Here is a 71850-nt window from a genome sequence, read left to right as displayed (position 1 = left end):
GTCCGGGAGGGGTAGCGTCGGCGCCAGCTGGCGGCGGCCGTAGCGGAGCGGCGGCAGCGATGCCCGTGGGCGCGGTTTCTTCGATCCAGATCCACTCGGGGGTGGTTAGGGGGAGTGGCGACGTGGGGGGGAGTGGGAACGAGTGGGTTAGGGTTCGGTGGTGTGGGGGGGATAAGGGAGGCGCTGGTTGGGCCGGCCTGGTTGGCCCAGAGGCCAGCTGGGCCATGGCCCAGGGGGTTCCCTTCTTTTGTAGTTTTTTTGTTTGATTTTGTTTATTTTTCTTTTCTGTTTTCTCACATCTCCTAAACATTATAGTTTTGGAAAAATACAGGTTGCACCTAATTTAGTAAACTTAATTATGTCACATTCCAAACATTTTTGTTTTGATATTTGAAAACTTTTATTGTTTGTCAAAATTTAAAATTTGATTTTGAATCGGTTTTAAACTAACGCGAGTTTATCGACAGTAACCGAGGTGACGTGGCATCATTAGCAGAGGGTTACCGTAGCTTAATTATCCGGGCGTCATAATTCTCCTCCACTACAAGAAATCTCGTCCCGAGACTTAAGAGGTGGAATAAGGGGGAAGTTCTGGTTACGAAATTCTAACGAATCTTCTCGGTCTTGGTTGCTCTTCTCAAAGAGTTTGCTCCATGATGTTTATCCCTCCATTCCTCTACTTCTGTGCATCGGGACGAAGTTGTCATTCTTTCTTTGGGAACTCCATCATACTTACGTAAAATGATCAGGGGTAACTCGAAAGAACGGAACTCTGCATGGTTGCTTATCCGGTAGATAACATTAGGGAAGGTGGCGAAAAGTAACTCTCAAATTGAAACTTAAGAAATTATCGAGAGCAAAGTAAGAAGGTGCAAAGTAGAAGTTTCAAGTGCATAGGCAATTGTTCGTTGACTGATACGAAATGTGAAAGGGGTTCAGAGCAATGGGAATAAGTATTGCGTCTGATACCAGAATAGATCAATAGGCAGGTGGCCCGTGAACTACATAGGAAGTCAAGCTCTACGAATAACTTTGGCAACAGGGTGTACAGGAGAGTCAGGTTTCAATCCTGTGGAACTGTGGGTTATGGGCCCACCATGCGGGTTAAAAGTATGAAGGCGGTGATGTCTTGCACGATCATGCAAGTAAGGCATGTCAGAGGATAGCCGGTGAGTTATGTCGGCAACAACATCGGCACCAAGGGCGAGGGACGATGAGAACCATTCTCCTACTCGTTGAAACGAGGCAGACCAATAGGCAAAGTTCTCGTCCATTGGTGGTTACTGGAATGTCATCAAAAATAGTAACAGGTTCTTACTGACAGAGTTGTACAACGAGGTGTTTACATAAGCAGGAGAATATTACTGCTTAGGTCATATAGATCACAAGAAAGGTTAAACCAAACAATGGAAAGGAAAATATGATTATCAGATTAAACAGAACGATGGAAAGGAAAAATGTGTTTAAACACATATTTCAGGGGCATATCCTTCCCAAGGACAAGCAAAGCATGATATCTGTGACAAGATATAATGTAGAAAACCCTTTAGGTAAGGGGAGAGAAACTTCATGACATTACCCATACAGCGGTGTTTGGATAATTGAGCAAGAAACATTTAGCATTGGGCTTCAAATGTTCTTGTTGAAAATCGGAGTACCACAGACATGCTTCGAGATAGCATTGACATGGACTTCAAGCAAAGGTCGGACTTGGATATACAAAGGATCCATCAGGATAAACTTATTAAATAAGGCATTCAATTTCCTCATGGAAAAAATGGTTAACCTTGTTAAAAAGGAAACTATAACACTAGGTCCTCCGGCCAGGTGTGCTAGGCACGACATCACCTTACCGGGTCACATAAAGACCATTGTTATAACTCTTGGAAATATGTTCCAACCATCATATCTGACCGAGATTCAGATATTATTGGTGTCAGGATACTTCAAACTCACGATGCTCGAGGAGAAAAGGTGCGACACAAATTGACGAGACAACATTGTAATATTCTCGGAAAATGTACTACGGAAGCGAGTTCCGAAACAAGAGCTCATCATTAAACCAATGAAGGGATAAGGAGGTAGCTAATGAACTCAGCGACAATTCATCGATACTTCCAAAAGATGGGTTTCCACAATTATGTGAACAAGGAGATACCATTAGTTAGATCAAATGATATAATGATGTATGCTCGAGGGAAACATACACAGTTAAGCATTGGTTGAAAGGTGCGCCCGAAATATGGGATGGGTTGCACGACCAATGTCAGAATGGTGATTCAATAATCAATAGTCTAAGAATGAACGGAAGACCATTAACTTCAAAGCAATATGGTTGCTAGAAGGGCAGAATCCAAACAGCATCGTTCACTTGTTGGTACCCCAGTTGGAATCAACACGAGGACCAAGAAAGAATGGTGATGGTGAGAAGTATCACTATACCAAGAATTCTTAAGAGGTGGAGCAATCCTCACAACATCCTTGTCATAAAGGACATTAATACTTCAAGGTAGAACATCATACAAGCTGGATAGCAAGTTGCATCCATAACATGAACAATTTTGTGTTGGGGGAAGGCAAGAATGTTGTCGACGATAACACAGTCATCGAGGGGCAAGGATGGTATTTCCCATTATGTATTTGATTGATATCCTGGAGGAGCTCAAAATGTTGATGATGATCACGACAAATTCTGTCGAGAGGCTCCACGAAGAAGCAATCGAACAACGGCTGCATCAGGCAAAAGGATTGATGCAGCGGAAGATTATTGGATCCACGGATATGACACAAACTCAGAATCAAGCTTTATGTTCAAGGTGGAATGATAAGATGAGGAAGATCGACGTAAGCTTAGCTCAGCGTAGAAAGTTAAGCTCCGGGAATAAGGACCAGGTAGCATAGTTAAAATCAGCACGATAATGATATAGCCGACCAGGGTAGGAATGACATGATCGAGTACAAGCTCGTAAGTAAAGGAGATCACTAAGAGTTGTTTAATCGCGATGCAGACTCGATTCGATTATCGGTGCCCTTGAGTGTTTAATAACTCAGAGCCCGCGAAAAGACAATGGAATCAATGAGAATGTAGTACTTGATGGAGAACTCATAAGAATTTATGCAGTTCCGTGATAATCTCGAGATACCAGGGGGGTAATACTCGACGACACACCAAAGTAGAGGTTGGACTGGGGTATTGCTATGTAGAAGACAAGTGCTTAAACTTGTACGGGAAATGGTATTTAAAGGAGAACATGGTCGGAACCATGATTGCAAAAGGCCAGATCCCAGATATAAAATGAACTTATACCAAGGGAATAATTAATTTAAGAGAAGCTTTAATGATAGGATCTACATCGTGTCCATGGGCATGAACACAAAGTTCAAGGTCGACTCCCACTTCTGCAATGCATAACCTTTCATTCACTGCTCTATTAAAATGATTTGAGTGCGAAGACCTACCTGGTGAATTACCAGATGAGTATGAACCTTAGAAAACTTTAGGGTTCACACAGATTAAGGAAGGCATAGGTTCAACCCATCAGGGCATCTTAGAAACATATGCCACAAGCTTCGAGAGTAATTATCACCAGCTCAAAAGCAGAGCATGGTTGGCCAAATCGGAGATTAGGATTTACCGATGGCATTATGCATCAGGGAAAGAACTTCTTGAGGTTTTTGTATACAAAGGACAATGACGGATGATAATTCAACAAAGGATCTGACGGTCCATAACGGAGCTGATGTGAGCATCGGCACACAACCGGAGGAAGAAACAATGTAAAGGCACTGGATTATAGAAACAACTGACTAATTCAACGCTCAAATGTAACAGAATTATGATTTCCGAAACAAGGGATCAGAAGAAAACGCTCGGATTAAGGGTAGATAAGTTGAATAGACTCAGGGGTACAATCGATGGCAATTTGATTGGTCGATAACCAGCTCATGCTCAAAATGATATCTGAGCCGGAAAGATAATTTAAAAGGATCAACTAATGATTGTGTGCATTCGCACAAATGTTGAATCAATGGGCTCCAAATGATAGTGGCAAAGGATGCCAATAAGATTGCTATACTTATGGGATTAACCATAATGCAAGCAAGCAAGAATTTCAAGAGCAATAAGTTGTTGAGGATTTTCGGAAGATCGAATAGTATTTCAAAGACCTTTGTGAAATACATGAATCAACTGGGATGAGAAGATACTCGCTAAGTGCGAGAAATTATCCGTAGGGTTATTCAGGTGGCAAAGAACTGCAAGGCAGTAGGCAAAAGTATTCTTCGAACCATAGAGAAATTTTTTGGGTACCTTGTAATAACAAGATCAATGAGGAATGATTATATGAATGGCACGTGTACGTGGTTATCCATAGAGGTTTATCGATGGAAGGAAATTGCAAAAGCAACATGCACAAAGTCTCGAGAGAATATCGGAGAGTATCTTCGAAATCTTCTGATGCATCAAGCAATCATCTGGAGCGAGGGGTTCTCCGGGAGGAAGTAGTAACGAGATCCTAAAGTTAGATTTTAGTAAATTCATTAAACCCGAATAGGAGAGACATCAGAGTCCCAGAGTATAGGTCAAGGAATAAAAAGATCCTAATACCACCCAATGGCGACGTGGGCCCGTAAGCCACACAACCATGTTAGTAAAATAGTTTTCACTGACTAGACTCAACTTCGGCCAAGGAGTTTGGAAGGGGGATTCCTACAGGCAGTCGACTCTGATACCAACTTGTGACGCCCCCGATTCAATCGTACACTAATCATACACGCAAACGTGTACGATCAAGATCAGGGACTCACGGGAAGATATCACAACACAACTCTAAAAATAAAATAAGTCATACAAGCATCATAATACAAGCCAGGGGCCTCGAGGGCTCGAATACAGGTGCTTGATCATAGACAAGTCAGCGGAAGCAACAATATCTGAGTACAAACATAAGTTAAACAAGTCTGCCTTAAGAAGGCTAGCACAAACTGGGATATAGATCGAAAGAGGTGCAGGCCTCCTGCCTGCGATCCTCCTAAACTACTCCTGGTCGTCGTCAGCGGCCTGCACGTAGTAGTAGGCACCTCCTATGTAGTAGGAGTCGTCGTCGACGATGGCGTCTGGCTCCTGGGCTCCAGCAGCTGGTTGCGACAACCAGAGAGAAAGGAAAGGGGGAAAAGGGGGAGAAAAGCAACCGTGAGTACTCATCCAAGTACTTGCAAGCAAGGATCTACACTACATATGCATGGGTATCTGTGTAAAGGGGCAATATCGGTGGACTGAACTGCAGAATGCCAGAATAAGAGGGGGATAGCTAGTCATGTCGAAGACTACGCTTCTGGTAGCCTCCATCTTGCAGCATGTAGAAGAGAGTAGATGGTAAGTTCACCAAGTAGCATCGCATAGCATAACCCTACCCCGCGATCCTCCCCTCGTTGCCCTGTGTGAGAGCGATCACCGGGTTATATCTGGCACTTGGAAGGGTGTGTTTTATTAAGTATCCGGTTCTAGTTGTCATAAGGTCAAGGTACAAATCCAAGTCGCCCTGTTACCGAAGATCACGGCTATTCGAATAGATAAACTTCCTTGCAGGGGTGCACCACATTACCCAACACGCTCGATCCCCTTTGGCCGGACACACTTTCCTGGGTCATGCCCGGCCTTGGAAGATCAACACGTCGCAGCCCTACCTAGGCACAACAGAGAGGTCAGCACGCCGGTCTAAATCCTATGGCGCAGGGGTCTGGGCCCATCGCCCATTGCACACCTGCATGTTGCGAGGGCGGCTGGAAGCAGAACTAGCCCCCTTAATACAAGAGCAGGCTTACGTTCCAATCCGGCGCGCGCCACTCAGTCGCTGACGTCACGAAGGCTTCGGCTGATACCACGACGTCGAGTGCCCATATCTTTCCCGCGTAGTTGGTTAGTGCGTATAGGCCAGTGGCCAGACTCAGATCAAATACCAAGATCTCATTAAGCGTGTTAATTTGAAGTATCTGCGAACGCCGACCAGGGCCAGACCCACCTCTCTCCTAAGTGGTCTCAACCTGCCCTGTCGCTCCGCCACAAAGTAACAGTCGGGGCTGTCGGGAACCCATGCCCACCTCTACCGGGATGGAGCCACCTGCCCCTTCAGCCCCCATCTCCGAATAGTATCATAAGTAATGTAACAGTATAAAGTATATAGCATATGCCCATGATCACCTCCCGAAGTGATCACGGCCAGTAGTATAGCATGGCAGACGGACAAGAGTGTAGGGCCACTGATGGAACACTAGCATCCTATACTAAGCATTATGATAGCAGGTAAAGGTATCAACAATTGTAGCAACAAGGACAGGCTATGCAACAGAATAGGATTAACCGAAGGCAGTAACATGCTACACTACTCTAATGCAAGCAGTAGAGAGAGGGAATAGGCAGGGGCTTGCCTGGAAGCTCTGTTGTACAGGAAGAAGGGTCGTCGGTGACGAAGTCGTACTCGGTGGCATCAGCGCTGCTCTCGGGGTCTACCGGAGAAGAAGAGGAGGGAAGAAACAGTAAATACGGAGCAAACAAAGCATAACAAAACATAACGAGGCAATATGCGGTGTAGGTATGCCCTAACGCGGTAGTAGGTGATACCGACGAAGGGGGGAAACATCCGGGAAAGTATCCCCGGTGTTTCGCGTTTTCGGACAGATCAACCGGAGGGGGAAAGTTGTGTGTTCGCTATGCTAGGGAGGTGTGGCGGACGAACGGGCAACGTATCCGGATTCGTCTCGTCATTCTGAGCAACTTTAATGTACAAAGTTTTTCCATCCGAGCTACGGTTTATTTTATATTAATTTTAAAAGATTTAATCATCTTTAGAATTTACTTGATTATTTTAAATCCACATTATCCAGAATAGTGTATGCTGATGTCATCATGACGTCAGCAGTCGACAGGACGTTGACTGGGTCAAACTGATGGGCGGGTCCCACATGTCATTGACTGATTAACTAAAAATGTTTAATTAGCTTAGTTAAATGATTAGGTTAATTTAACAAAGTTAATTAGGTTAATTAATTCTTTAATTAATTAGTATTTTAATTTCTTTTCTTTTGTTCTAAGGGGCGTGGGCCCCATTCGTCATAGTCTCAGGGAGCGGGCCCAGCTGTCGGTGGCCCATAGGCCAAAGTGGGTCGGCCGCAACAGGCGCCGGTCGTCAGGCGTTCGCCCGAACGGGACTGGCGAGGGGGCGCGGTGGATGAAGGCCGCCGGGGCACGGCGAGCCACCGGCCAGTGGGAAGTGGTGGTGGTTGTGGCAGCCGGCGGAGAGGCGGATGCCGGCGGCGCCGCGTGAGGCGGCGTGTGGGCAGCGGCAGCGCGGGGAACGCGGCGGTGTAGGCGAAGCCGAGCAGCAGCAGCGTGCAGCAGGGGGCGGGCGGCTGTGAGCGACAGAGGCGAGCGGCGGCGCCTGGCGGTAGCCGGCGGAGCGGGGCGTGCAGGGGCAAGCTGCTGGCGAGCAGCAGGTGGCCGTCCGGGGCGACGGGTGAGCAGCGGGGCGGCGGGCGTGCGCGAGGCCGTGAGCACCGGCTGTGAGCACGCGCGGGGCGCGGTCGAGTGCTACTAGGCGCACAACGGGGTGCACGGGGCGCACGCGCAGCGCGCGGGCGGGCGCGGGTGTTCGGCGCGGTGAGCAGGGGAGCGGAGGGAGGCGGGGCCTCACCAACGTTGCCGAGAAGAGGGGGCGGCGAGGCTCGTTGGAGACCGGTGAGGAGGAGGATGGGGACGAGGTCGACGACGGAGAGGAGGAGACCCGGCGAGGAAGCGGCGCGGGCTCCGGGCGGCGACGGACGACGTCTGGTCGGCGACGACGCGAGGCCGCGGCTTCAGGCGGGTGCCGCGCGAGGGAGAGGAGGGGCGCAGAGGAGTCCGGGAGGGGTAGCGCCAGCTGGCAGCGGCCGTAGCGGAGCTGCGGCAGCGATGGCCGTGGGCGCGGTTTCTTCGATCCAGATCCACTCGGGGGTGGTTAGGGGGAGTGGCGACGTGGGGGGGGGAGTGGGAGCGAGTGGGTTAGGGTTCGGTGGTGTGGGGGGATATGGGAGGCACTGGTTGGGCCGGCCTGGTTGGCCCGGAGGCCAGCTGGGCCATGGCCCAGTGGGGGGGGGGAGTTTCCTTGTTTTGTAGTTTTTTTGTTTGATTTTGTTTATTTTTCTTTTCTGTTTTCTCACATCTCCTAAACATTATAGTTTTGGAAAAATATAGGTTGCACCTTATTTAGTAAACTTAATTATGTCACATTCCAAACATTTTTGTTTTGATATTTGAAAACTTTTATTGTTTGTCAAAATTTAAAATTTGATTTTGAATCGGTTTTAAACTAACGTGAGTTTATCGACAGTAACCGAGGTGACGTGGCATCATTAGCAGAGGGTTACTGTAGCTTAATTATCCGGGCGTCACACCCCTGCACACAGATAACAAATCCTCGCAACCCGACGTGTTAAAGGGGTTGTCAATCCCTTCCGGGTAACGGCGCCTCAAGATAGGCAAACGGACGTGAGATAAATTGTAGTAGATTGATATAATAGATCACAAATAGAATAAAGTGCAGCAAAATATTTTTGTATTTTTGGTTTAATAGATCTGAATAAAAATGCAAAGGAAAAGTAGATCGCAAGGCAAATATATGAGGAAGAAGACCCGGGGGCCGTAGATTTCACTAGTGGCTTCTCTCGAGAAAAATAGCAAACAGTGGGTAAACAAATTACTGTTAGGAAATTGATAGAACTTCAAATAATCATGACGATATCCAAGCAATGATCATTACACAGGCATCACATCCAAGATTAGTAGACCGACTCCTGCCTGCATCTACTACTATTACTCCACACATCGACCGCTATCCAGCATGCATCTAGTGTATTAAGTTCATGGAGAAACGGAGTAATGCAATAAGAACGATGACATGATGTAGACAATATCCGTTTATCTATATGGCGGTAGATATAGATCTCGTCTTTTTATCCTTAGTAGCAACGATACATACGTGTTGGTTCCCCTTCTGTCACTGGGATCAAGCACCGTAAGATCGGACCCACTACCAAGCACCTCTTCCCATTGCAAGATAAATAGATCAAGTTGGCCAAACAAAACCCAAATATCGGAGAAGAAATACGAGGCTATAAGAGATCATGCATATAAGAGATCAAAGAAACTCAAATAACTTTCATGGATATAAAAAGATATAACTAATCATAAACTCGAAGTTCATCAGATCCCAACAAACACACCGCAAAAGAGTTACATCATATGGATCTCCAAGAGACCACTGTATTGAGAATTCAGAGAGAGAGAGAGCCATCTAGCTACAAACTACTGACCCGAAGGTCTACAAAGAACTACTCACGCATCATCGGAGAGGCACCAATGGAGGTGGTGAACCCCATCCGAGATGGTGTCTAGATTGGATCTGGTGGTTCTGGACTCTGCGGCGGCTGGACGAATATTTCGTCGACTCTTCTAGGGTTCTGGTATTTTTGGGGTATTTATAGAGCAAAGAGGCGGTCCCGGGGCACCCGAGGTGGGGCACAACCCACCAGGGCACGCCTGGGCCTCCTGGCGCGCCCTGGTGGATTGTGCCCCCCTCGGGGCACCCCCAGGTGCAACCAGGGCCCATTGCCTTCCTTCTGGCCCATAAAAAATCATCGTGGAGTTTCGTGGCATTTGGACTCCGTTTGATATTGATTTCCTGCGATGTAAAAAACATGGAAAAAACAACAACTGGCACTTGGCACTATTTCAATAGGCTAGTACCAAAAAATGATATAAAATGACTATAAAATGATTATAAAACATCCAAGATTGATAATAAAACAGCATGGAACAATAAAAAATTATAGATACGTTGGAGACGTATCAGTGTGCAGTGGCTGTTTATGTTGTGTTGCTTGGTTCTCCTACTTGTTCGATAACCTTGGTTTCATATCTAAGGGAATACCTGCCGCCGCTATGCTGCATCATCCCTTCCTCTTTGGGGAAATACCGACGTAGCTTCAAGTGACATCATGGGCCCGGCACAGGAGATGCGGGGGTCTCGGGATCCGCCAAAGCGTCTACGGGCCCCTTCACGGAAGGAGCAGGCGTGGGCCCGACATTTGTTGGAGCATGGGAGGACTCGTGCCAGTTTGAATTGGCCGTGCGGGCCTCGGGATGGCCAAGCGCAGGAGAGGTGGGATCATCTGTGGGCGACGAGTAGGGTGTGGGAACCTGCGGCGAGCCATAGTGGCCACCAGATCGACTGCAGGATCGACTGTGGGGAGGGGGCCCGCCAAGTCAGTAGTAGGATGGGAGGCGGCCTTGGGCGAGGGGCCACGGTCAAGATCCTTGACCGGGTCATGGTTTGAACGGGCAGGTGGGGGCGGCTTTGCACTGGGGCCCGCGGGCGGTCGTCGACCATAGAGGGTGGGGCCCAAGGATCCCCTGCTAGCCGCGGGATGGCGGTGTGGGACGGCGTCGGCGCTGCGGCCAGTCGTGGATCGCCCACCGCTGTTGCCAGAGGATGGCCTGGTGTCACCGCAGTTTCCCGAGCGGCGCGGAAAATCGTGGCGGCGCGGCCAGGCATCGGGACAGGGCGGGGAGGGAGGGACGTCGAAGGGATCATTGTCTTCGGCCGGTGGCGCGGGGGGGGGGGGGTGGCGGGGATGGGAGCCGGAAGTCAGTGGAGCGGGACACATGGATAGTCACTGGATAACGCAAAACACCCAATACGAACCGCTCCGCCACATCTGGATTGGCGCCGGCGAGCACGGCGTCCTACTCAGGGAGGTAGAGGTCAGAGGACTTGGGGATCATGTCAGGGTTGGGGGTCCAAGCCGACATGCGGAAGGTAGACATGTCCGAGCCGTCGCGAGCCTCCGGGGCAAGCTCATCGATCAAGCAGAACGGGCCGAGGAGCGTGACAGCGGAATCCAGCCGCCACGCATGGTCGGGGATGCCAGAAATCTCGACATCGACCTTGAAGCGGAGGGCGACACGCTGGGCGCCATCGAGTCGGTTCTAGGGGCGCGGGAGAAGGCGGAATCGCGGGCCACGGGCGATGCCCGCAGTGCGCTGGAAGCGAACGAGAAACTGCGCAGGGCCATGGTGGTGCACGGAGAAGGCGTCAGAGGGGATCTTGAACCGCCCACTGAGCAAGCCGGTGACTTCCGCACAGGTGACCCCAGAACGGCGTCCGGCGACCGTGGCGACCAGGGCACGCTGGAGCGCCACCTTGGCTGTGACGAGGTCAGGGGAGCGAGGAAGGAAGCATAGTGCGCTCGGGGGACGGAGGGAGGGGTGGCCGGACATGGGCACAGACCGGGCCAGAGGACGACGCCGACCCCAAACCCAGGCTCGAGGACAGCGGGGAGGGCACCGGAGAGGGGGACGGTTTTTTAGAGAAAAGGCATGTGCCCGACTTTATAAATAAAGCCATAAGGTAAAGTAGCAAGACACAGAAGCATCCAGACACACAAACAGCATGACCCCAAACATGGGCCATCCGAAGGAAGGTCAGAAGGATACAAGGCTCCCTAGCCAGCACACGACACGCAGGCCGGAACAATTCATAGCCGAAGAGAAACTAGCCAAGCAAGGCGCAAAAACAGCTAAGCATCCTGCTCCTGTCTGCAGAGAGAAGACGCCGAGGCCCGAACTTTAGAGATCAACAAATTCAGCGCTTCCTGGTCCTCCGCCTTAGTCAATGATTTCCACTGCTGCAAGAGAGCACACGATTTAAATAAGCAATCAGCAGGTTTAGCGGGAAACACATGCTCAATGGTAAACTTGTTCCTAGTCGTCCAAAGGGACCAACAAATCGCTCCCAGGCCAACCCAAAAGACACATCTAGTTACGCCCGTCAAAGTGCTAGCAAGAGCCCAGAGCTCAGAAAAGGAAGCAGGGTCCCAGGTCATCTGGAGCCACTCTCTAACACAACTCCAAATCAGCTTAGCCAGGACACAATGGAAGAAGATATGAGCCGTATCCTCCACGTCGCCACACAAGGCACAAAACTCAGATCCCGGTCCATTCCTTTTACGAATTTGGTATGCCGCTGGCAGCCGGCCTCTAAAAGCTTGCCATAAGAAAATCTTAACTTTGGGAGGAATCCTAGCCTTCCAGACCTGAGAGAATCTGCTAGTAGGGGAGCCACCAATAAGCTTAGAATATAATGATTTAACCGTGAAGCGGCCGGACGCAGAATGTGGCCAGATCACCGAATCCATATTCTCCGAGAGCGTGGGGAAGAAGGCAGTAAGACGTTGCATATCTTCAAACTCTTCAGGGGAAAGAGATCGGCGAAAGGCCAGATTCCAACCATTAGCAGCCAACTCCGCAATGGAAATACCCGGGTTAGGACAGTACGAAAACAGGGTGGGGAAGGTCACAGAGAGCGGTGAGTCTCCACACCACCAATCAAGCCAAAACCTAATGGAGGAGCCATCTCCCACTACGAACTTAACATGGGCCTGGAAAAGGGGTTTCACTTTAACCAGGGCCTTCCAAAATTGAGAGCCACCACGCGGTGTGGCAAACAACGGGCTAGAAAGGGGGAAATACTTGACCTTAAGAATGGAGAACCATAAAGACTGGCTCCCAACAGTCATAATCTTCCACCACCACTTGATCATGGGGCATTGATTCATGATGGCAGTGTTAATAATACCCAACCCTCCAAGGTTTTTGTGCCGACACATCAACTTCCATTTGACAAAACGATATTTGCGACGATTATCAGCAGAGTTCCAATAAAAAGCCCCTCGGTGCTTATCAAAGCCCGCATGAGTACCACCAGAAAGTAAGTAAAAGCCCATGATGAACATGGGAAGGGAGGACAGGCAGGCATTGATCAACACAACTTTTCCCGCATTGGTATTATAGCGGCCACGCCAGGGCAGGACCCTATTTCCAACCTTGGTCACAACCGGGGCGAATTCCTTCGCATGAAGCAAGTCAGGGGAGATGGGGAGGCCCAAATATTTAAAGGGGAAAGATCCACGCTTACAGTTAAGAAGATGGGCCACCCGCAAGGCTTCAGTGTCATCCACACCAGTGACAATAACCTCACTCTTCGAAACGTTAATTTTAAGGCCCGACATGGCTTCAAAGCAAAGGAGGATAAACTTGAGATTATTGAGCCAAGAGTCATTTAGTTCAACCATAATAATGGTGTCGTCCGCATATTGCAAGTGAGTAACCCCTTCAGGAATAAGATGAGAGATGACCGGGGAAATATGACCGTGGTCAGCAGCTCTGGATAAGATACATCCGCTACAAAGTTGAACAGGATGAGGGAAGCGGGGTCACCTTGCCGTAGGCCCCTGCCATTGGCAAAAAACTTACTGACCTGGCCAATCACAGAGATCGCAGTGTGCCCCCCCCCCCCCCCCGACCATCTGCATGATCATGTGCACAAACGACCCATCAAATCCTTTAGCCAAAAGAACCTTTCTCAAGAAAGGCCAGCTGACCGAGTCATATGCCTTCTTAAAATCAAGCTTCAGGATCATAGCTTTAGAGTTACGACTTTTGAGGTCATGGACGATTTCATGGAGACAAAGGATCCCATCCAGGATGAAACGATCTTTAATAAAAGCGGATTGAAACGGGCTAATGGTACGGTGAGCAATTGAAGAGAGGCGAGTAGCAAACCCCTTAGCAGGGAACTTAACAAAGTTGTTAACGAGAGCAATAGGTCTAAATTGAGAAATCGGGGAGGGAGTCGGAGACCCACGGCCAGAGGAAGCCCCCGCACTGGACGACGCGGAGGGGGGAACAGCGCGGGGACGCTTCGCCGGGCCCCGTCCGGGAGACGCGGAGCGGGCACGGTACAATCCCGCGCGATGTGCCCGAAGAACCGGCAACGCCGGCGCCTGACGTCGCGGTGGCAATCCTCGCCGGGGTGGACATCCAGGCAGCGAGGACACTCGGATGCTGGCGCCGGACGCGGAGGGGGCAGCGCGCGGCGGGCCAGCGGGGCAGCAACGGCGGGGGCGCTGGGAACGACGCCGCTTTTGGCGACGCCCCCCGGCCATGGACTAGGGCTCCTCCGGGAGAGGGTCAGGGACGACGCGGTGGATCTCCGACCGCGGCCCCTGACGCGGCGGCAAGGAGAGGTCTGGCATCGGGACAGGGGACGGCAGAGCGGCAGGCGAGGTGAGCAGCGCGTCGCGGTAGGAGAGGGGCGTCTCAGATCCAGTCGAGGAAGGACTGGACTCAAGCCAGCGTGGGGTGAGCTGTGGCTGGCCCGGCGGAGGAGGGGAGGAGTCCATGGGGCGTCGCGGCCAACGGGGCTGGCGACGGGAGCGGGCTTGGGTGGCCGCCGGGGCCGGAGTGGACACCGCCGTGAAGCGGGGAGCGGCGACGGGAGCTAGCTTCCTCGACGAGGAGGGATTCTTGCTTGACGAGTACGAGAGCGATGACAGGGAGGGCAGTTTCAGCTTACGGTGAGTGTAGATTTCTGTTAGTCAAAATTTCAGGACTCCATGATAATGATCGTGGTGATTGGTGAAGGTCTAGTCTACAGTCAAAAGCGTGTACCGCTTGGTACGAGCGATTTGCTACCTCAAAGAAAAATCAAAAATAAACAAGCACATTGTGGCCTTCTTCCCTTCGTCATCATCTCTACTATCTAAAAAAACACGTAAGGTTTCTTTTCCTGTCAACTGACCATGTTCTGCCTAGCCTTTCGTCCATTCTAAGGCCTTGTACAATGGGAGATGCTTAAGGGAGGTGCGTTAGGCCTTGTACAATGAGAGATGTTTAGGAAGGTGCTTAGAAAAATAAACCGAGTTTTTCTGAAGCACCGGTGCCTATTTCTACGGGAGAGATGCTTAGTTAAGCGTCTCTCCTGTACAAATAGGCACCGGTGCTTAAGAAAAGCCTGGTTTATTTCTCTAAGCACCTCCCTTAAGCATCTCCCATTGTACAAGGCCTAACGCGCCTCCCCTCCCCCCTCGACGCTTCGATTTTTTAGCCGTCAAATTATTGGGATTTTTTTCTTCTGAGGTTTTTCCTTAAAACCGGCCATTAAGCCTTAGTTTGTCTCCCTAATTTACGGCTTAGAGCAACTCTAACGGGCCGACCCAAACGGACGGCGCTTTTGTCCGCTTTTTGTCCGTTTGGGTCGGCCCGGCAGACACAAACGTCCGGCGTTGTGTTTGGGTCGGCGCGAGCGCCCAACGCTGGCCCGACCCATTTCGTCGGCGCGCCAAAAAAAAGTATTGCAAGCCTTTTGAAAATAAATACATGCATTTAATTAAACATAAATGCCGGCCACGAAGGCCGGCGAAAGTCCACATTACATTAATTAAAACATTAAAAACTAGACGACGCGCTGCCCTAGGCGTCCTCGTCGGCGGCGGGGTCTGCGTCGGGACCGGTGAGGTCGATCAACGTCGGCGCAGGGCCGGCCCAGGGGAACACCGTGTTCCAGACGGCGGTGATGTTGGGCTTTGCCGTGCTGCCTGCGCCGCCGCTGCCTGGGCCTGGCGCGCCTCCTCTTTGGCCTCGCGCTCGAGCATCTGCAGGCGCTCGCCCTCCCGGCGGTCCTCGGTCAGCCGAACGCGGCGCCAGTGGTCGAGGTAGGCCGCCTCCTGTTTCTCCGTCGCCCCGAGCCAGATCGGCGGAGCGCTGACCCACTCGCGCACTACTCCGGTCCAAGAGTAGCACTCGAGGTAGGCCGGCTCCTCCGGCTCGGCTTTGGGTGGGACGGCGGGGCCACCGGCGGCACGACGCAGTCGCCCGCCGCGGAGAGGGCCATGGCCTTCGCCATGGCAGCCTTGAAAGCCGCCTCGTCCACCTCCCTCCACCGCTCCTCCTCCTCGCTCTCCTTGATGGCCGCCTGGTAGGCGGCCTCAGCCTCCTGGTCCTCGTCGCGGACGACGAGCGCGGGCGGCGGCAGGCTGTGGTCGACGCCGCGGACGCCGCGTCGCCTCGCCTCCTCGTGCTCGAAGGCGAACCATCGAGCCCAGTTGGGCGAGTCGACGGCGAAGTGCGGGTCGGTGCGCTGCTCCGACGTCAGCAACGCCGCCGGCGCCGCACCTCCTCCGCATGGGCCCTCGCCGTCCGTGGCGCCGCCGGTACTGGGATCCTCTCCGGATCCAAATGCCAGTCATGCGGCAGCGTCACGTTCGGGTATGGCAGAGGTACGCGGTGGTGCCAGTGCCACTCGGCCTGGTGCAACGGCACGTTGATGCGCTGCCTCTGTCGGGGAGTGCGCGCCGGCGCGGGGAGGGAGGGGGAATGGCGGGCGGGGGCTTTGCCTTTGCGGCTGCTGCCGATGCTGGAGAACAAACCCATGCTGGCGGTGGCTAGGGTTGTCGCCGGCGTGGGGGCAAGGGTGGCCAGATGGGGACGGGGGGGGGGGCGAGTGACCGCCGTTGCTGACACGTGGGCCCAAGGTGGGCGGTCGTCATAAATTATGTTGACCGTCGTAGTTGGACGGCCGCCAGGTGGGGATGCGGCGGACGGCGAGGAGACGCGTGGCGCGTCCGCTTCGCGTCCGCGCCGACGCACTCCAGGCGCAATTTTGGGCCGGAAATGGGTCGGCGCGGACGCCGGGCGGACACGATTTGAGTTTGGGTCGGCGCGTTGGGCCGCCACTTTTGTCCGCGCCGACCCAAACGGACGTGGGCGGACGAAATGGGTCGCCGCATTGGAGTTGCTCTTAGAGCAACTCCAACGGGGCGACCCAAACGGACGCGTGCTTTGTCCGCTTTTTGTCCGTTTGGGTCGGCCAGGCGGACGTGCGCGTCCGCATTATAAAATGGGTCGGCTTGACCGCCCAACGGGGAGGCCGACCCAAATGTGCCGGCGTGGAAAAAAATAAGTTACACGAAATAAACATAATTAAACATAAAGTGGCCGGTCAAACGCCGGCCAAAGTCCACCTAAATCTAATAAACATTAAATAAAACATTAAAAAAAAGTCTGCGCCCGCCTGCTGCCGCCCCGCACGCTGCCCTAGACGTCGTCGGCCTTGCCCTTGCCCTTGCCCTCGACGCCGCCGTCGTCGTCGGTGAGGTCGATGAAGGCCGGAGCAGGGCCAGCCCACCCGAACGCCGCCTGGTACGCTGCCAGGGCAGCCTCCTCCGGCGTCTGCTGGGGCGGCGGCATTGCGGCAAGCCGCGCGCGCTCCTCCTCCTCCTTCTCGAGCCGGAGCGCCTCCGCGTCGCGTTGGAGCATGGCCTCGTAGCGCATCTGCTCCTCGCCGTCGGCCTGCTCCTGGCGGAGCCAGTGCTCCTTCCATCGCTCGAGGTGGGCCGTCTCCTCCTCCGGCGTCGCGGCGAAGTGGACGGGAGGCGCGCTCACCCACTCGCGGTATTGGCCCGTCCACGAGTAAGCCTCCTCCGGCCAAGTGGGTGGAGGCGGGGAGCGCTTACGCGACGGCTCCGGCTCCGGCTTGGGCTGTACGGGCGGCGACGGTGGAGGCGGCGGCACGAAGAGCGGGGTGTGGACGGAGTCCCCCGCCGCCGACAGGGCAAGGGCTTGCTCCAGCCCATCCCAGTGCGCATCCTCCTCGATGCGGCTAGCCTCCAGCGCGTGCTGCAGGGCCTCCTCGAGGGCGACTTGGTACTCCGCCTCCATGTCCTCTGGCTCTACCTCCGGGGGCGGCGATGGGAACGGCGGCGGGACGGTGTCGACACTTGAGCGCCGTTGCTCCTCGTGTTCGAGGGCGAACCAAGCCTCCCAGTTAGGAGAGTCGGCAGCGTACTCGGGCAGCCGACGCTGCTCCGGCGTGAGCAGCGCGCGGTGCCTGCGCACCTCGTCGTCGTGCGCCCGCTGGGTCCGCGGAACCGCCGGCACCGGGATCCGGTTTGGATCCAAATGCCAACGGTACGGCGGCGTCACGTCGGGGTAGGGGAGGGGCTGCCTGTACTCCCAGTGCCACCACGCTTGGTGCACCGGGATGTGCAGGCGCCGGCATTCAGGGCGGAAACGCGCAGGCGGTGGAGGGGGAGCACGGGATGACGAGGCGCCGGGGTGCCCTTGCCCTTGCCATTGCTGCTGCCAAAGAGGCCCATGGCGCGCGCTAGGGTTTGCGGTCGCCGGCGAGGAAGCAAAGGGAATGGTGGGGGGCCAGATGTGGACGGGAGAAGTGGATGAGGCCGACCCCGCCGCACGCGTGGTTAAAAAAAAGACGCGCGCACTGGCTGACGCGTGGGCCCGCTGTCGGTGGTCGTCATAAATAAGACGACCGGTGGCGGTTGGGTGGCCGTCAAGTGGGGACGCGGTGGACGGCGAGGAGACGCGCAGCGCGTCCGCTTCGCGTCCGCGCCGACGCATTCCAGATGCATTTTTGAGCCGGAAATGGGTCGGCGCAGACGCCAGGCGGACACGATTTGAGTTTGGGTCGGCGCGTTGGACCATCACTTTTGTCCGCGCCGATCCAAACAGACGCGGATGGACTCCCTTTGTCCCTCCACTCCCTCGTGCTACGGCGACTCGATGTTCGCCGCCTGCGACCGCACCGCCCATCCTCGCCCTACGAGCACGTCGCGCGCGGCAGGCCCAGGCCCGACGCCCTGCCGCGGGAACGTCCCTAGGGAGCGAGATCAGCCTGCAGCGGCGGCCGCAACGCCTTCACCTGATAGGCTGGTACATCTGTCGCTCGACTGCATGCATGTACATCCCCATTGCTTTTACCATGTCCACTCCTATGTTGCCTCCTCTCACTCCTTGCCGACGGATACACTGATCTGCACATCTCTGCCTGGTACCTCCTCGTTGGACTGAACTTCCTGTATGCCACTATACGCCGCCTCCGACAGTCCACTGCTAGTACTTGACCGATGCTGCCAGAGTTCCCTGCCGACCCATTCCTCGCACGGGAGCCGCTACGGTCTGGACACCGCCGTCATCTCAGCAGGTCCATGCACGATTACGGTCCAACTCGGCTTCTCAATTTACGGACGCCTGGGACATAAAAGCTAAGCCAAATTTATCATCTATCGTTTCTATAAGGAACCTCACCACTTGCGGAACATTGGCAATGCCTCCTAAATAGTCCTTTGTATTAGACTAGCAAAAAATACCCGTGTGTTGCAACGGAAGAAACAAATACTTACATGCACATTTGCCACTGAACATGAAACTGGTAGGACAGAATATTCGGCAATGTGGTCACAAAAAAGAGTAGATGGACAGATAGGAGGAGGCAGTGGTGGTGGTAAGATCGAACGACATGTGTTAGAATAATGGGGCACATTACCTTGCTCCCACTCTTCTTCCTCGCGCAGCCTTTTTCTTCCTCCTCTTCCTCTTGGGCCATCCAAAGATCCCAGACCCTCCCACCTTCGCCTCAACCTCCGCCACTTGCATCTCCTCCGCATTTGATCCTGCTCTCGAGCATCCATCTTCACATCTACTTGTTGCTTCGGATCATCCTCGACCTACAATAGCTAGGCCAACAACCCTGCCACCCAAGACCCCTTGCCCCAAAGTTTGGATCAATAAAAATATTGACAATCATAATGAATTTGTAACATGCGAGCAACGGCCTACCTCAGTGTGTCAATACGGAAGCAACATTTATGTATTGCCAACTTTGTTATCTGATAAAGGACCCGATGACCAACCGGGTGAGCCAGAAGAAATACGTCTTTTTAGGGCCAAGAAGAAATAGGCACGCAGCTAGCAACAGATCGATCCCGCCGTTGGACTCCTTAAATAAACCGGGCGAGCCGGGGAAACACATACTCACTAAACCATAGATCGAAGATCGATTTCTCCGTTGGACACGTACCTTATCCCTTTCACTAAGTAGTATAGGAATTTGGTAATGTTTAAATCCTATATGCAACCTGTATTTGTGCAAAGGAGTTTGCTGGCCAGTTTATTTTTTATTTTTTTTGCAACCTATATTTGTGCAAAGGAGTTTGCTGGCCCAGTTTATTTTTTATATTGTTGAGAATCTGTTCGCAGGCCCAATTGATTACTGAGGTACAAACGAAGAGACCCGTTTGGTGGGCTGCGGCATCGCTAAAGGGGAGTAAGCGACAACGCCACGGGTCGAACCACTTCGAGGAGCAACCGGTTTTGGGGAGCGGTTTTCTCCAGTTTTTTTTTCCATTACTCGTTTTCCTGGGTTTTCTTCATGTTTTTCAATTTCTTTTTTCTTTTTATGTTTTTTTGCTAATTTCTTCCTTTTCTTTTCTTTTTTTGCTATTTCTTTTTTGTTTTCTCATGAACCAAAGTTTTCAAAAATTGTTCACATTTTTCAAATTTTGTTAAACACTAAAAAAATTGTCTGAAATTCCAAAAAATTAAAAAACTTATTCACGTTTAAAAAAAAATCACGTTTCAAAAATGTTCGGGAAATGTTCACCGTACATTAAAAAGTTGTTCACTGTGCATAAAAATGTTGGTCATAAATTGAAAAATGTTCACTGTGTAAATATTAAACAAATATTCATCGTTCAAAAAACCTGTTCACCATAGAATAAACAATTTTCTAAAAAAAATATTATAGTTAGAAATAATTGTTCAGGAATCAAACTTTTGTTCACGGTTTCTTGGAAATTTTGTTCACCATACAATAAATTCACTTTTCTAAAAAGTGTTTTTAGTTGAAGAAAAACTGTTCAAGAATCAAAATTTGATCACAATTTTTTGGTCATGTTTTCAAAAACAAATCATGATTTCGAAATTGTGCTCACTTTTTCAAAAACAATTCACGTTTTAGAAAATTCTTCATTTTTACAATTTTATTATTGTTATTCAAAAAAATTCATATTTTTTTGAAAAAAAATCATGTTTTTCAATTTTCATCACTTTGTTCACAATAATTTTCTAAAAAATATTATAGTTAGGAAAAATGTTTGGGAATCAAACTTTGTTCACAATTTCTCGGAAATTTCGTTCACCATACAATAAATTCACTTTTCTAAATATTGTTCATAGTTGAAGAAAGACTGTTAAGGAATCAAAATTTGATCACAATTTTTTGATCATGTTTTCAAAATTTGATCATGTTTTCTAAATTTTGTTCATTTTTTCAAATACAATTCACGTTTTAGAAAATTGCTCATTTATATAATTTTATTAATTTTTTAAAAAATGGTTCATATTTAAAAAATCATGTTTTTCAATTTTCATCACTTAAAAAACAATTCTCTTTTTAATTATTTTTTGAATTCCAAAACTTGTTCACTATTTAAAACATTATTCGCAGTAAAAAAAAGTTCACATTTTCCAACAAATGGTTGAATTCTTTGATTTTTTAAAAGCTGCCGCTGCATATAGTTCATAAATGTTCGCGCTGCAAATTAACTGCTAACAGGTTGTAGCTTAACTGGTAAGGAATGTTGTGTGTCCTTCGAGGGGTTGTGAGTTCAAATCCATTGAGAGCATATTTTTTGAGGGATTTTCGGCTTGCATGGTGGCACTAAATGGGCCGGCCCTTTAAGATCGCGCCCTGCGCTGTGGCTTTTGGCGGGCCATAAGGTTTTTTCGCTGTGGGTCAGAAGCTGATCTGACCCAGGCGAGCGACGGACGAACAGACCCAGGCGAGCGGACGACGTACGAAGCTTTTTCCCCACACATAAAAAAAAAAGAAAAAACGTACGAAGCTTTTTTTGACGAAAAAAGTGGAGAAACAATCCTCCCTTTAATATTAGCTAAAGCTAAAGATAAAGATAAAGATAAAGATAAAGATAAAAGATAAAAGATAAAGATGGGCTGGTCTGTTTACCTGGGAGTTATCTGTCTTATTCTATTTGTAGGGATTTTCCATTTAACGGTTTATGAAGTAGAAAAAAAACGATGGTGAATATCTTCTATGATAATGGTTTTCCATGTTTAGAAGTAATTCCATGCGGTATGGTGTGGCTGTTTTTTTATTGCCTTCTGTTCTTGTTATTAAATCTCTCATATATAAATTCCTATATTCATTTGAGAGGTAAAAGCACGGCAGGCCCAGGAACTTGTCACACCCCGTGATGTTTTGGCCCACAAACTTGCAAATCCTCACTCCGCCACCCAAAAACTTGCAGCCGATGTGCAAAAAAGCCCACAGCCAATCCCGCTGCGACATCTGGCGCCACGCTGGCAGAGGCGGGTCGAGGCAGTCGTCGCGCGACTTTCCAGAAAACCCCCTGCCCTTTACCAGTAATGAACCCGCACTCCACATCTCTCCCTCTCGTTCCCCATTGCAGCTCCAGCCAAATCCCGTTTCTCTCCCTCTCGTTCTCCACTGTATTGCCCGACGCAAGAAGCATGAGAGCTAGGTCGATGACGGCGGCGAGCCTGGGCTGCGGAGCGAACGGCAGCAGGAAGGGCGGCGCCATTGGAGTTAGTGGAGCCATGGGTGGGGGCGGATCCCTCGTCGGGCACGCACCGCTCGTCTTCAAGGACGCGCAACTCCTTGTCGGCCACACGAAGCTGATCGAGCCGCTCCACCGCGAACTTTGATATCGAGCCAACTGCTGCGGAGCTCGCTGTTGTCCGTCGGGAGCACGAGCTGGAAGATGCACGGGAGGAGGTGGAGTTCGAGGAGGTGTAGGCGAGACGGCGCGCCTAGCGGAGGGAGGCTGGAGGCGATGAATACCTGCCGCCCGACGAAGTCGTCTTCGGGCTACTAGCTCCGCCGTATGAGGCATCATTGCTCAACGCGCAGGCCGATGAGGCTCTGCGCGCAGCCAAGCAGCAGCTCGGCGACGCCATCATAGCTGTGTCCTGGTCCATGGCGCAGGCAGACGTCGTCCTCCGTCGGGCTGCAGAAGCAGAGCGCGCAGCCACAGAGCGAGCAAGGGCAGCGACTGCCGCTGCGTCTTCCTCGACGTCAGCTCAACAAGGCAACGACAAGAACCCAATTGTACTCTCATCTGACAACGACGAGTATAAGAAGCACCTGCATTTCGCTCTTATCACCCCATGCGTTCTATTTTCAGTTTAGCTTGTTCACTACTATTCTGTCAGGTTCCAGTACGTGTACTCCGTCAGTGCAAACACGACGAACAGGGGCAATCAAGCATGGCTCCACTGATTCCAATGGCGCCGCCCTTCCTGCTGCCGCTCGCTCCGTAGCCCAGACTCGCCGCCGCCGTCGACCTAGCTCTCATGCTTCTTGCGTCGGGCGATACAGTGGGGAACGAGACTACGAGAGGGAGAGAAACTAGGGATTTGGCTGGAGCTGCAATGGGGAACGAGAGGGAGAGACATGGAGTGCGGGTTCATTACTGGTAAAGGCCAGGGGGGTTTCTGCAAAGTTGCGCGACGACCGCCTCCGCCAGCGTGGCGCCAGATGTCGCAACGGGATTGGCTGTGGGTTTTTTTGCACATCGGCTGCAAGTTTGTGGGTGGCGGAGTGAGGATTTGCAAGTTTGTGGGCCAAAACATCACGTGCGCGACAAGTTCCTGGGCCTGCCGTGCTTTTACCTCTTCATTTGATGGCATGTCTCTTCCATCATGGCGGAAGAAGAATTTACACCTTCACAGAGGAAGTCTATTGGATTTACGTCACCTTGGTGATACAGGCGTGTACATGAGATATGTCGGCCCAGTCTACTATGTAAATTTCCTTACCATTGTATGTTTTTCTATGTGCTGAATCACTTGTGATCACACTAAAAAAAATAGATGGTCTTAACAACAGAGCCCAACGAGGCAGCGCTCGAGGGTACTTGCAGGGTGTGAAACACATGATTAGAGTTGGTATGAGGCGTGCACGGTTTGATGGAATTTAGATTTTCGATGGTACAATCCATATGTTTTGTAGTTTTGCCATTTGTGCTTTAGTGCAAAAAATCAACTAGCCACTTAATTTGTACGAAGTTTTTATTAAATCTCTCATATATGCACAATATAGAACGAATCGTTATGCCAGGGTTAGGCGATTCTGGGGCGACAACCCTGGCGCCGCCGCCACCACTCGCCGGATCGGTCCTCGAGGCCGCCGGTGCCGTTTCCATGTCCTCCCTAGGGGAGGGCTATGGACCTGCTGCGGCCATGTCCGCCTGTTCTCTGCCGGGGCTGCGTGCTCGTGGCGGACTAGTTACTCACCAAATTGGAGAGACAAAGATCGAGACTGCATCTTTCATACGGAGGAAGGAGTCTGATGGAGCTACGAACCCCAACCCCTCCGTCAAGCACTTGGAGTTGGAGGCCCGTCCTGCCCATACGTAAAGGGATGGAGGCCCCCTGCTGCAATCCACGTCAAATCCCGAGAGCCACCTGATCGAGGTCGTTCTACCAGTCGACGATTTCCCCTTCAGACAAGCCTGGCCGCGATGACGTTGCCTGCGCTGCCGTCTGCTAGCGTGCCAGAGACTGCCAAGGTGAACCCGGAAGTTGGTGGGGGCGAAAAAGGGGCTCCCATAGCGGATGCCGCCCGCCCGAAGCCTTCTAATGGGGAAACTGCGGCCATGCCAGCGGCGAGCCCTAATGCCCCGGCGATCGTCTTTGCTACACAGGGAGAAGAAAAGACCACGGAGGTGGCCGATGATGCATATGATGTACTAGTTGACCCGTTGCGTCAAATGGCGCAGAGACCTGCTGAAGACATGTTGTCGATGAAAAAAGTTTCATGCTGCAAGAACCTTCAACTAAATCATGCTATTTTTTAAACATGTTTATTACGTTGTTAAATAATAGTCTGGGAAAAGGGGAACTTTGCATAATATGAATATGTTCAGTTTGAAAATATGGGCACTATGATGAGAGAGTAAAGTTGGCATGGTTGTATTTCTCTAGCAAGTTTGAAAACATGGTTATTATGATGAGAAACCTGGCCATGCATATTTTTCCTGCAAAAAAGAGGGAAAAGGATAAGAAACCTAAGGAAAAAACATGGTTTAGTTGATTTTGTTACGCCAAATGGCGCAAAGACCTGCTGATTCCATGTTAGCGATGAAAAGAAATCCATGGTTCAGTTGATTTTGTTACGGGCAAGCACATATGACAACAAATTTAATATCTCTTAGTTGCAAACTTCACAAAAATCATAGAGTGGTCACTAAATTAGTAGAGGCACGCTAAAGCCATGTCCGCGATGAAAAACAATTGCATGGTTTAATCCCCTTTAATAGGAAACACGGTGGATTGTTATGTACAATGAGATGAATGTACACATTTTAACTTGATAGTATAGAGTCTCATTTAAAAAAATATGTCTGGGCAAGCACGTGTGATAATAAATGAAATATTCTTTAGCCCCACAAATGGTGTGTTGCTGTGTACAATGAGATGATATATACACATTCTTATTTGGTTGTATAAAGTCTCAGATGGCGCAGAGACCCGTTGAATCCATGTGGACATTGAAAAGAAAATCCGTAGTTTGTTGGTTTAGTTGTGGGCAAGCACATATGGCAACAATTTTGATCTCCTTCAAGAAAAAAACGGTGGCTTCTATCTACAATGAGACGTATATGCACATTTTAATTTGGTAGCACATAGTTGCATCCGAAACAAAATCCATGATTTAGTTGGCTTATTAGTTGTGGCAGGCATATATTGAGCAAATTTAATTTCCTTTAATAGAAGAAAAAATGGTGGCTTGTCGTCTACCTGAGTTGTATCTACACCTTTTAATTTGGTAGCACAGAGCCCCATTCAAAATTATGCCACCTTGAAAATAAGTGTATTTTTTAGTAATCTTGTGTTTGAGCTAATACCGACACTAAGAATTTAGATCCTTATGCGTGAAAAAACATATACTTTGGTGTGTGTTCACAAAAGTGTTTAAAAACACATATTCTGGTCCTAAAAATATACATATACCTAACAGCATGTGTAGACCAGTTAAGAGGCCTTTAATTTTTTTTAAAGTAGTGTTTCTATAAACTTTTTATTGTGCCTACGTGCAAAAAGAACATAGGAAGTTGCTGAAATGTTTGGAGGATTGCCGTCTTGGTTCCTAATGAATGCTAATTGTAGAACGTAATAAACCCTAGAACTCTTTTATTATCAGTTAGTCATTTATAATATATCAATAATTTTAAGGACTCTTCAGATTATAAGAGAAAAGCCATATAGGTCATAAATGCATAGGCATTCCAAAAAAAAGGCACAAAAATTGGAGCTAGAAGGTATGTATAAATTCATGTGAAACTGAGACATAGGCAAGCATACATAGGAATTTTGCAGGATCATTCCTACGATCTGGAGAGCCATTATAGCCAGATTTACCTAACGTCAATCTTTTGAAACTCGGACCATCCAGATATATCAACATGGAAAAGCCTGCTGAAAGAAACTTTTGCAGCTGAAGATGCCTGATGTATCATGAAATTTTGAAGGATTAACTGAAAGCACACACAGAATACAAACCTGACGCTTTCTGAATATATTTCATGTCCTTTGGATACAATCAAATAGGAGGAATTGAGGAGCATTTCAAACCAAAACAAAGAATTGATCCTAACTACTAAAGTGCAGCAGCTTTAAAGCCTTTGAATTATTTTGCTCCTACTCCACCAGCAAAGTGCAGGCCTTCAAGAACCAAAACATTTAAGAGTGGAACTAAAAGAACAGCAGTTCAAATCCTCGTAAGCCATGTTGTTTATATCCTTAAACCCAAAAGGTTGCCTCTTAGCATCTCTGTTGTTCTCTTGGTCCTTATTAGGTGTCAGATTATCCTGAAGAAAAGGCAGTTGATATCATATTATCATTAAATAAATCCATACTTAACATGTGGACCGTGGGGAATGGCGAGATGCCATATTGGGGTTCGCAACATGAATAGAAGACCACTACTCCCTTCATTCCACAATGTAGTGCCTATAGATTTTTGTGAAAGTCAAACTTTGCCAACTTTGACCAAGTGTATAGAGAAAATTGTCTACATCTACATTCCAAACATGTACATTCTGAAAATATAACTCATGATGTATCCAATGATGTGCATTTGGAATTCTAGATGTACCAACTTTTCTCTATAAACATGGTCAAAGTTTGTAATGTTTGACTTTTGTAAAAATCTATAGGCACTACATTATGGAACGGAGGAAGTAATTTATAGAAGGAAAAAAAGGCCTGAACACCCTTAAGAAAGACCATGATGGCGTACTAAATATTTCGAAACGCGAAGTTATTTTGTCGTCGAAAGAGAAAAAAAGCTGAACAATTAGAAGACATGTAATGAAGAAAACATATGGTAGAAGACGAACTGCATTATTATATAAACAGAAAGAAACAAGTCTGCGGTATATAACTATTATGATAAACACAACTCTTCATTTAAATAGAGAAGCCATGCATTACTACATGCAATCACACAGTTAGGCAAGAAAATAGGCTAGTCACACTCATGTTAAGTGATCACATGGTATCAATATAGCAGCGATATGTAGAAAGTGTGTCTTAATTATACAAAGCAGATTCAGATACTAATGGTGTACTCACAGCATGGCCATCTGAAGTCCACTCAATGATATCCCATTTGGTTTTGATGTTCCTAGTTGGATCAAGAGGGCTGTGCTTCTGGAAAGAGATAGGCAAGTATATGTAGTACCTCACATTAATACATGATTTGGTTACATGCATGTCAACACACTTTTTCACATCAACTACCAATTTAAACAAAAATAGCCAAAAAAACTCAGTAGGAAAACTAACACAATGCAGACCAAGATTTACTTGGTATTAGAACAAATCATACAGATTCAATCTTTGCTCAATGAAAACTGAGGAAGAACTCTATAACTATCCTAATCTGCACGGATCATTGCATGATATCAATATTCCTCTTTTACAGAACTAAATTTCGACAACCATGTAAGCTATAAACATTGTTCTTGATTAAAAGGACAAAAGGATAAACAAATGGAATAAGTCTCACTGGGTAATTTGGAACAACTGATTCAAATTCTAGAATTTGACCCTGCTAACAAATGATTTATTGGATAATTTGGACTGCTGTACAAAATTTAAGAGTGGAACTAATTGCTCAGTTTCTAATTTTTTTACTTGGCACATCCACTGAATAAGGTGAGCTCATTCTCTGAAGCAAATAAAAAATGCTTGGGAAAATGCTTAGAAACAGTAGTAGCAAGTTAAAGATCAAGTTGGAAGAGTAAGGTCTAAATGGCATCTCCCTTTTTCTAAAAGGCAAAAGATCTTACTGGCCTCGTGACTGAATAAGATGTGTAGATGAAGAAACCATCACATGAAGCTGCTCAATACAACTTAAATGAATTCACTAACTTGAAGTAACAATGAAGAAAGAAGAAAGGATTCATAAAATGCAGATTCTCTCTTCTTTGAACATATTACATGACTCGACATCTTCTTGTAGGAAAGGAAAAAAGCAAAGAAGGATAAAATAAGAAAAAAGCCATGAACAGAGCATCAAGGAATCAGTATAACAATTTCGAAATACAATAGTTTCAATATCTTGCAAAATCACAACAAAAAATTAAGTAGTTATGAACAATTAGAAATACATTATACTGAAGGTTGAGTACAATTTGTCTTTTGGATTGAGCAAATATATAGCTGTAGAAATTTTGCAAAATCAACACATAACAAGAACCTAAGGCTCTCTAGACTCCTTTTCCTTGCTAAATATGCAGGCTTTCCATGGAAAATTTTACAATATATTTGTTCTATGAACAAATGCTTCATTTCATTCCTTTTTTCGAAGGAGGTAGCATGCCATCAGCAGCCCAGCACCGAACAGCCAGCGCCCAGTCACAACAATCATGCACACACCAACAAGCCAGCAAAAAACACAACAGGTGCCCGGACACACACACACACACATAACTAAGCCACTAAGCAAACACACAAGAAGAACTCGTAGCTAGCAAGCAAGCGCTACGGGCACCAGTTAACATGACGGCCACAGAAATATAACCAAGCTCGCTGATTCCCCAACAACATAGCATTCACAATGCAATACAGCACAACCCGGCGAGCTTTGACACAATTACCAAATCACATAGTTCTGGACTTCTAGTAAAGAATGGTCCTAAGAATTGAACAGATGGATTTAAAAAATATACTTCCGCCTATAAGCAAAATCATGTTAGCAGTGCCTGCATATATTTCATCTGGTATAACAATACATTACTTACACTCAGAGAATTAAAATCCTAGCTTTAGAGCGTGAAGCTAACCAACCAGAACAGTATGTATGATGCTACCACCAAGCTAGCCACAACAATCATGCACGCAGCAGCAAGCCAGCAAAAAAATACAATGGGTGCCTGGACACACACATCACTAAGCCAGCAAGCACACACACAACAAGAACTCGTAGCAATCAAGCACGGAGGCTAGGAGAACAGCTGGGACCGGAACAGAAATACCTTGCTAGAGACGGGATGCCCAGGAAGAAGCGACTGGAGGCGGCAGCGGCGAATCCAGGCAGCAGCTGCGCAAACACAAGACATGCATTTCATCAGTTGGCAATGGAAGCATCCATCATATTCATACATACCTGTGTTTCTTTATAAGCACTCCACTTCTCCACCTCACACCGTTGACCTCCACCTCAATAACCTGGTTAATCAACAACACATGATCCATGGGGTGATGATAAACCTTGTATATATCTGAAAATTGATGGGAGGCAGTGTGGAGTATTAGACCTCTGACCTCTTACGGGCCGATGAGCCAATGGAAGAAGGGGATGGTGAGGGCGGCGTTGAACACCTAGGCCCAACGCCGGAAGGGAGCATCCAGAGGAGCACCTCACGGACGGCCTCCTGCCGCTGTGCGTGCAAGCACCTCGCATCCCGCCTTCTCCTCATCCTCGCAGGCCAGCTCTTCTTCCTTCCGGCGAACTTCTACATCTTGCGCGCGAACATCCCATGAACACGTGCTCCAGCGGCTCGTCCCTGTAGTCTGTCTTCTCCACCATTGGCCGAGGCCTAATTTGTGCTAGCAAAAGAAATCGCATCATGAGCAAAAGAACAAACTCGCAACTAACATTTCAAATCGAGATTTATCCATTAGCAATCCCAAAATATATAAATAAAGGGGCTTCTAATTGACCACCTGAGTATTTCGAGTTGTGCCGGAATCCATGGGTAGAGCACCAGCTGCAAGTGTCGTCGACCACCCACTGAAGCCGCCGTCGGCCGCACGACCGCAAGAGCCGCTGTCCGCCGCACCACGAGGAAGAGGTGGAGTGCAGCCTCCCGTGCAACGCGCCCGAACCCCAGCTTCGTCGCAGCTCCCGATCCAAGAGCGGATCGAGCAGCGGCCAACCTCCAGGCCGCGCCCGTCCTCGCCGGCGCAGGCCGACGCCGGTCATGCTCTCTCCCTCCCTCTCATCTTCCTCTCTCTCTCGTAGGGTTTGCGCAGGAGGAGGGGACTGGGGTGTGCACTTGCCCCGACGTCATAGACGGAGAAGCCGTCCGCGCCTTGGAACCGAACCCCCAGACCTGGTCCTGGGGTTCGCAACTCGATGCCGCCACCGAAGCGTCTCCGCCACCGCCGCTCCTCTCGCGGTCCGGCCGACGCAGAGATCAGGAAGGAGGAGGAAGCTAGAAGAGAGAGAGGGAGAGGAGGAGACGAGTGGGTGGCTAGAGGAACAAGCTCGGCGGGGAAGGGTGGGGTGCGGGGGGGGGGGGGGGGGGGGGGGAGTGGAGGAGGGAGGTGTGCCGGGCGCGGCGGCTGTGGGGATTGGGAGAAAGAGGGCCGGTGTTTGACTGACGCGGCGTGGGAAGGGCATGGGACGCACGTCGCGCCGCGCAGCGCGGGACGATTTTTATCTCCCGCTGGATGACCCGGTCAATAGGCACGGGGAAGAAAACAAGCCCATCAACCGTTGTGTGGGACCATCAGCCAACAAGGCCCACCCGTCATAGTTCGCGGGGCGGGTTCGTACGCGGCAATCCATCCTCTATCTCCCTCTAGCCAATTGCAGACGAGCTCGCCCACTCCGCACGACGCGGAGGGCGCGGCGCGCGCGACGCGGCGCGTGCGGAGAGGCGCGCGTACACCCAGAAAAGTTTGACCCAGCCAATCGGATCTAGCCCGAGCCTACATGCCATACACTGTCCAGATTTCACCACGCGGTCAAAACGACAGGAGTCAATTCCCAGCGAGATCCAACGGACGGCAGGCAAAAAAAGACTCGGTCAACCATGATCTAACGGCCAGCGAAGGAAGCGATTGAGGGAGCCTTCTCCATTTGAGTTGGCTAGCTTCATTATTGTTTTAAATGCCTGGGCATGCAGATAAATCCAGGAGCACAGAACAAAAGGAAAGCTCATGATCTTTCAGTTACGGAGTGGAAGGACACACAGGGCACGGCCATGGTGCTGCACACCACTGCGAACAAGGAAGACAGGAGGGTCGAGGGGACGCCGAAGAAGCGGAAGCTCAAGGGTACAAGCGATGCAGATGCGGTACCTATGGTGACGGAGGAGATGGGATCGAACAACATGGAGGCAACCGGCTCAGGGGCCGCCGGTAAACTGACGGGGTCGCAGGAGACTCCCCGTCAGGAGCAATGAATTGTATAAGCTGGAACTATCGAGGGGTGGCCAACAAACCGACAGTTCGCGAGCTTGTTGGCATGGTAAAAGCTACAAAATCAAAGTTAGTTTTCTTGTGTGAGACTAGACAGAGTTCCGAAAAAGTTAAACGTCTGTGTGGTAGGTTAGGATTAAGAGGTTTTTCTGGAGTTAGCAATGATGGTTTGAGTGGAGGGCTGGCCCTCTTTTGGTGCGAAAGTTTGCATGTGGAAGTTCAATCTGCTAGTGAAAGATATATTGATGCGCATGTGCGACTCTCCAAGCATGACCCTCTGTGGCGTCTGACTTGTGTGTATGGGGAACCACGTTGGAAAATAGACACCGCATGTGGACACAAATGAGAACTCTGAAACAATCATCTGATTTGCCGTGGTGTGTTATAGGTGACTTCAACGAAGCTATGTGGTCGTTTGAACATTTCTCGCTTACACCACGCAATGAAGGGCAGATGTTGGCATTCCGTGATATGCTGGAGGTCTGTGAGCTTGTTGATCTTGGTTTTTCTGGCTTACCGTTTACATATGATATTAAACAACATGGGAGGAAAAATGTGCGTGTAAGGCTTGATCGTGCAGTGGCGGACAACAAGTGGCGTGACATCTTTTCTGAAGCGCGGGTGGTGCACAATGTATCGCCGTGCTCTGATCATACACCGCTCATGCTGGAATGTATAAAGGAAGATACCCCTGACATCCGATGCAAATTCCGTAGGTATGAGGCATTTTGGGAACGTGATCCTACATTACCTGAGAAAGTTGCGGCAGTCTGGGAGCAAGCTGGCCGTAAATTCAGTTTAGGTGATGTACGGGCAGGATTAACAAAGCTCATGGTTGAGCTGCATGCCTGGGGCAAAAAGAAATTTGGTAACATCACACAGGAGCTTGAACGTTGTAGATGCCGGTTGGAAGAAATGATGAATATGAATGCTGACCGTAATGAAATCCGAGAGGTCTCTGATCATATGCAGGAACTTTTATATCGTGAAGAGATGTTGTGGATGCAACGGAGCCGTATTGACTGGCTAAGAAATGGTGACCGGAATACCAAGTTTTTTCAGAACCGAGCCAAATGGCGTGCACGCAGGAACAAGGTCAAACGTCTGATTGATGCAGCAGGCTGCAGCCATGGTGACAGTAAGGTAATGGGGGGTATGGCCACTTCTTTTTTTGAAAACTTGTTTACTCGTGATGACAGTCTTGACCCGCAGCCGCTTTTGTCTTTATTTGAAGAGGAAGTGTCACAAGAAATGAATAATCGTTTATGTGTTGAGTTCACAGAAAAAGAAATATCTGACAGCTTGTTTCAAATGGGGCCGCTGAAAGCCCCGGGAAGGATGGATTTCCAGCAAGGTTTTTTCAGAAAAACTAGGCAATGATGAAGGAGGAAATTGTAATGGCTGTCAGAGAGTTTTTTTCGAACAGGTAACATGCCTGAAGGAGTAAATGATACAGTAATTGTTCTAATTCCAAAGGTGGATGACCCAGTTCGCCTCACTGACTTCAGGCCTATAAGCCTCTGTAATGTCATTTACAAAATTGTTGCTAAGTGTTTCGTAAACAGATTGCGTCCCGTGCTTGATGAGATCATATCACCATATCAGAGTGCCTTTGTCCCCGGGCGCCTGATTACTGATAATGCGCTCCTAGCCTTTGAGTGCCTACACTTTATTCAGCATGAGAAAAATCCTGAAAATAGTTTTTGTGCGTACAAACTGGACCTTTCAAAGGCATATGACAGGGTGGATTGGGGGTTCTTGGAGCAAGCGATGATCAAGTTGGGCTTCTCTCACCTGTGGGTACAATGGATAATGTCATGTGTCACCACTGTGAGATATTCCGTTAAATTCAATGGAGCCATCTTGGATTCGTTTGCACCGATGCGAGGGCTTTGGCAAGGTGACCCCCTATCCCCTTTCTTATTTCTATTTGTGGCTGATGGTTTATCTGCACTGCTGAGACAGGGAGTGGAATCACAGGCTGTCCAACCGGTCAAGATTTGCAGCAGAGCGCCGGGGATATCTCAGTTGTTTGCTGATGATACCCTACTATTCTTCAAAGCTAATGTTGAGCAGGCCAATTATGTGAAGGACGTTATCCACAGATACGCACGGGCTACGGGCCAACTTATAAACCCACAAAAGTGTTCCATCCAGTTTGGTGATAATTGTCCTACGGTGGCACAGTCCGGGGTCAAACAAGTGTTGCAAGTTCAAGCTGTAGATTTTGAAGGTAAATATCTCGGATTACCCACACCAGATGGTCGCGTGAACGAAGGGAAATTTCAAATGTTGCAGGCTAGTCTGACTAAGTGGATCATGCTTTGGGGAGACACTTTGTCCCAGGCAGGGAAGGAAACTTTGGTAAAATCCGTCCTACAAGCTATACCTACCTATATGATGGGGGTGTTTAAATTACCTTGCTCTGTTTGTGATGATCTCACGCAACTTGTGAGGAACTTCTGGTGGGGATCAAAGGAAGGACAGAGGAAAACTCACTGGTTGGCATGGGATAAAATTATTGAGCCAAAAGGAAAGGGTGGATTGGGCTTCCGTGACTTCCGCTTATTCAACCAAGCCCTCTTAGCGAGGCAAGCTTGGCGTCTACTTATCAACCCAGTCTCGCTATGCTCCCAAGTGCTAAAAGCAAAATACTACCCTAATGGTTCCCTTGAGGACACTGTTTTTGTAGGGAACGCATCTCCGACATGGCATGCCATACAACATGGCCTGGAGCTCCTTAAAAAAGGGCTCATCTGGCGAGCGGGGAATGGCGAGCACATCCGCATATGGCGGGACCCTTGGCTACCACGGCCAGCATCGTACCGGCCGATCACACCAAGGGGCACATGCCGGCTTAGGCGGGTGTCTGAACTCCTGGACATAAATGGCCGGTGGCGCACAGATCTTCTCCAACAATACTTCTTGGCCCCGGATGTTCAATGCATCTTGGCGATCAAAACCAGCCGGCGTCGATTGGAGGACGTCCTCTCTTGGGCACCCGACAGGAGAGGTGTTTTCAGTGTCCGCAGCGCCTACAAGCTAGCGTTGGAGGACCGTACTCGCACCACCGCGTGCGCCACGAGCAGGGCACCGGATGGCACCCGTGCCGTCTGGAAGGCAGTCTGGGGGTGCCCTGCTCCCCCAAAGGTACGGGTTTTTGCCTGGCGAGTCGCGACGAATTCTTTGGCCACCCTTGAAAACAAACGGAAAAGAAAACTTGAGGTTTCTGATACATGTGCTCTTTGCGGTATGGAATGCGAGGATTCGTTTCATGCCCCATGCAGATGCCCTTTGGCGCAGCGACTATGGAAGGCTATGGCGGGCATATGGAGAATGCCTAAGGTGGACACTATCGCCAACACAGGCAAAGAATGGATCATTCATTTGCTTGATGGCTGTCAGGATGAAGTTCGGCTTCCTATCATCATGACGCTATGGCGAAACTGGTACTTTCGGAATGAGGTATATCATGGTAAACCAGCACCGTCGGTCGATGCATCCTGCCGATTCCTTTGTGGCTACATCGATACATTATTGCACATACGACAGCACCCAAGTGCTGATATGGAGAAAGGGAAGACGGTGGTCTCCTATGTTGGACGGGACAAAAAGCAAAAATCGCATGAAATGCTTTTACGAGACAAACCCCCTGAGCGATGGACACCACCTCCACTGGGCTCGGTGAAACTTAACACTGATGGGTCATGGTTGGAGGAGGAGAGTACAGGTGGAGCTGGCATGATTCTTCGAGACTGTACAGGGGCCATCATCTTTGCCTCATGTCGTTTCATCCCTCGCTGTGCAAGTGGGCTTGAAGCTGAGATTGCAGCTATCATGGAAGGGGTGTCTATCGCACTGGATAGGAGCACAGACCGGCTGTTGATCGAGACGGACAGCATGGCGGCAGCACGCATGATTACTTCCCAAGCTCCTGATAGATCCCCGGCTGCTGCTATGGTGAATGACATTAAGCAATTACTGAGCTCTAGAACACATGAAATAAAGCTCGTAGGACGTGCCCAGAACAAAGCTAGTCATGTACTAGCTCGCATGGGCCGATCTCTCCCTAAAACAGCTGTCTGGTTGCGTTGTGCGCCTGAGGAAGTTGAGACTCTATGTCAACTTGAGTGTAATAACTCTATTTAAATAATGATATTGTTCCTTTCGCAAAAAAAAAGTAAAAAAAATCTCTCATATGAATTCCTATATTCATTTGATGGCATGTCTCTTCCATCATGGCGGAAGAAGAAGCAGAAGAAAAACAAGAGTAAATAAACGATAAAATAGAAGTGTTCTTGATATGCATGAGGATTATAATGGTTGTATGCTTATCAATTTTGGCATTGGATCATTGGGCCACTAAAATATTTATGCCCCGTTGCAACACATGGGCAATTACCTAGTCAACTACAAAAGATTGAAGTCCTGAAACACTAATATTAACAAAGTCATCATAGGTCTTGACGTTAATGATAACATCATCTCTTACTAAAAAAGTTCCATCTTATAGATTCATTGGGTGTCAGCCTAGAGTTTTGATCCTGATGGGCTAGGTGTACAACATCCTAACCGTCTAACTTATGGCACTGAAATTTTATATGACTTTAATATAATTTTTCATAAGTTAAATTGTGGAAAACTAAAAGTTAAAAATTCATGCACAACTAGTTTATTTTACAGAGCTTTTGTGCCGTCTCTTTTTGCAAGTGTTTCCGCACACTTAAAAATGGAGCATGGGAAAACAAGAAGACGTTCTCTCAGAGATATTTTAGGGGCTTTTCTCAGATAGACAAGAAGTAAAACTTTTCTGATTGAAAAAAAAATCCATATTTCACTCTCAAATGTGGCATGATAGACGAATACCTCCCTGATGTCTTGGTATGATTTTAACTCCCAAATCCTCAAAACTAGATAAATGTCACTTTCAAGTGTTTTAGGCGGTTTTCGATTTGAGCTTGTTACATGACTTGTATGTAGAGGGCGCTGACCCTGGTCGCCGTGTTGAATGTCCGGGTCATTTTGCCTCCCTTGGTCGTGAATCGTGATCAAGCCACTCAAGCATCCATCAATTACATGAACACAGTTCATGGAGCAGTCTTGAGAGAGTTGCTCAGCTTTTGACGCCATTGTCAAGGCACAAGGTCATCACCAACGACGAGTCCAGCCGCACCGAGCTACACGAGGCCGCCGTCCTTGAGTGCCGCCATGGCCGGCCTCATGGGCCTCCTCCCCCAACTCGAAGACATCGCACGGTACGTTGCTCCTCTCCGTAGTTTTGGCTTTCTGTACATGCTTGCTAGTATATGAAACTGAACTCGTCAGGCTCGCTGCAGAGTTGTTCTATAGCCTGCAGGCCCAGGCCACATCCCCACTGGTGCACGGCCTCACGCTGCGGGTACAACGGTTCGAGGCAGAGCTGTCGCTCGTCGAGGAACGTCTTTGCCTGGTTAAAACGAATTACCCTTCCTGCAGCGAGACACTATTAGGAAAAACCTTATACACAGAATTTTAGCAATAGCACTTGTTAAAAAAGGGCGCTACTGCTAAATAGCAGTAGCGCATGCAGAATAAACGCGCTGCAGACACAAACGTAGCAGTAGCGCGTCTACTTTTAAAAGCGCTACTATTAAAATTCGCACTACTAAGTCGATAGGCTACATATAGTATTAGCGGTCTTCTAGAAAGAGCGCTACCGCTAAGTTTATTTTAGCAGCGCGTTTACTGCGAAACACGCTACTGCTAATGAAAAGAAATTAAATGAAAAACAAATAGAAAAGTAAATGAAAATGAAAGAAATAAAAAAAAGGAAAAAGGAAAAAAATAAAATGTAAAGAAAAATAAATGAAAAAAGGGAAAAAGGAAAAAGGAATAGCAGTAGCGTCTGTTCATCAGAGACGCTATAGATAACGTAGCAGTAGCGCTTGTTTAGACCCCGCTATAGAAAGAGAAAAGGAAATAAGAAAAGAAAAGGGAAATACATAGCTATAGCAGCAGCGCGTTAACCGAAAAGCGCTTTTACAGAAACGTGCTACCGCTAAGTTTGACTTAACCCAAAAGCGGTTTCCCCCCGGCCGCCACTTCTCCCCCAAATCTCTCGCCCCACTTCGCCGCCGTCGCCCTACTTCGCCGCCGTCTCCTGCCGACGTCAACGCCCCCGGAGCCACCAGAGCCGCGCGCCGTCGACGCCACCGGAGCCGCGCGGCCTCATCAACGCCACCGGAGCCGCCCTCGGCGCCAGCGGAGCCACCCTCGACGCCTTGCCTCCCTCGCCGTTACCGGAGACGCCCCTGTCTCCCTCGTCACCACTGCCTCCCTCGCCACGACCGGAGCCATCCTCTGTAAGCCCCCACCCGACCCTCCTCTCTCTCTCATGCATAGCACAAACATTGGACAGAGAACTAGCTAGCTAGGTTAACTAGTTTAATTAGGTTAATTATCTAGGTTAGTGCAAAAATTTAGTTAGGGCTTTGACAGAGAACTAGTTAGGTTAACTAGTTTAATTAGGTTAATTATCTAGGTTAGTGCAAAAATTGAGTTAGGGCTTTGACAGAGAACTAGCTAGGTTAACTACTTTAATTAGGTTAATTATCTAGGTAAACTAGGTTAACTAACTAGGTTAAATAGCTAGGTTAATTAGGTTCATTAGGTTAACAAGCTAGGTTAACTAACTAGGTTAAATAGCTAGGTTAATTAGGTTCGTTAGGTTAACAAGCTAGGTTAACTAGGTTAGAGGAAAAAAATTATTTTAGAGCATTAGGTGAGAAGGGTTAGAGAAATGGAGTTCCTTTGCAATTTAATTGGGTTCTGTCCTAGGCAGAGAAGCGTTAGAGAAAATAATGTGTGTGTGTGTGAGAGAGAGAGAGGAATAGCTAGAACAAAATTTGGGTTCTGTCCTAGGTAGAGAAGTGTTTAGTGAGGTCATTTTGCAAAGGTTTTTGATTTTTGAAAAGATCACTATTTTTCTAGGAAAAGAATTTAGGCAAGTTTTATTTTAAAGATGATCCTTCCTAGACTTTTATTGTTGATTTTATCTTTTCATTGAAGTGGTCATGTTATATCTTTTCATTGAAGTGGTTCGATTATGCCTGTCGGTGTCAAAACCGGCGGATCTCGGGTAGGGGGTCCCGAACTGTGCGTCTAAGGCGGATGGTAACAGGAGGCGGGGGACACGATGTTTACCCAGGTTCGGGCCCTCTTGATGGAGGTAATACCATACTTCCTGCTTGATTGATCTTGATGATATGAGTATTACAAGAGTTGATCTACCACGAGATCGTAGAGGCTAAACCCTAGAAGCTAGCCTATGATATGATTGTTGTTGTCCTATGGACTAAACCCTCCGGTTTATATAGACACCGGAGGGGGCTAGGGTTACACAGAGTCGGTTACAAGGGAGGAGATCTACATATCCGTATTGCCAAGCTTGCCTTCCACGCCAGGGAGAGTCCCACCCGGACACGGGACGAAGTCTTCAATCTTGTATCTTCATAGTCCAACAGTCCGGCTGTCCGAGGACCCCCTAATCCAGGACTCCCTCAGTAGCCCCTGAACCAGGCTTCAATGACGATAAGTCCGGCGCGCAGATTGTCTTCGGCATTGCAAGGCGGGTTCCTCCTCTGAATACTCCATAGAAGATTTTGAACACAAGGATAGTGTCCGGCTCTGCAAAACAAATTCCACATACCACCGTAGAGAGAATAATATTTCCACAAATCTAATCTGCTGACAGCTTTTCATAACGTGACGTTCTGCCGTGGTCTGGTCATGACGAACCGTTTTTCCCGTGCCTGCCACTGCACGTGTTGCGAGGCGGTTTTATTGGCACGTCCTGTCGAAGCAGAGATCGTGTCCCTCTTTTCACGGGATTCTCATCAATACGGGTGTGGGTAACCCAATCGTGCCTACTGGTATGACTCCTCGATTTTAGGCAAGTTCCAAACGGCCACGCGGAGGACGCTTGATATTCACCCTCTTTATAAAGGGGCCAAGGCCTGTCCTTTTCTTCTCGCGCTCGATCCTTCCCTTCCCCCACCTTGAATTCCAATACTCAAGGCTCAGGCTTAAGCGCTTCGGACCTTCAATCATGTCCAGATCCAACCTTCAAGGCCGGTGGATGGCCTCCTCTGTCACAGAGGAGGACATCAAGAAGCTAAGAGAAGCCAGGTATCTGACCGCCAAAATCTCGCACAGGCTGCCTGCTCAAGGGCAGGTCATCCCCACTCCCGAACCCAACGAGAGTGTCGTATTTATTTCCCACTTCCTCCGAGGGCTAGGCTTTAGTCTCGATCCCTTTGTTAGAGGGCTTATGTTCTACTACGGGCTCAATTTCCATGATCTGGCTCCGGATTCCATCCTTCACATCTCCTCGTTCATCGTCGTGTGTGAAGCCTTCCTCCGCATCACCCCACACTTCGGCTTATGGCTCAAGACCTTCAATGTGAAGCCGAAGATGATTGAGGGGCGACACACAGAGTGCGGAGGTGCCATAATAAACAAAGGCGCCGATGCTCCATGGCCAAAGGGTTCCTTCCCAGAGACATCCAAGCTATGGCAGCGGGAGTGGTTTTACATCACCGCTCCCCGAAGCGCTAAGTGGGTAGCTGCCCCCGCCTTCCGTCCGGCCCCCCCACCACAATTGGCGTCATGGGTCAACAAAGGGCTGGACTGGGGGCCAGCTAATGATGTGCCGATATTGCAGAGCCGCATCCGAGATCTCTTCAAGGGAGATGTCAGCCTTGTCAAGGTAATGCAAGTCATGCTAGTTCGTCGGGTCCTGCCATGCCAACGTCGGCCTCTCCGTATGTGGGAGTTCAACCCGGAAGGACCGCAAACTATTCAGCAATTCTTCGACGCGACGCTCGAAGAGATGTATGGATTGTTCTTCGGATCACGAATAAAGTGTCCGGACACCACCGAGGATGCGGGTCTGAACTGCAATCGTCCAGACACCCAAGTAAGTAATTCCGTGGCCGAACACGTTGTCTTTTAATTTATCACAACATCATTCTGAAAAGTCGCCTTTTGACCAGGACTGGATAAAAAAGGCGAAGATGATCAGGTGTTTGGCCCCCCTTCCCGAAGGCTCACCGGATCCCGTACTAGCCAAGATGCTTGAGCTTGCACCTTATCAAGCGCCATCAGGGGAAGATAAAGGGAGGAACAAAGAAGCCGAAAGCGAGCCTCACTCATTATTCATCCAAACCGGGGGAATTAGTGCCTCCGCGAAGGAGGATAACCAGGGAGAAGAATCTAAAACTCCCTCTCCCCAAGGAAGGAAGAGGGCCGCTTCTGAAGACTTGGAAACAATGGTTTTCAAACGAGGGAAGAAACCTTTGTCAGGGGGCCCTACCCCGAAGGGCATCCTTACCGCATAGTACCCGCAAGGGGACCAGCCGTCCACCGAGCTGTAAGTAACAAAAGTACTTTATAGTAAATACACCCTGCTTCATTTCTGAGAACAATAACCGAGACGTATGTCTTGTAGTTCGGATCGTAGCCCTTCTCGACAGAGTTCGTCTTCGGGGGATCTTCTTTCAGAGATGATGGAGAGCGAAACGCCTCCCCGTGCCTCCCCGCCTCGTGAGGCGGACGACCCTGAGGTGTCGTCACGGAGGATTTCTCCTGATCCGCCAAGGCCAGAAGGCAACCCTTCGGCCACCCGAAGTCTGGAGTATTCGAATCCTAAGGAGAGCCACAAAAAGAGTCCGGTACTGTCCGGCGCACGACCGGACGCACTGATGAGTCTTCTGGAGCAAGCAGAAGCGCATCGTATGCTAATGGGTACGGTGGTTGAGAGGATTTCATCCGCCGAAAGCGGGTTGCATGAAGCTTTTATGAGCCTGCTGAGAGGCTTTGAGGTACGCAAAGTAAAATTTTTTTTGACGGTACCGCACACGCTAGGTGTGCCCTATGCAGATAGTAGCCCCTGAGACTCTGGTTGCTGTCGAAAAAGGCGGCAAACAGAGGATCATAGTCCCAGGTAATAACCGTGCTGTTTTCATGTGCAGGCGGCTGAGGGTCCGGTGGCTAGCCGGACTGGTGAGTTTGCCGAACTAAAGCGGCAACTTGATGCGGCAGATGCCGACATCGTGCTTGTAAACAAGCGGCTTGACGAGGCACAGGGTATGTATTCTCCGGTGATCAGCATATATTAAGAGGAGCGTGATGCTAGTATCTGTAATATGTTGTGACTGCAGATGGAGCTGCCGCCGTGGAGACCCTTCGGGCGGAACTTGCCCGAGCCAAGGAGCAAGCCAGGAAGAGTGATGCGGCCGCCCTGAAGGCGGTCGAAGAGCTAAGAGCCGAACAGGCTACTCATCGCCAGAGCAAAGAGAAAATAGCCAAGATGGCTGTTGAGTTGAAAGATGCCGCCGACCGTTATGAGCTTCTTGAAAAGGAAAGCCGAACGAAGACGGCGGACCTGGAGAAAGCCTAGCAGCCAAGGAAGCCCGCTCTAAAATCAGAGCGACGAAGGAGGAGCTGCGTCAAGCCGGAGATATCACGGCTGGGAAGCCCTTTTTGTTGCGGACGAAGTTCGGAGATCCTAAGTATGCCATTCTGGACAAATTATGGAGTTCTGCAGACGCGTACTTGCATTTGGCAGCGAGTGCTGCTGACGCAACCGAGTTTTTCAAAGATCAAAAAGATCACGAAGTGGAAAAGCTGTTCTGGTCGCAGTTCAATGTTCTAGTGCGTCCGCTGCTGTTAAATGAGCAAATGGCCGAGTGGGCCGAGCTCCATAGGTTGTCCGGGCTTGCCATGAGGTCTGTTGTGGATCATCTTTGGCCGGAAGGACCAAGGCCGAATAGCTATTTTGGCTTAGTGCAACGATTCCTTGGTGCTGTGTCGCATATCGACGCTGTGAAGAGGTCGGCGTGCATCGAGGGTGCATGGATGGCTCTTGCCCGTGTCAAGACATACTGGGCAGAGATGGAGGCCACCGCTATTGCAACCCAGAGTTCGGCCGTAGGCCGGGTATCGGCCGAGCACTACTTTGAAGAAGTCCTAGAAGGCGCTCATTTAATGGAGGCTCAGTGCTCGAAGAGTATCATGTTCTAGTGACATGTATCCCAATTATAAGAACAATGTTATTTGAATTATAAAGGCTGTGTTTATACTTTTACCTGAAAGTATTAGTATGCCTCCTGTGCGGTCGTTTATGTATGTATATATATATATAGCGCGTGTTCACACTTGATCCAACGTCTTGGTCCATTAAGGAGGTGGTAGCGCGGCGAACGAGGCAATCGGACTATATTGCTTTAACACTTTCATTAACCATAGGAGTTTGACAGTGGGGCTACTATATAGCCCTTGGTATTTCCGCGTCTATCCGAATACAGTGCGCGTACGTACATGACCGGGAAAACCGGTCCTTCGTTAATGCAGAGGAATCCCGAAGATTCCGATGAGTCATCGAGTGGTTGACCAGTCTCGCGCTTTATCATGACAGTCAGTTTTCGTCTTTCTCTATTGAGGTGCTCGTCCAGATGAACCAGGGCACAATCACAGTAGTTCTCCCGGTGCCACCTTAGCCGATAGAGCGGAACGTAAGGTAGCAAAACACGGGAGTCGGGCAAACCCAACATTTGACCAAAGCCATGATTCGGAGCTGATGCATATAAGGCCAAACTCGCGACGCCGAACACTCCCTAAGGTATTCGGTCTTTACAACATATACTGGGTTGGGTAACGCCCTTGAACCCTGAGTTTCCAGGTACGTGCATTAGTCTGACGTGGCGAAATGCCAATAACGCCAGCATCCCTCTCGGTTGTGTTAAGTATCCGGAGGGTGTGAAGCAACAAGAGACAGTAAGAAAGGTTTACACATGGTCTTAATCTAAAAAGAAACCTTTGAGCGGGGCCCTACTGCACGTCTGCGACTGTGTCTCCGTTGTGCCGTATCATGGAAGGGTGTAGCACGATTATCATCTGTTAAAAGAGAAGAACTTAGATGAAATTTGTCGTGCGAAAAATTGGTTATTCTTAATAAACCATTAAAATTCAAAATAAGGTCGAGCCGAATTGTAGACTTTGTTTTTTTACATGCGGGAAGCCCCTAGCACCGTCTACGGGGGTATATTCATCAACCCCATCTCAGGTTTATCTAAGCCGTTACAGCTAGTGGTGAGCCGGACTCGTCTAGCCGTGTCCGCGGTCTTGACGGCCGATCGTTTATGCTAGTTGGAGAGGCCATTTAGTGTTCGGCTACTAAAGCTGCCGCACATTCTTCCGCGCGTAAGGAACGCTCGGTGTTTCCGCTAACTATGATGATGCCGCATGGACCGGACATCTTGAGCTTGAGATAAGCATAATGCGGTACTGCATTAAAACGAGCGAAGGCCGTTCTTCCGAGTAGTGCTTGATAGCCGCTTCGGAATGGAGCGATGTCGAAGGTTAACTTTTCACTTCGGAAGTTGTCGGGGGAACCGAATACAACCTCTAGTATGAGAGAGCCCGTGCAGCTGGCCTCTGGGCCTGGTATTACTCCTTTAAAGGTAGTATTGCTTTGGCTAATTCTCGTTGGGTCTATCCCCATTTTGCGGACTGTGTCCTGATATATCAGATTAAGACTACTACCGCCGTCCATAAGGACTCGGGTGAGATGGTATCCGTTGATTATTGGGTCGAGCACCAAGGCAGCCGATCCTCCGTGCCGGACATTGGTCGGGCTATCCCTGCGATCAAAGGTGATCGGGCAGGTCGGCCAAGGGTTGAACGTGGGGGTGACGGGCTCTATAGCGCATACGTCTCGGAGTGCGTGTTTGCCCCTTCTCTTAGTCACGTGAATCATGTTCACTGTTTTGACCTCTGGTGGGAACTTTTTCTGTCCCCCAGTGTTTTGCTGACGAGGCTCATCCTCGTCTTCACTTGGTGTCTCCCTCCCCTTGTGTTCGACGTTTAGCTTACCGGCCTGCCTGAAGACCCAACATTCTCTGTGGGTGTGATTTGCAGGTTTATCGGAGGTGCCGTGGATCTGACATAATTTGTCTAGAATCTTGTTGAGGCTGGACGGTCCATCTCTGTTGCCTTTGAAAGGCTTTTTCCGTTGACCGGGTCGAGAGCCCCTAAATCCGGCGTTTACCGCCGTGTTGTCTGGGATGTCTTCGTTATTTCGACGCTTGCTTTTACTGCGTCGTGGTTTTCCATTGCCATCCCTGACTTCAGATGTGCCTGGGTCGCTAGTGCTACTACGGGCCAGCCAGCTATCTTCGCCCGCGCAAAAGCGGGTCATAAGGCTTGTTAGGGCTGCCATTGTTCTCGGTTTTTCTTGGCCGAGGTGTCTGGCGAGCCATTCGTCTCGGACGCTGTGTTTGAAAGCTGCTAAGGCTTCGGCGTCCGAGCAGTCGACGATTTGGTTCTTCTTAGTGAGAAATCTGTTCCAAAGCTCTTGGGCTGACTCTCCGGGCTGTTGAATTATATGACTTAAATCGTCTGCATCCGGAGGTCAGACATAGGTCCCTTGAAAGTTAGCCCTGAAAGCATCCTCAAGCTCCTCCCAACTTCCAATTGAATTTTCGGGGAGGCTCTTAAGCCAGTGTCGAGCTGGTCCTTTCAGCTTGAGGGGCAAGTACTTGATGGCGTGGAGATCGTCTCCGCGAGCCATATGGATATGGAGGATGAAGTCCTCAATCCAGACCCCAGGGTCTGTCGTTCCGTCGTACGCCTCTATGTTCACGGGTTTGAATCCCTCTGAAAATTCGTGATCCAGCACCTCATCGGTGAAACATAGGGGGTGCGCGGCACCCCTGTATTTGGATGTGTCATGGCGTTCTGACGGTTGTAGTGTTCGGTTTTGATTATGCGCTGGAGCGCGCTTCCTAGATCCGTAGATGGATCTAGTCACGCCGACCTTTTGATGCAAGTCCTCGCGTGGATCGTGTGCTGACTTATGTGCGGCCTCGTTAGCCGCCCTGCCGCGGCCACGAGGTGGTCGATCTGACCGGTCGGCCGTTTTATTTTTCGGCTGTGTAGGCTCTAAGGCCTCATCATCGAATTCAGTTAACAGCTTGAGCTTTGGATAGCTCTTTGTGTGGCGACTACCACCATACTTTTCTTCAGTGTCGAGCACTTTGTTCCATCTACTGTTGAGCGTATTCTGCGCGGCCTTAAGCCTTTGCTTCTGCTTCTTCAGACTCCTCGCAGTGGCAATAAGCCTTCTACGGAGGTTCTCTTGTTCCAAGTGCCTTTCCGGGATGATGTGTGCATCGTCGTCCGGACTGTTTTCCTCTCCGGAGAGAGGTTGATGAGCTTTATCCTCGGTGTCGCCGTGATCGGACAGCGGCTCCGTACTATGTTCGCCGTCCGCTGGTTCATCCTGCTCTGTTGCTGGGTCAATGTGGTCGTCATTTCCTCTGGAGTCGACTGGGGTGTTATTTTTTCTTGCACTGTTATCGCTGTTTTTGCCGAGGCGGGATTTGGAGCGGCGCCTACGCCGTCGCTTTGGTTGCTTCTCGAGGGAGCTATCCTTCGCTGCATCCTTCCGTTCCTCGTCATTGTTTTCTTTGGGTGTATCCACCATATATATATATATCATGTGATGAAGTGGCTGTCCAGCGCCCTGTGGGCGGTGGTTCCTGTTCCTCTCCTGCATCGTCGTCCATACCGTCGATGTCTTCGGAGTCGAAATTGAGCATGTCGGCTAAATCATCGACAGTGGCTATTAAGTGGGTGGTGGGTGGGCAGCGAATTTCTTCGTCGTCCGCATCCCATTCTAGCCGGACATAGTTCGGCCAAGGGTCTCCTGACAAGGAGAGAGACCTCAATGAGTTTAGCACGTCGCCCAGTGGCGAGTGCTGAAAGATATCCGCGGAGGAAAACTCCATGATCGGTGCCCAATCAGATTCGATAGGCACGGACGCAGGCGGTTCGGAGCCCGTGGCTGGGGACAAATCCAAGTGTCCGGCAACACGGGTCTCATAAGAGGTGAAGTCAGCATTCGGCTCTATCACCGCTAACTGTGCGGCCTCTATGGCGGGGTCAATCCACCCGTCCTCGGACGGCGCAATCTGCTCCGGATTGAAAGCCGGAGTAGCTGTAGGTGGGATCTCCCGAACACTGTCCGTCGGCAGAGCTAAGTCATGCCCGTCGTGACTGTGCGGCGCACCTGACATGGGTTCGAATCCGTCGAAGATCAAGTCTCCGCGGATATCGATAGTATAGTTTAAGCTTCCAAACCTGACCTGACGGCCAGGGGCGTAGCTTTCGATCTGCCCCAGATGGCCAAGCGAGGGCCCGCAGTACGAAGCCGCCGAATACGAAGATATGTCCAGGGAGGAAAGCCTCACCCTGGATCGCATCGTTGTGGATGATCGAAGGAGCCATCAAGCCTTATGGTGACGACACAGTGGAACTCTCAATGAAAGCACCAATGTCGGTGTCAAAACCGCCGGATCATGGGTAGGGGGTCCCGAACTGTGCGTCTAAGGCGGATGGTAACAGGAGGCGGGGGACAGGATGTTTACCCAGGTTTGGGCCCTCTCGATGGAGGTAATACCCTACTTCCTGCTTGATTGATCTTGATGATATGAGTATTACAAGAGTTGATCTACCACGAGATCATAGAGGCTAAACCCTAGAAGCTAGCCTATGGTATGATTGTTGTTGTCCTACGGACTAAACCCTCCGGTTTATATAGACACCGGAGGGGGCTAGGGTTACACAGAGTCGGTTACAAGGGAGGAGATCTACATATCCGTATTGCCAAGCTTGCCTTCCACTCCAAGGAGAGTCCCACCCGGACACGGGACGAAGTCTTCAATCTTGTATCTTCATAGTCCAACAGTCCGGCCAAAGGATATAGTCCAGCTGTCCGAGGACCCCCTAATCTAGGACTCCCTCAGTGCCCATGTGGCCTTTTTTTGTTTCCAGGGAATGAAGCGCGGGTGGCCTATGTTTTGCCGGAATGTTGATTCATTTCCGTTCCGGCAAATTTTAGGTGCTCGATTTGTCCACTTTTTAGCAAAGGTCATGCCGAAATTTTCCGTGAATTTCGGCATGACTTGTGCTACAAACTAGGACATATCGAGTGTCCGCGATTTGCCGCACCGGGAAGGAGTCAACGTTCCTGCAAAGCATATGCCTTTTTTATGTCATTATTCATTTTATTAGGTCTAGAATTAATTGACTAGATTTAATCGTAGGAAACATGGCTAGCAACGATGAAGGACAGGGTTCTGGTGACTGCGACAACGTCTACCTGGCGGCAGAAGAATTTTTTAGGGAAGCCGACGATGAAGAGTTGATGTTCCTGGGTCCACCTGTCACATCGGAGATTGAGACCGACATCGAGACCGGCGCTAAGACTGAGACCGGCGCTGAGACTGAGATCGGCATCGAGACCGGCGCTCAGACTGAGACCGGTGGCGATACTAGCGGAGCCGGTATAGAACCGAAAGCAAAGAGGCAACGACTTCCTAACAAGCTCAGGACTACTAGACTGGTGGTCACGGAGGTGGATGACGGCAATTTTGAGCCAAACGCGCCCCAGGAAGCGCGCGCGTGCTACGGGAATCAAATAGGCTGCATCATACGGACAACCGCCATCATCAACGATGAGAAACTATAGAATATAGATAATATGAGGGCCTCCCTCCTAAAGAAGTTGCACCAGATATTCTTGTTCCCGGGCCGGAATGAAAAGGATTATAAAGATCCAGATAAGGACCCGGCAATGAAGAAGATAAACAAACACGCCATGACCAAGTTTAGCGACCCGTTGGCCGTCTGGAAATCAATGGTGAAATATCAGATCGTCAACAAAAAGGAACCCTACTCCGAGATTGTAAAGGATAATCCGACAATCACGGAAGAGCACTTTGAAATATTCAAGGCGGCTTGCGAGGCCGAAGCTGCCAAAAAAAGTTGAAGTACATGAAGGGGCTTCAATAGAGGAACATTGGGTGCCACCACCTCGGAAGCCATGGTTACGGCGGGAAGAGGTCCATATGGGCCAAGGAGGATGCGGAAGCCGCGAGTCTGGGCATCCCAGACCCCTTGGCGGAGTTCACTGTCCCGCAGGAGCGTGACGTCCTCAGGCCCCAACACCGCTGGGACCCAGTGAAGAAGGTTTTCGAGATGAACGCAGTCACGACGGAGTTCATGAGACTGCTGGTAATTTTAGTCTAATCAATTCGACTGCACGTTAGTCATAGTTGTAAATGATCCTTGTGCTTTTTGCAGAGAGAGCAGCACAGGATTGCGGCCGAAAACGACTCGCCCTCTGAGGCGTTGGTGAGGCCCAAGTGAGACACTCCATTCAACCGGGCATTGAAAATATTGAAACGACTCCCGGTGGAGACTCAACCGTTGTATGGACGCGTGCACGGTGTCGGAGACGGTACCATGTGGAAGAAGTACTACCGTGAGACCATGGAGGAGAGAAAGGAAAGACGGAGGTTAACTGAAGAAAACATTGGCAAGAAGGTTGAGATTGCGGTTGAGAAGAAATCATCTGAGACATTCGCAACAGCGGTAGCTGCCGCAAAACAGGTGCTTGTAGATATGTCTACTTCCTTGGTTCCGGCCGTTTTCAATTGGAGCAGGCAAAATCCAGAAAAAATGCAGCGGACTTTCCCCTTGCTGACTTCTTGGGGAGCAGCTCGACTAGTGTTGCACCAGCACCTGCAGCTGCACCTGCTCCCGCACCGGCTCCTGCACCGGCTCCCGCACCTGCTCCGGCACAGGCTCCCGCACCGGACGTGCTCGGCGGTGCTTCGTCTTTGGCTGAGCTCGACGCCCTCACGGTATCTGTCACACCGGCCCCCTTCAATAAATGTATAATCTCATGTTTTCGTTGCCTTTCGGATGTCTCACGTCGCAGACTTTTCTTTGCAGGCCGACGAAACCCCGTGCACCATATTGTACACCATCGGCGACCAGAAGGTGGATGTGGGGAAGGCGACGATAATGGAGCCGAAGGAACCATTGTTCCACAGCCGGCCGATCCCCCCGGACGTCTTCAAGGTTTCCGTGGCCAGTGTCAAACCGGGCCACGAGAATTTGGCTCCTCTGGTACTAGTGGGGGATGACGATGAGACCCCGCGGCGGCTTGGTGATTGTTGCAATGGGTGGGTCCTGTTGTGGCCAAAGAGTCTACTTCGTCTGGAGGCGGCCGGGAGAACACCCACGAGCACGCAGTTAGGTAGAACATCAACACCTCACCTACCCAATTAGCGTCGGCTGTCGTGCTGGGTGATAGCGGAGGTGGTGAGGAAAAGGCTCCATTAGTCGCTGGTAACGTCGCCATACACTACTAGGGAAAAGCCTAGCAGCAGCGCGGGTTTTAGGACTATCAGTAGCGCGGGCAGGAGCGCTACTGGTACGGTGCTACAGCTAAAGGTTAACCAACGCTACTGCTACACCGACTTAGTAGTAGCGCTTTCTCGTTGCCGCGCTACTGGTAATTACTAGTAGCGCTTCTCCCAGCCCGCGCTACTACTATTGTTCCGTATTTTATTTCTTTTTTATTTCATGTTGTATTCATACACCTCTATACAAGTTTTCATACAGCAGCAATTTAGAGATTGTTTTTACATCATAATGAGTTATTACATCATTGGGTGAAAGAACCGTGGACTAGTTTCAAGTGGATGGACATCCACTTGAAACTAATCCGCGGTTCTTTCACGCAATGATATAATAAATATCATCATCATCATATGATTAACAACTTATCATCATAATACATCATTGTCATATAACACCTCCTCATGATCATCGTTTTCATCGAAGAGACATCACATAGCAATTTGGTCACTAGTCATAATCACAACTACTCCTCATCATCAACTCTAACACATTGTACCACATAATAAACATATTGTACCTCATAGGACCTACTACATTCTCTTAGGACCTACTATATTCTCTAAGGTAAAATAGCAAAAAACAAGATAGCCCCTGGCTCTCCATTATGGAGAATGCAGATTATCATGTCTCCAATTCTTGCCTTTCGCTTAATGTTGCTTCCAAGAACCTCCTTACGAATGTCCAAACATTTTTCCCACTCATTGATTAGCATGTGTTCACCGGTTTCAGAAATCCGATATGCATAGGTGAGATCCGTAGGATGACTTGGCTATATGTTCAGAACTTCAAGGCGACCATTGTAATACATCAGATGAGGCACACAATCCATCGGGATTTTCTGTTGAAAAACATAGTAATAACTTCGTAGTTAGCAATGATGTACTAGTTTTAGAAGTATGCGAAAGATGCACGGATGTCGTAATAGTAAAAAATCTTACCAGGGTATCTCCATAGAAGTTATCGTGGTTCAACACGTGCACTAGTGGCACATATTCACCATAATTTGGAGGAGTTCGATAATAGGTATTGTAATTCTCAAAGAAAGTACAAAATGCGATCAGATGATTTTTCTCCTTATAAGTTAATTCGGAGCCATCGGTGTAGTGGGTTTTGTCTACCATCTTCCGCACATTCTTTGAAGAATGAAAATAAGCTGTCAATGGAAATAAGCTGTCAACTATTTTGAAATAAACAATATAAATTAGTTAATAACTATGTTTGAGAAACTCACATAGCAGTAGAATCGAAAACGTATTAACAAGGACCCAAATGTCCATATTGTTTTGCTCGATATCAGGATCACCAAGATCCATGGTGACAATCATACCCTCATAAAAACCATACATTTTGCAAAGTGCTTCCCAATTTTGGCAACCAAAATGGGTTACACTCTGAAAATTGTACAGATTTATTTCAAAATCCATATCATGATGGGTCCTTAGGTGTATTTTCTTTGTTTCAAACTTTTCATGGTCTTCAAAACCCATCCTCTCCAAGACATAGCGTCTTGCATGGCATGGGATAAGCTAGTCGAATTGTAAAAGATGAAAATTAGACGTTGAAATAGTTGAAGTCGTGCTTAATTACGAAAAAAAACACTTGTCGTCGTTGCGTACCGTTTCAACGTCGAAGGTCTCCTCAAGCTTAATGTTGAAGCGCCGATCATCGTCCAGCTGAGGGCACCTGTCGCACAAACCTCGATCGTCGTGGCACCAGCTGCACTCCCCCGGGAGACTTTCGTCATCCGAGTACGACATTTCATATGTTCATAATTCAAAGTGCTTCCCAATTAAATATATGTACTAAAAACCCTAAATTAGATCATTATTTTTCAAGAAAATCCAGGCCACTCGATATTTTCTACATATTCTAGCACAAGTCATGCCAGAATTCACGAAAAAATCCGGCATGACCTTTGCTAAAAAAGGACATATTGAGCGCCTGAAATTTGCCGGAACGGAAATTAATCAACACTCCGGCAAAACATAGGCCACTCGGAGGTGTAACCTGAACATGACCGGCCACTTGGGCAACCACATATCCTATTTGAGCAACACAGGATATACATGTTTTTATCTACATCATATATATCTTATAGGACTCATATTGACATGGAGATTTGGCTGGTCTCACCTCGAGGTCGGAGGGGGTCGGTGGAGGAGGGAGGAGGGACTCCTTGATTTCTGCAAAAGCAAAAACCCTATAAGTTATCACTAATACATCCCGAATAATTGCTTAAAATAAAAAATAACAACAAATATGACATGCTCAACTAGTTCTATTAATTCAACTAGTTCTTACTAAATATAAACTTACTATAAATAGAAAAAAAATTAGTTCTTTCTAAAAATAAAGTAGTTCAACTAGTTATATTAATTTGCTTACTAAAAATACATTAGTTCTATTAGTTCAACTAGTTCAACTAGTTTATTAATTTACTTACTAAACTAGTTCAACTAAAACTAAACTAGTTCAACTAGTTTATTAATTTACTTACTAATTATTTTAAACACTTACTAAATAAACTATTTCTGTTAAACACTTGCTAAAAATTCTACTACCCTAGTTCTACCATAAATTTTCTTACTTCTATTTTATTCAAAACACCTAAAATAGTAAAAAAAATCTATTAAAAAACCTACATTCTACAATGTCTACATTCTAAAATCTACATTTAAATTACCTACAATTTGCAATAACAGAGAAAAGGGATGGAGGGAGGAGAGAGGAGGGGGAGGGGCGTCCGGAGGAGGAGGGGGAGGGGCCGGCCGGAGGAGGAGGAGGGAGGGGCGGTGGGAGGAGGGCTGCCGGCGGAGGAGGGAGGAGGGGCGGCCGGAGGAGGGGGTAGGGGCCGTCCGGAGGAGGAGGAGGGAGGGGCGGTGGGAGGAGGGCTGCCGGCGGAGGAGGGAGGAGGAAGGAGGGGGCAGCCGGAGGAGGAGGGAGGAGGGGGCGGCCGAAGGCGGAGGGAGGAGGGCGCGGTGGGAGGAGGAGGGAGGAGGGCGCGGTGGGAGGAGGAGGGAGTACCTCGGTGGAGGACGGACGACGGCGGCGGCGGCGGACGACGGGCATCGGCGCGGGCGAGAGTGACTGAGAGGGAGAGTGAGTGGGTGAGAGAGGGTCGGCCACGTGGGGAGGATAAGGTAGGGTTAGTAGTAGCGCGTGTGCGAGAAAAGCGCTACAGCTAAGGAGAATAATAGTAGCACTGTGCGAGGATACGCGCTACTGCTAAGTTGGGCTAGACATGGGCGCCCAGTTCAAACATAGCAGCAGCGCTTTTTGCTTGTACGCGCTACTGCTAAAGTTATAGCAGTAGCGCGGTTTATTTACGCGCGCTGCTACTAAGTAGCAGTAGTGCACGATTTTGTCCAGCGCTACTGCTAAGATGCTGTGTATAAGGTTTTCCCTAGTAGTGATAGATGAGGATGAGGATGACGATGGCATTCAACAGTATGTCAATACTGGCGCCTACTTAGGGTTTGAGCGTCATGAGTCGGTGCCTGAATTGCCATCTCCGGAGGCTGAACGTATTATGGACGACCTTCCGGTAGTAAAGAAGTCTAGGAAGAGACCGAGGAAAGGCAAAAAAGCTGATTCTATGATCCAGCCGCCTCAGTAGCCTCGGGTTCAAGACCGTATAGATATCACCGGTGTGGATAAATGGCATATCCCCGGTCAACCAATCCTACCTGCAGCAGCGCTAGGGGCCAGATTCGGCGATCTAAGGAGACTTCATGATGATGTGCTGCGGATAGAGAAAGGCCTCATCGCCTCGAAAGATCCAGGATACCCACTCTACGTGGTTAACGTTTCGCGGCAATTGTCGTACGTCGACACATTCCCCGCGGAGAAGTTCTTCCTTCGATTCAATTACATATTCGACATGTTTCACGTGAAGAAGCTGGATTTTACGTTTGTCCGCCTTTATGCCTTGCACATGAACTACATCATCGGGGTTGAGCAGATACCTCATATATGTGTCGTTGACCCGTACTTCATGCACGGGGGCTTCTTGGGAGTCTGCGCAAAGCACCATGAATACGCGAGGGAATACATCGCCAATTTCATGCTCGCCAATAAGGACAAGGATGCGATTCTCGTGCCTTATCATCCCCTGTAAGTCATCCGCGCGGATATCCTTTCTTCGATTTCAATCATTCATTTGCACGGTGGAGGCTAATTAATTTGAGGTGTACTTATTTTGTGCAGCGGTGGGCGCGCCGTCCTCATCATTCTCTACCCCCGATACTCCCACGCTCTTTAGTTGGACTCGTCGAAGAACATTAACAAAAAGGATTACACCCACATCAAGTCTGTTCTCGACAGTGCTATATTTTACTACGACGCACGGGGTGGAGAGGTCAAGGACAAGAAGAGAAGGGACGGCAGGCCCGCCTTCGGCCATAAGACCGACTTCTGCTGCATCCAGCAACCGAGTGATTCTCTTAATGATGGATTCCATGTCCTACACCACATGCTGGAGTACAGACGGGATCACCAGAACCTTCGCATGTCACCTACATCCGGCGATGCCCATATTCTGCAATGGGCAAAGAACGTAGGAGATATCGTGGATCATCGACTTCGAGCTGAGTTCTATCACATCCAGCGCGAACTTGCCCAAATCATCATGAAGGAGGTCGTCGGAAAAACAGGGATGTTCTACGAAGAAGGACAAATATCGCGGGAAGACGTCCGAACACGGGTAGCCGCTCAGTGTCTTGACCTGAAGCCTTTCACTAGGCTCGGGGACTATCTCCCTGACTTGGATGGATGGCACTACATGTTGGAGTGATTGTCGATATATGACAATGTGTCCGTTTAGTCCATACTTTCTGTATGACGAAACTTTGAGTTATGCACGATGAAACTGAAGGAAATATGCCCTAGAGGCAATAATAAAGTTATTGTTTATTTCCTTATATCATGATAAATGTTTATTATTCATGCTAGAATTGTATTAACCGGAAACATAATACTTGTGTGAATACATAGACAAACAGAGTGTCACTAGTATGCCTCTACTTGACTAGCTCGTTTATCAAAGATGGTTATGTTTCCTAGCCATAGACATGAGTTGTCATTTGATTAACGTGATCACATCATTAGGAGAATGATGTGATTGACTTGACCCGTTCCATTAGCTTAGCACTCAATCGTTTAGTATGTTGCTATTGCTTTCTTCATGACTTATACATGTTCCTATGACTATGAGATTATGCAACTCCCATTTATCGGAGGAACACTTTGTGTGCTACCAAACGTCACAACGTAATTGGGTGATTATAAAGGTGCTCTACAGGTGTCTCCAAAGGTACTTGTTGGGTTGGCGTATTTCGAGATTAGGATTTGTCACTCCGATTGTCGGAGAGGTATCTCTAGGCCCTCTCGGTAATGCACATCATTTAAGCCTTGCAAGCATTGCAACTAATGAGTTAGTTGTGGGATGATGTATTACGGAACGAGTAAAGAGACTTGCCGGTAACGAGATTGAACTAGGTATTGAGATACCGACGATCGAATCTCGGGCAAGTAACATACCGATGACAAAGGGAACAACGTATGTTGTTATGCGGTCTGACCGATAAAGATCTTCGTAGAATATGTGGGAGCCAATATGAGCATCCAGGTTCCGCTATTGGTTATTGACCGGAGACGTGTCTCGGTCATGTCTACATAGTTCTCAAACCCATAGGGTCCGCACGCTTAACGTTTCGATGACAGTTATATTATGAGTTTATATGTTTTGATGTACCAAAGGTTGTTCGGAGTCCCGGATGTGATCACGGACATGACGAGGAGTCTCGAAATGGTCGAGACATGAAGATTGATATATTGGATGACTATATTCGGACACCGGAATGGTTCCGGGGGTTATCGGATATATACCGGAGTACCGGGGGGTTACCGGACCCCCCCCCCCCCCGGAGGCTATTGGGCCTCATGGGCCCAATTGGTGGAAGAGGAGAGGCGGCCAAGGGGCAGCCGCGTGCCCCTCCCCCCAAGTCCGAATTGGACAAGGACGGGGGGCGGCACCCCCCCTTTCCTTTCCCCCTCTCTCCTTCCCTCTCCTCTCCTAGTCCAACAAGGAAGGGAGGGTGTCCTACTCCCGGTGGGAGTAGGAATCCTCCTGGCGCGCCTCCTTCTGGCCGGCCGCACCTCCCCCCTTGCTCCTTTATATACGGGGGCAGGGCGGCACCCTAGACACAACAATTGATCGTTTGATCTTTTAGCCGTGTGCGGTGCCCCCCTCCACCATAGTCCACCTCGATAATACTGTAGCGGTGCTTAGGCGAAGCCCTGCGTCGGTAGAACATCATCATCGTCACCACGCCGTCGTGCTGACGAAACTCTCCCTCAACACTCGGCTGGATCGGAGTTCGAGGGACGTCATCGGGCTGAACGTGTGGTGAACTCGGAGGTGCCGTGCGTTCGGTACTTGATCGGTCGGATCGTGAAGACGTACGACTACATCAACCGCGTTGTGCTAACGCTTCCGCTTTCGGTCCACGAGGGTACGTGGACAACACTCTCCCCTCTCGTTGCTATGCATCACCATGATCTTGCGTGTGCATAGGAATTTTTTTGAAATTACTACGTTCCCCAACAGTGGCATCCAAGCCTGGTTTTATGCGTTGATGTTATATGCACGAGTAGAACACAAGTGAGTTGTGGGCGATATAAGTCATACTGCTAACTAGCATGTCATACTTTGGTTCGGCGGTATTGTTGGATGAAGCGGCCCGGACCGACATTACGCGTACGCTTACGCGAGACTGGTTCTACCGACGTGGTTTGCACACAGGTGGCTGGCGGGTGTCAGTTTCTCCAACTTTAGTTGAACCGAGTGTGGCTACGCCCGGTCCTTGCGAAGGTTAAAACAACACCAACTTAACAAACTATCGTTGTGGTTTTGATGCGTAGGTAAGAACGGTTCTTGCTAAGCCCGTAGCAGCCATGTAAAATTTGCAACAACAAAGTAGATGGCGTCTAACTTGTTTTTGCAGGGCATGTTGTGATGTGATATGGTCAAGACATGATGCTAAATTTTATTGTATGAGATGATCATGTTTTGTAACCGAGTTATCGGCAACTGGCAGGAGCCATATGGTTGTCGCTTTATTGTATGCAATGCAATCGCCCTGTAATGCTTTACTTTATCACTAAGCGATAGCGATAGTCGTAGAAGCATAAGATTGGCGAGACGACAACGATGCTACGATGAAGATCAAGGTGTCGCGCCGGTGACGATGGTGATCATGACAGTGCTTCGGAGATGGAGATCACAAGCACAAGATGATGATGGCCATATCATATCACTTATATTGATTGCATGTGATGTTTATCTTTTATGCATCTTATCTTGCTTTGATTGACGCTAGCATTATAAGATGATCCCTCACTAAATTATCAAAGTATGAGTGTTCTCCCTGAGTATGCACCGTTGCGAAAGTTCTTTGTGCTGAGACACCACGTGATGATCGGGTGTGATAGGCTCTACATTCAAATACAACGGGTGCAAAATAGTTGCACACGTGGAATACTCAGGTTAAGCTTGACGAGCCTAGCATATAACAGATATGGCCTCGGAACACGGAGATCGAAAGGTCGAGCGTGAATCATATAGTAGATTTGATCAACATAGTGATGTTCACCGTTGAAACTACTCCATCTCACATGATGATCGGACATGGTTTAGTTGATATGGATCACGTGATCACTTAGAGGATTAGAGGGATGTCTATCTAAGTGGGAGTTCTTAAGTAATATGATTAATTGAACTTAAATTTATCATGAACTTAGTACCTGATAGTATCTTGCTTGTCTATGTTGATTGTAGATAGATGGCCCGTGCTGTTGTTCCGTTGAATTTTAATGCGTTCCTTGAGAAAGCAAAGTTGAAAGATGATGGTAGCAATTACACGGACTGGGTCCGTAACTTGAGGATTATCCTCATTGCTGCACAGAAGAATGACGTCCTGGAAGCACCGCTGGGTGCCAGGCCTGCTGCCGATGCAACTGACGACGTTAAGAACGTCTGGCAGAACAATGCTGATGACTACTCGATAGTTCGATGTGCCATGCTTTACGCACTACTGGAATCAGGGATTTTGCCGTCTGCCAGTTCTTTGCCGTCCGCTAGCAGACGGCAAAGAAGGTCTTTGACATCAGCTACCAAAAAGCAGACGGCAAAGAAGGTCTTTGCCATCTGTCACTTCTTTGCCGTCCGCTGGCTGACGGCAAAGAATCTTTGCCGTCAGCTGGCTGACGGCAAAGAGAGAGGTGGCCCCCACTAACGAGCCGATTAGAAAAAACTTAACGGCCCCCCTCTTTGCCGTCTGCTAGCAGACGGCAAAGATAAAAAAAAGCGGACGGCAAAGGCTAACTAACCTAACCTAACTAACGGCCGATCGAGCCCCCCCCCCCGCCCGTTACTCCTCTCTGTTTCTCTCCCTCTCTCCTCCCCGACGCCACGCCACCAGATCCACCCACCGCCGCCCCCGCCGCCCGGCGCCGCCCCCGCCACCACCCCCGGCCCCGCTTGCCCCGTCGCCCCACCACCCCGCCGTCCCCACCCCACCCGCCGACGCCCCGTCGCCCGGCGCCGCCCCCGCTGCCCGGCGCCGCCCCCGCCCCTGCTTGCCCCATCGCCCCACCACCCCGCCGCCCCCACCCCACCCGCCGGCGCCCCGTCGCTCCACCATCCCGGCGCCCCGGCGCGCCACCACGTCGCCGGCCCACCCGCCCCACTGCCCCGACCGTCCCATTGCCCCGGCGCGCCACCACGTTGTTGGGAATCGTAGCAGAATTTTAAAATTTCCTACGCATCACCAAGATCCATTTATGGAGTATACTAGCAATGAGGGGAAAGGAGTGCATCTACATACCCTTGTAGATCGCGAGCGGAAGCGTTCTAATGAACGGGGTTGATTGAGTCGTACTCGCCGTGATCCAAATCACCGATGACCGAGTGCCGAACGGGCGGCACCTCCGCGTTCAACACACGTACGGAGCAGCGACGTCTCCCCCTTCTTGATCCAGCAAGGGGAAGGAGAGGTTGATGGAGATCCAGCAGCACGACGGCGTGGTGGTGGAAGTAGCGGGATCCCGGCAGGGCTTCGCCAAGCACTAGCGGGAGGGAGAGGTGTTGCAGGGGGAGAGGGAGGCGCCAGGGGCTGTGGTGCTGCTGCCCTCCCTCCCCCCACTATATATAGGCCCCCTGGGGGGAGGGGCGCCGGCCCTGGAACCCATCTACAAGGGGGGGCGGCGGCCAGGGGGGGAAACTCCCCCCCCCCAAGTCAAGTGGGGCGCCCCCCACCCCTAGGGTTTCCAACCCTAGGCGCATGGGGAGGCCCAAGGGGGGCGCCCCAGCCCACTAAGGGCTGGTTCCCTTCCCACTTCAGCCCATGGGGCCCTCCGGGACAGGTGGCCCCACCCGGTGGACCCCTGGGACCCTTCCGGTGGTCCCGGTACAATACCGATAACCCCCGAAACTTTCCCGGTGGCCGAAACTTGACTTCCTATATATAATTCTTCACCTCCGGACCATTCCGGAACTCCTCGTGACGTCCGGGATCTCATCCGGGACTCCGAACAACTTTCGGGTTTCCGCACACTCATATCTCTACAACCCTAGCGTCACTGAACCTTAAGTGTGTAGACCCTACGGGTTCGGGAGACATGCAGACATGACCGAGACGCCTCTCCAGTCAATAACCAACAGCGGGATCTGGATACCCATGTTGGCTCCCACATGTTCCACGATGATCTCATCGGATGAACCACGATGTCGAGGATTCAATCAATCCCGTATACAATTCCCTTTGTCAATCGGTATGTTACTTGCCCGAGATTCGATCGTCGGTATCCCACTACCTTGTTCAATCTCGTTACCGGCAAGTCTCTTTACTCGTACCGTAATGCATGATCCCGTGGCTAACTCCTTTGTCACATTGAGCTCATTATGATGATGTATTACCGAGTGGGCCTAGAGATACCTCTCCGTCATACGGAGTGACAAATCCCAGTCTCGATCCGTGCCAACCCAACAGATACTTTCGGAGATACCCGTAGTGCACCTTTATAGTCACCCAGTTACGTTGTGACGTTTGGCACACCCAAAGCACTCCTACGGCACCCGGGAGTTGCACGATCTCATGGTCTAAGGAAAATATACTTGACATTGGAAAAAGCTCTAGCAAACGAACTACACTATCTTTTGTGCTATGCTTAGGATTGGGTCTTGTCCATCACATCATTCTCCTAATGATGTGATCCCGTTATCAATGACATCCAATGTCCATAGTCAGGAAACCATGACTATCTGTTGATCAACGAGCTAGTCAACTAGAGGCTTACTAGGGACATGTTATGGTCTATGTATTCACACATGTATTACGATTTCCGGATAATACAATTATAGCATGAACAATAGACAATTATCATGAACAAAGAAATATAATAATAACCATTTATTATTGCCTCTAGGGCATATTTCCAACACACGTCGCCGGCCCACCCGCCCCACTGCCCCGACCGTCCCATTGCTCCGGTGAGTTATTTTTTCTTATTTTTTTTTCTGTTTTTTCATTTTTTTTGCTGTTTAATTGTTGGTGATAGATTTAGTGCTAGATATGTGTTATATAGTGTTAGTGTTAGAAGAAAAGAAGAAAAGAAGTAGAAGAAAAAAGAATATGTAGAAGAAAAGAAGAAGAAGAAGAAGAAGAAAAGAAGTAGAAGAAGAAGAAAATAAGAAAAGAAAAGAAGTAGAAAAAAGATGAAAGAAGAAGAAGAAGAAAAGAAGTAGAAGAAGAAGAAAGGAAGAAAAGAAAAGAAGTAGAAAAAAGATGAAAAAAGAAGAAGAAGAAAAGAAGTAGAAGAAGTAGAAGAAGAAGAAAAGAAGAAACGAAAAGAAGTAAAAGAAGTAGAAAAAGGATGAAAGAAGAAGAAGAAGAAAGGAAAGAAGAAGAACAAGAAGAAGAAGAAGAAGAAGAAGAGAAAGAAAGAAGAAGAAGGATAGAAGGAAACACCCCGACCCCCTGACCCCGACACCACACCCCGACACCCCGACCCCGACACCACACCCCGACACCCCGACCCCCTGACCCCCTAACCCCGACACCCCGACCCCGATACCACACCCGACACCCCGACCCCGACACGACACCCCGACCCCCTGACCCCGACACCCGGACACCCCGACCCCGCCACCACACCCCGACCCCGACACGACACCCCGACCCCCTGACCCCGACACCTCGACCCCGACACCAGACCCCGACACCCCGACCCCGACACGACACCCGACCCCGAAACAACACCCCAACCCCGACACGACACCCCGACACCGACACGACACCCCGACCCCCGACTCCTCCCGAAAAGGTGCTCTTTGGCCGTCCAGAGGCCGACGGGGTCATATATTTGTGAATTATGGGTTAGGTCATATATTTTTGATTTTGTTATGAAAAACATCATATATAATTGTGTTGATCGGGTAGATTTAAATGTGCAGTTGTTTCATCGCTGCGAGGTTTGGTGTTCGACGACCTCGCCGTGCGTTTGACGAGCTCTGCCCCTTCGTTCATGGGTGAGCACAAATGACATGTCCTCCTCCCCCATTAATTATTTGCTCTGTTCCGGTGTTCGTGCCGATGAAACTTGATAGCTAGCTATATATGTGTCTTGAATCATCAGTATGCGTAACCAATATGTGTCTCCCGTTCGAAAGCGTTATAGTTATAAATATGCATGCATTTGCATATTTATAACCTTGATTCTTTCGAATTGTCCAACGCTATCCATGGACGGCCCGAGTATGTGTAGATTGGGTTCGTTTTCCCATATGCTTTGCTCCGGATCCGACGCATAAATTTCGTCAATGCCTCCCCTGTTGTTCTCCGGGTACACATCCTCTCTGTTTATTGCAGAGACGTGTATCAGGAGAACAGCGGGGAGGTGCTGCCAAAATTTTGCATCGGATCCGGAGCATAGCATGGGAAAATGAACCCAATCTACACATACTCGGGTGGGATTAGGACCTATCATTACCTATTAGAGTGTAGGTTGCATGGACGTAATAAAATTGACAAAGTAGATCAACTGATGAATTTATACATGGTGAATTATATATATATATTTGTTGTGTGTCTAGTAGCTCTGAAAGTCAAGATGAGTGATCGTGCGTGGATGTATACCGGTCACACTGGTCAGAACAAATGGAGCGCTGAATGGTTCACAAAAATCAAGAGACACGTCTTTCCAAAAAGCGTTTCAAGAACCGCTATACTTCACCCCAAAATATTGAAGTAGACAGCGACAGTGAATCCGACATCAACCCAGAGGAGGAACAAGAAGAGCCGGAACAAGAAGAGGTTACTGCTGCGGATGACCTGTCAATGCTTGACCGATTACGTCAAGGTGGCCTTCCACATGTTGATGCCACTGAACCCTATGAGCCCATCATTGATTATAGTGATGATGATGATTATGCATTTATTGATGATAGTGATCGAGATTATTAGTAGTGTCAGGTATATAATTTTTTTATGTTGTACTTGATGATGATACACTTAAGTGATATACATATAATTATTCATGTCGGTATTTTTTATGTTGTACTAATTTCATTTACTCTTTGTCATGGCAGGTGTTGAAAGATGGTGGTCGCTGGTAAGTTTCTTCTAGTGTTTTGCTTAACAAATGCATAAAGACCTAGACTTAGCCTTATTTCCTCCAATATGCTTACCACAATGACCTAGAGTTAGCTTCTTTTCCTCCAAAATGACTTAATAAGCTTATTGACCTCCAAAACCATCCATTTTACCTAAGTTAGCTCTAAAATGATCTATACTTAGCTTTGTTTCCTCCAAAATGACCTAAGTTAGCTCTAGTATGCTTAGTTAACTAGGTTTGCTCAATAATGACATGTACTTAGCTTACTTATGTCAAAAATGGCATAATTAGCTTAGTTAGCTCATAAACAATCCATTTTGCCCAAGTTAGCTCATAAATGACCCATTATACCTTAGTTAGCTCATAAATGATCCATTTTACCCAAGTTAGCTCTAAAATGACTCATTTTACCTAGACTAACTCCAAAATGATCCATTTTACCTATGTTAGCTCTAAAATGCCCCATTTTACCTAGGTTAGCTCCAAAATGACCCATCTTACCTAGGTTAGCTCCAAAATGATGCACTTTACCCAAGTTAGGTCTAAAATGACCCATTTTACCTAGATTAGCTCATAAACGATCCATTTCACCTAGGTTAGCTCACAAACGATCCATTTTACCTAGTTTAGCTCCAAAATGACCCATCACACCTAGGTTAGCTCTAAAATGATGCATTTTTTTTACCAAAGTTAGCTCATAAACGATCTATTTCACCTAGGTTAGCTCATAAACGATCCATTTCACCTAACTTAGCTCAAAAACGATCCATTTCACCTAGGTTAGCTCCAAAATGACCCATCTTACCTAGGTTAGCTCTAAAATGATGCATTATACCTAAGTTAGCTCATAAACGATCTATTTCACCTAGGTTAGCTCATAAATGATCCATTTCAACTAAGTTAGCTCATAAATGATCCATTTCACGTAAGTTAGCTCATAAATGGCATATACTTCTTCTTCTAGTCACCCTTTTCTAACTTTCTTATTTGCCTTTTTGCAGATTTCATTCACTTCACGGAAGCTAGCTTGCTATGATGGAGTGCTTGTTTTTTCTTTCATTCTCCTCTAGTATTCTTCTAGCTTGCTATGATGGAACTTGCTATCTTGATGAAACTTTGCATTGTAATATGTATGGATGGAACAATGTGTATGTGCAACTTGCTATGTATTAATGGATGGAACTATATGTATGCACGATGAAACTTATGTGCTGGATATGTCATATGTTTGCTGTTAGCCCTGTGAAATATATATATGTCATATATTTGCTGTGAAAATTGCTGGATTTAAAAAAATAGAAAAAGAGGCACCTTTGCCGTCAGCCACTGATGGCAAAGGCGCCTTTGCCGTCCGCGGCGGACGGCAAAGAAGCCACGCGGCGGCCACCTATGCTCCCTGGGAGCTGACCCATTTGGTCAGTTTGCCTACAGCGGCGGACGGCAAAGGCTTTGCCTACAGTGGCAGACGACAAAGACTTGTCCCGCAGTCACGTCCAGCTGACGTCATTCGGCGGATGGCAAAGGCCTGATGCTCTTTGCCATCAGCAGCGGACGGCAAAGGCTGCCGTTAGCCGCCTAACGGACTAACAGCACATTTATTGCCGTCGGCTTTCTTTGCCATCCGCCGCTGATGGCAAAGGCCCTTTTGCCGTCCGCTTCAGAAAGCAGACGGCAAAGAAGCTCTTTACCGTAGCCTACTTTGCTGGAGCCTTTTGCCGTCCGCGGCAGACGGCAAAGGCCTTTGCCGTCCGCCATCCTTGCCTTTGCCGTCTGCCGTGGCAGACGGCAAAGTAGCTGATTCCTGTAGTGACGGCTTAGAACCGGGACTTCAACGACGTTTTGAACGTCATGGAGCATATGAGATGTTCCAGGAGTTGAAGTTAATATTTCAAGCAAATGCCCGAATTGAGAGATATGAAGTCTCCAATAAGTTCTACAGCTGCAAGATGGAGGAGAATAGTTCTGCCAGTGAGCATATACTCAAAATATCTGGGTATAATAATCACTTGACTCAACTGGGAGTTAATCTTCCGGATGATAGCGTCATTGACAGAATTCCCCAATCACTGCCACCAAGCTACAAGAGCTTCGTGATGAACTATAACATGCAAGGGGTGGATAAGACGATTCCCGAGCTCTTCGCAATGCTAAAGGTTGTGGAGGTAGAAATCAAAAAGGAGCATCAAGTATTGATGGTCAATAAGACCACCAGTTTCAAGAAAAAGGGCAAAGGGGAGAAGAAGGGGAACTTCAAGAAGAACAGCAAGCAAGTTGCTGTTCAGGAGAAGAAACCCAAGTCTGGACCTAAGCCTGAGACTGAGTGCTTCTACTGCAAGCAGACTGGTCACTGGAAGCGGAACTGCCCCAAGTATTTGGCAGATAAGAAGGATGGCAAGGTGAACAAAGGTATATGTGATATACATGTTATTGATGTGTACCTTACTAATGCTCGCAGTAGCACCTGGGTATTTGATACTGGTTTTGTTGCTAATATTTGCAACTCGAAAACAGGGGCTACGGATTAAGCGAAGATTGGCTAAGGATGAGGTGACGATGCGCGTGGGAAATGGTTCCAAAGTCGATGTGATCGCGGTCGGCACGCTACCTCTACATCTACCTTCGGGATTAGTTTTAGACCTAAATAATTGTTATTTGGTGCCAGCGTTAAGCATGAACATTATATCTGGATCTTGTTTGATGCGAGACGGTTATTCATTTAAATCGGAGAATAATGGTTGTTCTATTTATATGAGTAATATCTTTTATGGTCATGCACCCTTGAAGAGTGGTCTATTTTTGTTGAATCTCGATAGTAGTGATACACATATTCATAGTATTGAAGCCAAAAGATGCAGAGTTGATAATGATAGTGCAACTTATTTGTGGCACTGCTGTTTAGGTCATATCGGTGTAAAGCACATGAAGAAACTCCATACTAATGGACTTTTGGAACCACTTGATTATGAATCACTTGGTACTTGCGAACCGTGCCTCATGGGCAAGATGACTAAAACGCCGTTCTCCGGAACTATGGAGAGAGCAACATATTTGTTGGAAATCATACATACAGATGTATGTGGTCCAATGAATGTTGAGGCTCGTGGCGGATATCGTTATTTTCTCACCTTCACAGATGATTTAAGCAGATATGGGTATATCTACTTAATGAAACGTAAGTCTGAAACATTTGAAAAGTTCAAAGAATTTCAGAGTGAAGTTGAAAATCATCGTAACAAGAAAATAAAGTTTCTACGATCTGATCGTGGAGGAGAATATTTGAGTTATGAGTTTGGTCTTCATTTGAAACAATGCGGAATAGTTTCGCAACTCACGCCACCCGGAACACCACAGTGTAATGGTGTGTCCGAACGTCGTAATCGTACTCTACTAGATATGGTGCGATCTATGATGTCTCTTACTGATTTACCGCTATCGTTTTGGGGTTATGCTTTAGAGATGGTCTCATTCACTTTAAATAGGGCACCATCAAAATCCGTTGAGACGACGCCTTATGAACTGTGGTTTGGCAAGAAACCAAAGTTGTCGTTTCTTAAAGTTTGGGGCTGCGATGCTTATGTGAAAAAACTTCAACCTGATAAGCTCGAACCCAAATCGGAGAAATGTGTCTTCATAGGATACCCAAAGGAGACTGTTGGGTACACCTTCTATCACAGATCCAAAGGCAAGACTTTTGTTGCTAAATTCAGAATCTTTCTGGAGAAGGAGTTTCTCTCGAAAGAAGTGAGTGGGAGGAAAGTAGAACTTGATGAGGTAATTGTACCCGCTCCCTTATTGGAAAGTAGTTCATCGCAGAAACCGGTTTCTGCGATGCCCACACCAATTAGTGAGGAAGTTAATGATGATAATCATGGAACTTCAGATCAAGTTGTTACTGAACCTCGTAGGTCAACCAGAGTAAGATCCGCACCAGAGTGGTATGGTAATCCTGTTCTGGAGGTTATGTTACTAGACCATGACGAACCTACGAACTATGAAGAAGCGATGGTGAGCCCAGATTCCGCAAAATGGCTTGAGCCCATGAAATCTGAGATGGGATCCATGTATGAGAACAAAGTGTGGACTTTGGTTGACTTGCCCGATGATCGGCAAGCCATTGAGAATAAATGGATCTTCAAGAAGAAGACTGACGCTGACGGTAATTTTACTGTCTATAAAGCTCGACTTGTTGCAAAAGGTTTTCGACAAGTTCAAGAGATTGACTACGATGAGACCTTCTCACCCGTAGCGATGCTTAAGTCTGTCCGAATCATGTTAGCAATTGCCGCATTTTATGATTATGAAATTTGGCAAATGGATGTCAAAACTGCATTCCTGAATGGATTTCTGGAAGAAGAGTTGTATATGATGCAACCGGAAGGTTTTGTCGATCCAAAGGGAGCTAACAAAGTGTGCAAGCTCCAGCGATCCATTTTTGGACTGGTGCAAGCCTCTCGGAGTTGGAATAAACGCTTTGATAGTGTGATCAAAGCATTTGGTTTTGTACAGACTTTTGGAGAAGCCTGTATTTACAAGAAAGTGAGTGGGAGCTCTGTAGCATTTCTAATATTATATGTGGATGACATATTGCTGATTGGAAATGATATAAAATTTCTGAATAGCATAAAGGGATACTTGAATAAGAGTTTTTCAATGAAAGACCTCAGTGAAGCTGCGTATATATTGGGCATCAAGATCTATAGAGATAGATCAAGACGCTTAACTGGACTTTCACAAAGCACATACCTTGACAAAGTTTTGAAGAAGTTCAAAATGGATCAAGCAAAGAAAGGGTTCTTGCCTGTGTTACAAGGTGTGAAGTTGAGTAAGACTCAATGCCCGAACACTGCAGAAGATAGAGAGAAGATGAAAGATGTTCCCTATGCTTCAGCCATAGGCTCTATCATGTATGCAATGCTATGTACCAGACCTGATGTGTGCCTTGCTATAAGTTTAGCAGGGAGGTACCAAAGTAATCCAGGAGTGGATCACTGGACAGCGGTCAAGAACATCCTGAAATACCTGAAAAGGACTAAGGATATGTTTCTCGTTTATGGAGGTGACAAAGAGCTCATCGTAAATGGTTACGTTGATGCAAGCTTTGACACTGATCCGGACGATTCTAAATCGCAAACCGGATACGTGTTTACATTGAACGGTGGAGCTGTCAGTTGGTGCAGTTCTAAACAAAGCGTCGTGGTGGGATCTACATATGAAGCGGAGTACATAGCTGCTTCGGAAGCAGCAAATGAAGGAGTCTGGATGAAGGAGTTCATATCCGATCTAGGTGTCATACCTAGTGCATCGGGTCCAATGAAAATCTTTTGTGACAATACTGGTGCAATTGCCTTGGCGAAGGAATCCAGATTTCACAAGAGAACCAAGCACATCAAGAGACGCTTCAATTCCATCCGGGATTTAGTCCAGGTGGGAGACATAGAAATTTGCAAGATACATACGGATCCGAATGTTGCAGACCCGTTGACTAAGCCTCTTCCACGAGCAAAACATGGTCAGCACCAAGGCTCCATGGGTGTTAGAATCATTACTGTGTAATCTAGATTATTGACTCTAGTGCAAGTGGGAGACTGAAGGAAATATGCCCTAGAGGCAATAATAAAGTTATTGTTTATTTCCATATATCATGATAAATGTTTATTATTCATGCTAGAATTGTATTAACCAGAAACATAATACTTGTGTGAATACATAGACAAACAGAGTGTCACTAGTATGCCTCTACTTGACTAGCTCGTTGATCAAAGATGGTTATGTTTCCTAGCCATAGACATGAGTTGTCATTTGATTAACGGGATCACATCATTAGGAGAATGATGTGATTGACTTGACCCATTCCGTTAGCTTAGCACTCGATCGTTTAGTATGTTTCTATTGCTTTCTTCATGACTTATACATGCTCCTATGACTATGAGATTATGCAACTCCCGTTTACCGGAGGAACACTTTGCGTGCTACCAAATGTCACAACGTAACTGGGTGATTATAAAGGTGCTCTACAGGTGTCTCCAAAGGTACTTGTTGGGTTGGTGTATTTCGAGATTAGGATTTGTCACTCCGATTGTCGGAGAGGTATCTCTGGGCCCTCTCGGTAATGCACATCACTTAAGCCTTGCAAGCATTGCAACTAATGAGTTAGTTGTGGGATGATGTATTACGGAGTAAAGAGACTTGCCGGTAACGAGATTGAACTAGGTATTGAGATATCGACGATCGAATCTCGGGCAAGTAACATACCGATGACAAAGGGAACAACGTATGTTGTTATGCGGTCTGACCGATAAAGACGTTCGTAGAATATGTGGGAGCCAATATGAGCATCCAGGTTCCGCTATTGGTTATTGACCGGAGACGTGTCTCGGTCATGTCTACATAGTTCTCGAACCCGTAGGGTCCGCACGCTTAACGTTTCGATGATAGTTATATTATGAGTTTATATGTTTTGATGTACCGAAGGTTGTTCGGAGCCCCGGATGTGATCACGGACATGACGAGGAGTCTCGAAATGGTCGAGACATGAAGATTGATATATTGGATGACTATATTCGGACACCGGAATGGTTCCGGGGGTTATCGGATATATACCGGAGTACCGGGGGGTTACCGGAACCCCCCCGGAGGCTATTGGGCCTCATGGGCCCAATTGGTGGAAGAGGAGAGGCGCCAAGGGGCAGCCGCGCGCCCCCCATGTCCGAATTGGACAAGGAGGGGGCGCCCCCCCTTTCCTTTCCCCCTCTCTCCTTCCCTCTCCTCTCCTAGTCCAACAAGGAAGGGAGGGAGTCCTACTCCCGGTGGGAGTAGGAGTCCTCCTGGCGCGCCTCCTCCTGGCCGGCCGCACCTCCCCCCTTGCTCCTTTATATACAGGGCAGGGGGCACCCTAGACACAATAATTGATCGTTTGATCTTTTAGCCGTGTGCGGTGCCCCCCTCCACCATAGTCCACCTTGATAATACTGTAGCGGTGCTTAGGCGAAGCCCTGTGTCGGTAGAACATCATCATCGTCACCACGCCATCGTGCTGACGAAACTCTCCCTCAACACTCGGCTGGATCGGAGTTCGAGGGACGTCATCAGACTGAACGTGTGCTGAACTCGGAGGTGTCGTGCGTTCGGTACTTGATCAGTCGGATCGTGAAGACGTAGGACTACATCAACCGCGTTGTGCTAACGCTTCCGCTTTCGGTCTACGAGGGTACGTGGACAACACTCCCCCTCTCGTTGCTATGCATCACCATGATCTTGCGTGTGCGTAGGAATTTTTTTGAAATTACTACGTTCCCCAACAGAAACTTTATTTGTGATGTAATTAAACCGTCCTCCTCGACTAGCGACGATCACTCTAGTTAGGGCATTTTCGTACGATCAACTTTGTTATTTATGCTTATGGTATGTTGCTTCTATTTTTGCCAAGTCTGTCTCTTTCTGTTGCTCAACTATATATGTTGCATATCATCGACTCATGTGACGATGCAGGTGCATAGATCATCGATGGCGAAGAAGTGCTACGCCAGGAGTATATATACGACGAGTGGCCGGAGTGTCAGGCCCAAGTGTACCCGTTTCCGGTTTTCGAGTGGCAGGCAGTAGTTAGTTTAGGTTCACGCTAATGCGAGAGAGGGATACGAACTCATCTACTGCATAGTTCCGCTCTCACTCAAAGTGATAGCTCTTCTCGTGTATATCATTGTTTAGATGGATGACGATGTAGTTGCAAGTAATCGAGACTTGTATCGCTATTTTCGAGATGATGACGAGAGACCACTTTCTGTTGGATGATGATTATGATGATGACATGATTTGATGAGACTATTTGTATGTATATGCTATGATTACATTTGTATGTGTATGATATGCTAAAGATTATTGTATAAAGCCTATTCAAATACAAAACAAATATGCAGAAAAAAACATAAACTAATAAAACTAGCAGTAGCGAGGGGAACAAAGTTAGCAGTAGCGCTGCCTTACCAGTAGCGCTTCCTGCTAAAAAGCGCTGCAGATATTAGCAGCAGCGCTCTGCACTAAAGCGCGCTACTGCTAGCCATGTATAGCAGTAGCGTGGGACGACATGCGCTACTGCTACACGTTAGCTGTAGCGCCTTATCAGTAGCGCGTCGTCCCGCGCTACTGATAGACAAAATACCTGCGCTACTGCTAGGGTTTTCCCTAGTAGTGAGATGGAGACGAGCAGGCTGACTAGGGACAAGGATTTGAACGATGACGACAACGACTGTTAAGGCGTTGTCCTCATCGCCATCGCTACCACGACGTCCTCGCTAGTGGATAAGAAGGAATGGAACGACTGGTTTGGTCCGGTGCAACCAAGAAAAAATGGTTCGATGCCACGTCAAAAGTGTCATGTCTAATCATCTTCTAAAGCTACCTAAAATCAGAGAGTCAGAAACAAAACCACTCAAGGAAAAAAGAATGATTTATCCGGTTTTGAGAATTTTGGGTCTAATAAAGATTTGGGGTCTCCAGCTCAAAGGAAAATAAAATGATTTAGGGTGTCTTTGGGCTTGAAGTCTGCAGTGGCAACTTACACTTGGGCCGTCATTCCCCTAAATAAAAAAACACTTGGGCCGTCGTCACTCTTCCGGCCGTCGCCACTCGTTCCTTCTCCTCCCTTCCCCAATCCCCCACTCGGCACCGCGAGACCGAACCCATTCGCCATCTCGCCGCCGGTGAAGTCGCCATGGCCGACCACGCCGCAGACGAGGAGGAGCCGCCCGTCCTGCTCGACCGCGCGGCGCGTGCCACCCGAGGAAAGAGGTGGCCTCCCTGCTCCTCGCTCCCCCTCCCCCTGTACCTCTCTTCCCTACTTCTTACGCTGTCTGTCCCCGCTGTTTGCGCAGAATAACCAAGCTCATCGAGGAGGAGGTCGAGCTTGATGAGGCCTTCTGGGGCCAAGAAGCCCTCAAGGAGGTCCGTCGGTTGCTACGGAATCATCTCTTCTGCTCATCTTCATAAGTTGTTTACTGTTCCTCAACTGCTCCGTCCTTTCTGGCAGGACGAGGAGGATGATAACTATCAGGAGGAGCAGGATGCTGGTGATGTATTCGACAGTGATTTCGATGAAGATGTGAGATCCCTCCTTCTGCTCCTTCCAATCTGTTCAATTGGTTTACTTATTTATTGTAGCTTTTGTTGTTGGTCTTCTCTTTGCTCAAAATAATTTTCCCACTGCCTGTGCTAATCCAACTCCTTTCCAGGAACCTCAACCTGACGACGACCCAGAGAAGGAAGTGAGTGAGAGGTAACACATGTTTCACGTTAGCCCATAAGCATATCGGAGCACAGTCATGCACTGCGTAACAGTCAGTTATATATTCTAAATCGTGCCCTGATTATGGACCAGATTACCTATTAAGAAGCGGCTATTTTTCCCTGGGAAGACCATGAAAAAAATGAAAGCCAAGAAGAAG

At 48.4% G+C, this 71850-nt stretch overlaps 2 protein-coding genes and 1 long non-coding RNA gene across 4 annotated transcripts in view; 2 read left to right on the top strand and 1 right to left on the bottom strand.

Moving 5' to 3' along the window:
• Window positions 1-26262: 26262 nt before the first annotated feature.
• LOC120969959 (uncharacterized) lies at window positions 26263-30569 on the bottom strand. Of its 2 annotated transcripts, XR_012189108.1 has the most exons (5): window positions 29543-29679; window positions 29385-29446; window positions 29254-29318; window positions 27347-27424; window positions 26263-26580 (listed from the first exon to the last, which is right to left on the bottom strand). It is a non-coding gene; the product is annotated as an uncharacterized lncRNA (long non-coding RNA). The 2 variants fall into 2 exon arrangements; XR_006665899.2 differs by lacking the exons at window positions 26263-26580; window positions 27347-27424 and adding an exon at window positions 29945-30569 and having other exon boundaries at window positions 28181-29318; window positions 29543-29817.
• Window positions 30570-31125: 556 nt separating this feature from the next.
• LOC141027224 (uncharacterized) lies at window positions 31126-33465 on the top strand. Its single transcript, XM_073504207.1, has 5 exons — window positions 31126-31366; window positions 31815-32564; window positions 32709-32780; window positions 32853-32948; window positions 33392-33465. Exons 1-5 carry the CDS (start codon window positions 31126-31128, stop codon window positions 33463-33465), a joined length of 1233 nt encoding a protein of 410 aa, XP_073360308.1.
• A 37550-nt stretch (window positions 33466-71015) lies between these two features.
• The window catches only part of LOC109752023 (SWR1 complex subunit 2), a 3139-nt gene continuing 2304 nt past the window's right edge, over window positions 71016-71850 (top strand). Inside the window, exons 1-5 of the mRNA XM_020310888.3 lie at window positions 71016-71197; window positions 71281-71350; window positions 71436-71507; window positions 71638-71681; window positions 71784-71850. The exon at window positions 71784-71850 is cut by the window's right edge and continues 204 nt beyond it. Coding sequence (XP_020166477.1) covers window positions 71121-71197; window positions 71281-71350; window positions 71436-71507; window positions 71638-71681; window positions 71784-71850 — 330 coding nt within the window. The 5' untranslated portion in view covers window positions 71016-71120. The remainder of the gene's footprint in view (window positions 71198-71280; window positions 71351-71435; window positions 71508-71637; window positions 71682-71783) is intronic.

Source organism: Aegilops tauschii, chromosome 7, assembly GCF_002575655.3.
Source record: "Aegilops tauschii subsp. strangulata cultivar AL8/78 chromosome 7, Aet v6.0, whole genome shotgun sequence".
Lineage (NCBI taxonomy): Eukaryota > Viridiplantae > Streptophyta > Magnoliopsida > Poales > Poaceae > Aegilops > Aegilops tauschii.
This window is presented reverse-complemented; position numbering and strand designations above follow the sequence as displayed.

Coding starts and splice junctions, on each gene's coding strand:
- LOC141027224 (XM_073504207.1), top strand. CDS start 31,126: ATGCAGATAAATCCAGGAGCACAGAACAAAAGGAAAGCTCATGATCTT. Junction 32,781..32,852: donor AAGGATGGATTTCCAGCAAG/GTTTTTTCAGAA, acceptor TTTTTCGAACAG/GTAACATGCCTGAAGGAGTA. Junction 32,949..33,391: donor CTTCAGGCCTATAAGCCTCT/GTAATGTCATTT, acceptor CTGCTGAGACAG/GGAGTGGAATCACAGGCTGT.